This window comes from Capricornis sumatraensis, chromosome 15 (genome assembly GCF_032405125.1).
Source record: "Capricornis sumatraensis isolate serow.1 chromosome 15, serow.2, whole genome shotgun sequence".
Classification (NCBI taxonomy): Eukaryota; Metazoa; Chordata; class Mammalia; order Artiodactyla; family Bovidae; genus Capricornis; species Capricornis sumatraensis.
In genome coordinates, this window is record NC_091083.1 from 62,404,258 (window position 1) to 62,476,052 (window position 71,795).

At 48.3% G+C, this 71,795-nt stretch overlaps 1 protein-coding gene across 1 annotated transcript; it reads right to left on the reverse strand.

Moving 5' to 3' along the window:
- Positions 1 to 48,257: 48,257 nt before the first annotated feature.
- Positions 48,258 to 56,347, reverse strand: TFAP2C (transcription factor AP-2 gamma). Its single transcript, XM_068987581.1, has 7 exons — positions 56,300 to 56,347; positions 54,155 to 54,640; positions 53,957 to 54,008; positions 52,567 to 52,783; positions 51,836 to 51,954; positions 49,622 to 49,766; positions 48,258 to 48,543 (listed from the first exon to the last, which is right to left on the reverse strand). The coding sequence occupies exons 1-7, from the start codon at positions 56,345 to 56,347 to the stop codon at positions 48,258 to 48,260; spliced, it is 1,353 nt and encodes a 450-aa protein (XP_068843682.1).
- Positions 56,348 to 71,795: the final 15,448 nt, after the last annotated feature.

Consider the following 71,795-nt stretch of genomic DNA (forward strand, 5'->3'; position numbering starts at 1 on the left):
GGGCTTAGTTGCTCCATGGCACCGAGGGATTTTAGATCCCCTAATTAAAAGAGGCTTCCTCCTTGGAAGGAAAGTTATGACCAACCTAGATAGTATATTCAAAAGCAGAGACATTACTTTGCCGACTAAGGTCCATCTAGTCAAGGCTATGGTTTTTCCTGTGGTCATGTATGGATGTGAGAGTTGGACTGTGAAGAAGGCTGAGCGCCAAAGAATTGATGCTTTTGAACTGTGGTGTTGGAGAAGACTCTTGAGAGTCCCTTGGACTGCAAGGAGATCTAACCAGTCCATTCTGAAGGAGATCAACCCTGGGATTTCTTTGGAAGGAATGATGCTAAAGCTGAAACTCCAGTACTTTGGCCGCCTCATGCGAAGAGTTGACTCATTGGAAAAGACTCTGATGCTGGCAGGGATTGGGGGCAGGAGGAGAAGGGGACGACAGAGGATGAGATGGCTGGATGGCATCACGGACTCGATGGACGTGAGTCTGAGTGAACTCCGGGAGATGGTGATGAACAGGGAGGCCTGGCTTGCTGCAATTCATGGGGTCACAAAGAGTCGGACACGACTGAGTGACTGAACTGAACTGAACTGAACCAGGTATTGAACCCTCATCCCCTGCATTGCAAGGTGGATTCTTAACCACTGGACTACCCAGGGAAGTCCCTTTTAACATATATTTTGACTTGTAGATACAAGCATACTTTAGGGAAGGAGTTACTTACATCATTTTCAAGGTGAGAAGTCAAGTGAAATGGAAAATGTGGTATTAAATGCCACCACCAACACTACCATAACAACTATAAATAGGTGTGCACATGTGTGTGTGTGCTTATACATATCATAATCTCTCTCTCTCTTTTTTTTTTTTTTTTTTTTTGCCACCCAATAGAGCATGAGGAACTTCCCTGACCAGGGATTGAACCTGTGCCCCCTGCATTGGCAGCACAGAGTCTTAAACCACTGGACCATGAGGGAAGTCTGATGGCACTCTTACAAAGAAACATACACTTATTTCTAAAATTTCCAACCTGTTCTCTATAGCCAGTTTGAGGCCAGGTCTATAGGTTATCACCCAACCTCTAAGAGATGGCCCCATTTCAGTCTAACTCTGAGAACAAACAAAGAAACAACCCAAAGTCTTTCTCAAGGTCCCAGCAAGGTGAGGGGGATTCAGAATTCTCCAAGTGTTTCTGGGGAGCTGGCAAGGCCCTCTGATGAGACTCTTTGTTTTGCAAGAGATTTCCATGAGACTGTGTCCTTCTGTGAATAAGAATTTAGGCGTGACAATCCTGACACTGGTAAAGAAACAGTTGTGAAAGGAGAGTAAGCCTCAGAACTTTTGTAGACTGCATTCAAATCTGTCTCCAATTGTTGTTGTCACTGTTTAGTTGCTCAGTCATATCTGACTCTTCTGCGACCCCATGGACTGTAGCATGCCAGGCTTCCCTGTCCTTCACCATCTCCCAGAGCTTGCTCAAACTCATGTCCATTGAGTCGGTGATGCCATCCAACCATCTTGTCCTCTGTCATCCTCTTCTCCTGCCTTCAGTCTTACCCAGCATCAGGGTCTTTTCCAGTGACTCAGCTCTTCTCATCACATGGCCAAAGTATTGGAGCTTCACCTTTAGCACCAGTCCTTCAAATGACTATTCAGTGTTGATTTCCTTTAGGATTGACTGGTTTGATCTCCTTGCAGTCCAGGGGATTCTCAAGAGTCTTCTCCAATACCACAGTCTGAAAGCATCCGTTCTTCAGTGCTCAGCCTTCTTTATGGTCCCACTCTCACATCTGTACATGACTATTGGAAAACCTGTAGTTTTGACTATGTATTGGGTAGAAAATGGGAAATAAATATCAGCAGGAAGACTTTCCCATCAGCCCATCAGACTTTTTCCCTCTCGCCCCAGCACATAGTCCATTTTTTCATCCTGTGGCACTGACTGGGGTCTGGAAGTGCCTTGTTTATTCATGTATTTAGTGCCTGTCTTTTCCCTAAGGGTGGAGATTCTCACAGAGCAGGGACCAGCATTCCAGAGCATGGAAGAGTACTGGGCACACAGTAGGTACTTAGCAACTTGGTTGAACAAATGGTTGAATGAAAGATCTGAATTTAGACCTCTGCCTTTTCCTAAATCCTAAACCAGAATGGGCTGCAGTTACAGTGGGTATCCCAGGATTTTGCAAACCAAATGCAACAGAGATGAAATTTAATCTCTTCTAGAATTTTAAAGTCCTGTCCTAGAATTTTTCTTTTTAACTAAGTGTGGGTGTTTGGGCTAAAAAAACACATGATAGAATAAGAACCTGACATCTGTTCTCAAAGGGGTTAGTTTACTCACCTCTCCTTAAAAGTTAAGTCACTAAAGTAAGAAGTCAATGGTCAGAGAGGTGCGGGGTTTTGGGGGTGGGGCAGGCAGTAGGGGAGAGTGAGAGAACAGTCAGATTGCTTCATTCATCTGCTAAGCCCAGAAGCAGGCCTTCAAGCACTCATGGTTGTCTGTCCCATGCCTTCTGGGGTGGTCTGTCCAGTAAGTGCCACCACACTGAAGTGTCCAGTAAGGACCACAAGGCTCATGGATGCCTGACACAGGATCTCTGTTTTAAGCAATGGTGGCACTGAACCGGGGCCTTGTGGGCCACCATCCCACACAAATGAAAGAAGATTAAACCCCAACAGGCAAGTAGTCACAGCTGCCTGCCTAGTTCTTGTCCAAACCCAACAACTTAAGCCCCTAGTGGAAGTGAAATTAAAAAAAAAAAAAAAAAAAAATGCAGGGCCAAATACAGGCCAAAATCTGTTCCAACAACCACCAGGCTTTTACATTTAAAAATTAAAAAACAAACAAATAAACCACTTGACATCACTCAGCTCCCGAATTAAAGTGGTTGTGCGGATGAAATGATGAAATGAGATGAAATAGGGAAAATGCAACACCTAGCACAGAAACGCTGCTTCTAATAATGGACTGCTTACTGACACCCTTTGCTCATGCCCGGTAACCCACCTCATCCCTTTACTTTCGAAGGAGGCACTGCCGGAAGGAACGTTAGTGGATGAAGAGTGATGGTCGATGACCAGCAAGCACGGCATTCCTCTGGGTGGGCTGGGAGCCGCCTTCAAGGCTGCAATAAGGGGCAGACCCTTGCGCCCGCTCATGCCCAGCAGCCCTCCGCAGCCCACACTGCTTCTTTTGTCTCAAGCTGAGTTTCCCCCATGTCTTCCCTTCCTGCACATGGTTAGCTGTTTCGATTGTTCCCCTTGCAGGACTAGTCCAAACCACAGCGCTTGGCACCACCTTCAAACCTCCTGTTTGCCAACGTCTGTTTATCAGATCCAAGGCGTGCTCTTTGGGGCTGATCGCCTGACAGGAGCCCTGTTTTCCAGCCGCGAGGGACGTCCAAATGTTATATAAGGCTGCACAACCCCATTTACTCCTCCGGAGGGAACATGCCTCTGGAAACAGCACGGCAATTGGCAAGAGGAGGAACCCTGTGCATGCGACGACCATCATTTCTGTTGAGGCCAATCCCGGCCTTCCTCCTCCTGGGTTCCAGTCTGAGGGTCATAATGGCCCAGAGAGTTGGGGAGGGAACAGGAAGGAATCTTAAGATAAACTCTGAGTGGATCATATAGCAACCAGAGTGATCTCTTTCAGCTAAATCATGTCAGCTAAAGCCTGTCACTGGCTTTATAGCCCCGAGACTCCCAGGGTAAAACCGAATGGTCAGGGACAGCATTTTCCAGTCTCATCCCCTGCGAGTGCATCTCACTGGCCCTGTGTGGCTTCTACAGCCACATCCCCCAACATCCCTGTGCCTGGAACACGTGTCCTTCCCTTTGCATCTGGTAAAAGCTTCCCCGTGCTTTGGAGTTCCACTCCACGGAGCTGACGAGGTCAAAGCCTCCTGTGAAAGGAGCTGGGACACCTCTCACCTCCCCTTCGCCACACATGTCACATCTGTGTCTGCACTTGTTCCTTAGATCATCTGATGAGTGTCTCCCCGGTTATATCCTGAACTGCCTGAGAGAAATCCAGTTTTTTGGCCTCGGTATTGAGGCTAGACCTCTGGTACAAAGGAAGCACTCGATAAAGGTTTTTGAATTGCTCTAAGAGTTTCCTGCATGTTAGAAAAGGTCCCTATGACAATCTGTCTTTGAGAATGCCAAGCAACTAGCTAGGCCAATAATGCCAAGCCTTGCCGGTTGCAGTCCATGGGGCTGCAAAAAGTCAGACATGACTTATCAACTGAACAACAACAGCAAAGCAAAGGTATCCTTTTCCTTCTAGGCTGAGTCCCCGTAGCTTCCCCGTCACTCTTGGGCTTCCCTTTAAAGCAGTCATCACTAGTACTGGTTTTACCGTCTGTCTTCCTTTCCTGCGTGTCATGCGGGCAGACAGTGGGCTTCTAGAAGAAGACTTTGAGGCAAGGATTTGAATACGAAGGATTTGACAGGGAGGTGAGTCCACAGGACACCTGGTGGGGGGGGTGGGGGGATGGGAAGTGAGAGAAGCAGCGCAGAAAGTGTCACCAGCTGCCACTCGAGTATCTGAGCGACCGGAGCTCAGTGCTGCTGTGGGGCTTGGAGGTCATCCCACCGGAAGGGACTCGCACCGCCTGGTGGGTTACTGCTAAGTCACTTCAGTCGTGTCCGACTCTGTGCGACCCCATGGACGGCAGCCCACCAGGCTACCTCGTCCCTGGGGTTCTCCAGGCAAGAACACTGGAGTGGGTTGCCATTTCCTTCTCCAATGCATCAAAGTGAAAAGTGAAAGTGAAGTCGCTCAGTCATGTCTGACCCTCAGCGACCCCATGGACTGCAGCCCACCAGGCTCCTCTGTCCATGGGATTTTCCAGGCAAGAGTACTGGAGTAGGGTGCCATTGTCTTCTCCACGGTGGGTCACTGGCTGAGGACAACTCCCAGGGGCAGCCGCTCCCATCACTCCTGCCAGCCCCAGGAATGGCAAAGCTCATACAGTTTGCACAGGAAGCCTTAGGGCAGAGGAATGCTGCTGCAGTGGCTGGTGTTCACAGACATGAGGAAGGCGACAGCAGGGCACCCCCACAGACTTCATTGCCAAGTCAGGAAGGGGCAGGGCCCTCACCCACTGCTGACGGTCACCTTCTCACTGGACTGTTCCTGGGACATCCCTTGGTCCCCATCCCAAATTTCCCAAGAGCAACCCACCTTCCTGACTTGGAGCAGTGGGAGCTGACAGGGTGCTTTTATCCCTGGACCACGTTGTGCCTCTGGCCAGCCAGGAGATGAAGGTCAGAGGGTCCCTACCTGCGCGGTTGTGTGCTAATGGCTCCATCAAACACCGTCTGGTGATAACATGGCTCTGTTTTCCCATGTTCTTTCTAAAAACCTAATGGCCCTGATAACACCATTTATGGAAATACTAGCAGATTTAGCTGATGTAAACTAAATGGTAGAGAAAAGGGAACCCTCGTACACTGTTGTTAGGAATGTAAATTGGTGCAGCCACTATGGAGAACAGTATGAAGGGTCCTTAAAAAACTAAAAATAGAACTATGGTATGATCCTGCAATTCCACTCCTGGCGTATATCTGGAAAAAATGAAAACTCTAGTTCGAAAAGATGTATGCACCCCAGTGTTCATAGCAGCACTATTTACAACAGCCAAGACATGGAAGCAACCTAAATGTTCATCAATAGATGAACAGATAAAATAAGACATTATATATATAAATATATATAATGGAATATTACTCAGCCATTAAAGAGAATTAAATAATGCCATTTGGGGCAACATGGATGGACCTAGAGACTATTAAAGGAAGCAAAGTAAGTCAGACAAAGACAAATATGATATCACATACATGTGGAATCTTTAAAAAAAATGATACAAAAAATTGATACAATGATTCTGTTTTATTTATGAAACAGAAACAGATTCACAGACACAAAAAAACAAACTTATGGGTACCAAAGGGGGGGAATAGAGGGATAAATTAGGAATTTGGGATTAACATATACACACTATCGTATGTAAAATAGATAAACAACAAAATCCTACTATATAGCCCAGAGAAATATGGTCAATATCTTGTAATAATCTGTAACAGAAAAGAATATGAAAAAGAATAACTGAATTACTTTGCTGTACACTAGAAACATTATAAATCAGCTATACTTCAATTTTTTAAAAGTTAAAAATAAAATAAACTGAGTGGTAGAACCATGACGGATTTCTCTGTTTTCAGATACCTCATCTGATCTCCCCACTTTTTCTGTAATGAACATCATCAGTAAGTGAAGGAGAGGTTAAGCGGATGGTTTTGGCCAATGCTTGCAATAAATGCACACATCGAGATTGTTCTTTGGTGGGTGACTCCAGGTCTAGCCCCTTTAGGCCACTCAACCACACCCAGAGAAGGTAAAAACTCTGTCTTGTTGGAAAACACCAGAACTCACCTCCAAGCCCACACTAGGACAATCTGTGCACTGAGCAGCATCGAACTGTCTCATCCTGTCTTCAGACGTGACCCAGGTTCCCATGTGTCCATCCAAAGGTGGGATTCTCTCTCCCAACTGCCCTCTCTCTCTTTCTGCTCCTCAGTTTATAATACAAATTCAGAGTCATTCATCAGCTCAGTGGACCTATGCCATGTATCAAGAGCTAAGCACATACCAAACCTGAATTAAAACAAGAACAGTACAGGAAGCCCAAAAACCCCTCACAGAAGTAGCACTATCCATCCTGGTGAAGGTGACTTCATTCATTCATTCATTTCACAAATAGGAACTGAACATTAACTCCAAGCCAGACACTGTGGGACCCGGTGCTGGATAGGCATGGTTCCTGCCCTCACTCAGCCACAAAGCAACATGGGACAGAAATTACAAACACGGGATCTTGGTCCTAAGTTCAAATGCCAGACCCCTCCTTTTGCTAACTGTGTGTCTTTGGGCACCTTTACCTAAACTCTCTGCACCTGAATTTCCTGTACTATAAGCAGGAGATCATGACAGTCCCTACCTCATAAGGTGTTGTGACACTTGAATGAATAAATACATGTAAAGCAACACAAGGAAGCAGCCAGTAACCGTTAGCTTGATCATTTCAAGCAAGTGGAGAAGACAGATATTAACAAGCAAATACATGATTCCAAATGGCCATAATCACATGGCAGGAAAGAAATCTCTACCATTTAGTACAATGCTTAACTGATTTGCGATCTCTGCTCTTTCTTTACTGTGTTAGAAAACTCCAACCTTCCCCCATCCCTACCACCACCCCCACCCCTGCCCCTGTCTCCTGCCCCACAGCCCTGCCTGGAAGGGCAAACGTTTGCACTTACCTGGAGCAGCACGTACCCATCAGGTGCATCCTCTCTCCAGCATCCTAGAAAGAGAAGCCAGGTTCAGTTGTGAATGACATGGGCTTTGTCTTGTGGACCTTCGTGGTCTGTGGCAAAAGAAAAGAGGAAACAGTGGTGATTGTGGAGGGATTGGAGAGGGCTCAGAGGAGTCCCAGGTGCAAGCAAGGCAGGCAGTGGATGGACCAGGGTTCCGACCTTGCTCTGCATGCTTACCTGTTGACTTTCCATCTGACCCACTCGATGAGGGAGCTGGGTGCTTTGCCTCTTGTTCACAGCTCTCTCCACAGCACCCAGAATCGTGATGGAAGTTCAGCGCAAAGGAGCTGAGAAAAGAATGACACAGTGAGTGAATGAAGGGGATGCCCATGCCCAGTCCAAAGGGGCACTTTGCAAGGTGGAAGAAAGGAGCTCCCAAACTTGGACTTGGAGGCAGGTTGAACCCCCATCCTGGGCCAGCTAGCACTGTCCCAAGACAATACTGACCTGATCCTTCCCCCAGGCGAGACTATTTCTCAGTCCTACCAAGGCCCTATCACACTCGAGGACTGGCTTGTCTTATTTCCAGAAGCTTCTTCTCTCCCCACCCAACCCCCCTCCATGGCCCAGCAGCCTCTTTAGCACCTTTCTGAGTTTCGAACATCTGTGCATCTGATCACAGGCAGCACCGGCGCTGACAAGCTCCTGCCGCTTGATGAAATCACACCCCACCCAGAAGTGAGAATGGGCTCGGGCCGGGGCCAGCAAGGTAGGGCTGCTCGTATGGCTTGGGGGAAAACCACTGCAGGCAGAAGCCCCTCCCTGAGAAAGGGCTTCTTGCGGGGGTCTGCGGTTGGTATGTGGGGAAGGCAGGACTCCTCCGTGCTTTCACTTCTCCCCCACCTCTCCATTTCTGTCAGCCCTGTTCCTCTCTGCTGAACCCACGGACCCAGGAGAGCTGATGCTTTGCATTTGGGTGTGACAACTAGCTATTGAAAGCCTTTGTGCTACTTGCCAACCAATGGTCCTGGAAGTACCCAGCTCACAGACATGGCCCTTTGGCCCAAGCAGTGGGTTTGTTGTTGTTAATGATGATATTGTAAATTTGTCGACAACAATTTTTAAAATTACTTATTTATTTAAAGCAATTATCCTTCAATTAAAAATTTAAAAAGAAGAAAAGAGACTCCAGCTTCCACTGCAGGGGACACAGATTCCATCTCTAGTTGGTGAACTAAGATTTCACATGCCCAAGTGGTTCAAGGGGGACGAGGGATGTGGGGATGTAGGGACCCAAAGAGTCTCCCATGTTAGTGGGAGGGGTGAAAAAAAGGACATAGCTTCTACTGGCCAATTAGGCGAGGTGTTTTTTAAAACATGTGTGACTCAGCAAGTCCAACGTGGGGCATCTGTCTTCAGAAACAAATCTTTATATAAGCAAATGCTTGGCTTCAAGGATATTTGTCACAGCCTAACTCAAAATAACTTCTAAGTGGACAAACTAAGTAGTAGGAGGGGTTAGTTAAATACATTACAATCTGTTCATCTAATTGAATGCAGTCCTCCCTTTGTGGGATGCAGAATTAAATGGGGAATTCTCAAGGGCATTCTGCTGAGTGAAAAAAAAAAGTCTCCAAAGGTTATATACTGTGTAATTTCATTTGTATAACATTCTTGAAATGATAAAATTATAGAAATGGAGAACACAGTATCAGCTGCCAGGAGTGGGATGAGCTGTGGCTGTAAAAGGTGGGTACGAAGGGTCTTGAGTGGCACTTTTTATGGACTATGTGTCTATGACCACCCCACCCTCTAAATTCATGTTGAAATCCTCACCCCCAATGAGGCAGCATTGGAGGGGGTGGAGGCATGGGGAGGTGCTTATATCATGCAGGTGAAGCCCTCAAGAATGGGATAGGAGGCCAGAGAGCACCCTGCCCCCTCCGCTTTGTCAGGACACAGCCATGTGGAGAGCGGGCAGCAGGATGCCTCCATCGGAAGGGTCCATGAGGGTGAGTACAGATGCTAATCAATCTCACAACAGTGAACTCTTAGGTGGAGCTTGCTCAGTTGTTTCAGTCATGTCTGACTCTTTGTGACTCCGTGGACTGTAGCCCACTAGGCTCCTCTGTCCATGGGATTCTCCAGGCAAGAATACTGGAGTGGGTTGCCATTTTCCTACTCCGCTTAGGTGGAGAGGCCTGCTCTATGATCTGTATTTTCCAAATTTTCTCCCAGTGAATATGTGCTGGGTTAATATAAAGAGAAATACATTTCTCGGAGACAGGAAGAAACTTACAGATCTGGTGAACAGAGAAAGCACTACTTTGCTCAGACTCAAAACTCTCACCCCAGGACTTGCCCGGTGGTCCAGTGGCTAAGAATTCACGTTCCCAGTGCAGGAGGCCTGGATTAGATGGGTCAGGGATTCCAGACTGCAACTAAGAGTTCACATGCTGCAACTAAAAATCCCAAGTGCTGCAATTAAGATCAGGTGCAGCCACATAAATAAATGATGATAGTAATAATAATAAAACCCCTCACCCATCCCCAGGACAAATGGTCCACTTACTGCCCCTGTCTACACCCTACTCTCCTCATGGTTCAGGTCACATATTGCCTTCTCCAGGAAACCCCGGGGCTGACCCCAGAGGACCTCCGGAAGCCGGCATGCCCTTCCCCATGAGGAATTCCTCAAGGGTGGGGCTGATCTTTTTGCTCTTGGTCTCCCTATTGACCCAGTACCAGTCCCCTCTCGTGGGTCTATAAACTATCATGGAAGGACTCACGGCTGAAGAAGGAGGCAGACCCCTGATTCCATCCCCACCAGATGTGAAACTGTGATGCTCTGAGCCTCAGCTTCTTCACCTGTAACACTGGACAGCTAGGAATTTGATAAAGATGACATGATCTCTTACATAAGGATCATTTTACAAAGGAATTGCTGTGAAGTCTGGAAACCAGGTATGTCAAGTTGCCCAGCACAGCAGCTTGTTTAATAACTGCTTGTTTATATTAATAATCAAGAATGACTAAAAAACAGCAAACTGTGGGTGTGGCTCAGGTAGGCACTCCATCCAAAGATCCCCAAAGCTCAGCTGGTCAGAGGGCTGAGTGTTGTGGCCAAGGTCACCTAAGAGTCCAGGAGCCTCAGAACTAAAGCAGCAGCAGTGATGACAAAGAGAAGGATGGGGAGGAGGGGAAGGGAGGAGGAAGAGAGAGGGAGGAGAAATGGGAGAAGGGGGAGAAGAGAGGAATGTTCATGGGGGAAGGGGAAGAAGGGGAAGAACAAGGGCTAAAGGGGAAGGGGGAGGAGAGAGAAACATGTTCCTCTTGTTAAATTCCCTAGTCGACCTCCTGGCCCCACATGGCTGCTCCAATTCTCCTGCCATCACATCCAACTCCCAGCCAGCAAGCATGAAGAAAGAGAAGGGGATTATATACTTCCCACTGGCTGGAGCCAAGACACACGATCTCCTCAAGCTTCAGGGCATCTAGTGACCTTGTGGCCCCTAAAGTTGGAGTTGTTGTTTAGTCACTAGGTCGTGTCCAACTCTGCGACCCCATGGACTGTCCATGGGATTACCCAGGCAAGAATACTGGAGTGGGTTGCCACTTCCTTCTCCAGGGGATCTTCCCAACCCAGGGATCAAACCCATGTCTCCTACACTGGCAAGCAGATTCTTTACCACTGAGCCACCAGGGAAGCCTAAAGAAACAAGGTTCTTTTCTTAAAAGCAGAGTTTCTGCTATTTACACATGAGGAAACAGAAACACAGAGAGAAAAGTAAATCGCCATGCAGACTCTAAGTGGAGTTTATAGCAGGCAGGATAAAGCTACTCTCTGCCACCCAACCAAAAATCTCTGGTCCTAATCCGTGGACGTAGTAAAGGAAAAGTGAAGTGAAAATCACTCAGTCATGTCCTACTCTTTGCGACCCCATGGACTATACAGTCCATGGAATTCTCCAGGCCAGAATACTGGAGTGGGTAGCCTTTCCCTTCTCCAGGGGAACTTCCCAACCCAGGGATCAAAAGAGTGATTGAATTAGGGACCTTGAGACGGGGAGAGTGTCCTGGATTATGTGACGGGCTCTAAACGCAATCACAGGTACCCCTACAAGAGGGAAGCAGAGGGATACCTGAAGATGTTGTCCCTGAAGACTGGAGTGATGGGGTCACAAACCAAGGATCACCAGCAACCACCAGGGGGATCACCAGCAGCCACCAGGGTGATCACCAGGACAAGGCCAGAAGTATTCTCCCCTTAAGAGGGAGCATGGCCTCCGCCTGCACCTTGATTTCAGCCCTGAGGCACTGACTTCAGACATCTGGCCTCCAGACTGTGAGAGGAGAGGTTTTTGGTATTGGTGTTTTGGGGCGGAGGGAGTTATTTTGCTTGGAAGGAAAGCCATGACAATCCTAGACAGCATATTAAAAAGCAAAGACATCACTTTGCTGACAATGGTCCATCTAGTCAAAGCTATGGTTTTTCCAGTAGTCATGCACAGATGTGAGAGTTGGACCATAAAGAAGTCTGAGCACCGAAGAATTGATGCTTTTGAGCTGTGGTACTGGAGAAGACTCGAGAGTCCTTTGGACCTCAAGGAGATCAAACCAGTCAGTCCTAACAGAAATCAACCCTGAATATTCATTGGAAGGGCTGATCCTGAAGCTCCAATACTTTGGCCACCTGATGTGAAGAGCCAGCTCATTAGAAAAGACCCTGATGCTGGGAAAGACTGAGGACAGGAGAAGCGGACGACAGAGGATGAGATGGTTGGATGGCATCACCAACTCAGTGGACATGAGTTTGAGCAAGCTCTGAGAGACAGTGAAGGACAGGGAAGCCTGGCATGCTGCAGTCCATGGGGTCACAAAAACTCAGACATGACTTAGCTACTGAACAACAACAAAGCAATAGTAATATTTAGTTTATTTATTTATTTGGCTGCACTGGGTCTCAGTTGTGGTATACAGGATCTTTAGTTGCAGCATGCTAACTCTTAGTTACATCATGTGGGACCTAGTTTCCTAACCAGGGATTGAACCTGGGTCCCCTGTATTGGGAGCATGGAGTCTTAGCCAATGGACCACCAGGAGAGTCCCTACATTTCTGTAGTTTTTAAGTCACTAAGTTTATGTTAGTTTGTAACTAACCCAGCCACAAGGAACTAACCCAGACTCTAAGCAAACCCAGGCTGCCTGACTCCAGTGAGCATGTTCTTTACCTCTGTGACACCAGAAGTCCACAGAAGGAAGAAAGGTAGGGACCTGTCCCAGCACTTTGAGTCAGAGATCCGGACTCTGAGCACCTGCCCCTGCCCACTGTGTCAGGCCATGTCCCTCAGACCCCGGGGGACAGAGAAGGCAAGCTTGTCACCTGGCACTGGGCAGTCCCAGCCCCAAGGCCACAGGATGCTACATTCCATCGCGTTGTCAGCAATTTCCTCAGTCTAGGGGCTGGAGTGAGCAAGGAGAAGAGACCTAATTTAGGATGAGCTCACTGGGAGGGTTATTTATTCTATCGCTGGGCCATCAGCATTTCCGTATGGAGCCCACGCACTGAGCCAGGAGGTGGTGAGTTGTCCCCAGAGAACTCCTGCAGCTTGTGTGCAAAGCTCCTGGGGTGGAAACAAGCCCAAGCCACCTTTTCTTTCTTTTAATTTTTTTTTCCTTTTCTTCCTTCTGCAAGTCTATTTCATATCCTACTCTAAGCCTCACCAAGTTGGGTTCACTGACAATGGAGTGGACCAGTCACCTGGAAACCCAGGGCACATTCGTACAATCTCCCTTTCAATCTGCCCACACCTGGTCCATCACCAAGTCCTGTTGATTCTGCTTCCAAAGCATCTCTGGACTCCATCCATCGTCACCATTAACTTCCTGGTCCAGATTCCCTCGGCCTCTCTCCTGCCCGCCATGCTAGCAACTTTCAACCCATTCTACGTGCTGCTGGAGTCCTTTGTGCCAAGTGAGAATCATATCAGACCACCACTATGAACTGAAGTCTCCCCACAAACTCATGTCCACCTAAAACCTCACATGGGACCTTATAGGAAATATGCTCTCTGCAGGTGTAATTAGTTAAGAGGAGATCATACTGGATTACGGTGGACCCTAAGACCAATGACCAGTGCACACACAGAGACACACACACAAAAGAGGGCTGCACAAACACAAGCAGAGGTTGGGGTGACACAGCCGCAAACAAGGAAAACCAAGAACTGACAGAGCCAGGAAGGACCCCTCCCCAGAGTCACTGGAGGGAACTTACACCTTAAGTTCAGACTTCTAACTTTCTGAATTCCAACAGAGTACATTTCTCTCATTTCAGCCACACTTTTTGTTTGGTTGGTTGGCTTTGTTTTTTAATTGCAGCAGCCCCAGGAAACTCACACCGCCTGTCTCTCCCACTCCGTGCTTACTTCACTCCCATCAAGGGCATCCCAGGCTCTCAGGATAGTGATGAAGCTCATTTCCTCAGCTTCCTCATCGCCCTCCCTGTCTGTCTCGCTGCTCCGGCCTTCTGCTTTTTGTCCCTTGGTTTCTCCATGTTCTTTTCTCCACAGTCTTGTCACTTGCTCCTCCCTCCACCTAGAACTCTCCACTGAAAGTGGTCTGGTGGCCTGGAGAGGGGTGGGCCTGAGAACCAGTTCCTGAGGCCTCAGTTCCCTGCAGTTCCCAGAGGGACACATCCAGCCAGAGTGAGGGTGAAGCCTGGAAGAGAACTTGGCTGCCATCAAGCACTGACTTTTGTAGAACCTTATGTGGGTTTTCAGTTTCTGAGTATCCAGCCCAGCGCCCTTCACTCCAAAAGGTGTACCTGCTACACTGGCCATATATGGATGTTTCTCTTTAAGAGTATGTGTGTTTCAGCTCCAGATTCTGAACATGACCTGTTGGGTGTCTTCCATCTGGCACCTCAACAACCAAATTCTGTGACTTCCAGGTCGTCCTGCATCTACTTGCTCTGTGTTCTCCTGTGAAAGGCCCTTTGTTGCTCTCAGGAAATGTCCCAATAACAAAGGACAGTTAATTTCACTCCTCTCTCTGGGCTGGACTTGGGCCAGAAGGGAAGGGAGGCGAAGGGCCATCAGGTTAAGGGTCAACACTCCCGCTAGAATATAAGCTCAGTGAGGGCGCAGGGCCCAGCCCACCCTCTGCCACCTCAGAGCAGCACAGGGTGTTGAACATCTCTTGTTGCACACCCAGCGTCTGCCCAACTCTCTTTTTGTTCCTGGGTTCCCTTGATTGACTTTGTTCCTTAATTTCTCTAGCTCAGCCCCTGGGGAACATATAAGAGCCCAAACCAATCAGATCATCCCATTTCACAGGTTCAAGGAGAAGCACGTGACCCTATCAGAGCCAGTGACTCACATAGACACAGTCACCGAGGCTTCTGGGAAACTCCTTGTTCCCCTCGCTGTGGAATCAGGAAGCTCATGTTGCCCTGGAGCTGTTGGCAACTGTCTTATTAGAATGGAATGAGGGACCAAAGAAAGAGAGGGAAAACTCAGCCCTTTTCCTATTCCTAGAGCCCCAGATCCAGCTTTCCCTTAGAGCCAGATTTGATTCACCTCCTAGATTACTAAAGTTACATAAACTATTTTCTCCCTTAAATTAGTTTGCATTGCATTTTGGGGACATATATAATGAGAACTGGACCATAAAGAAGGCTGAGTGCCAAAGAATTGATGCTTTCAAACTGTGGTGCTGGAGAAGATTCCTGAGAATCTCTTGCACTATAAGGAGATCAAACCAGTCAATCCTAAAGGAAATCAACCCTGAATATCGTTGGAAGGACTGATGTTGAAGCTAAAGCTCTAATATTTTGGCCACCTAATGCAAAGAGCTGAAGAGCAGACTCAATGGAAAAGACCCTGATGCTGGGGAAGATTGACGGCAGGAGGAGAAGGGGGCAACAGAGGATGAGATGGTTGGATGGCATCACTGACTCAATGGACATGAGTTTGAGCAAACTCCAGGAGATAGTGAAGGACAGGGAAGCCTGGTGTGCTGCAGTCCATCGGGTCACAAGGAGTCGGACACTTGGCCACATATTCATATAAATGAATGAATGAGAAACTAACCTTCAGTGAAAGCCGCTGGATATTGTCACCCACCCCTCAGGTCTCATCTTATAGCAATTTAGCAGTTTTCACAAATAAAGACAATTTCCTCCCTCGGGGTTCTCAGGGCACCATGAAGGTTTTTCTTTTTTTTCATTCTATTGCCAAGGTTGAAATTATTACAGTTGCATTTAGAGGAAGGACCAACACTGTTCTGGGCCTGTCTTGCAGGTGAAGGAATTGAAGTTTAGAGAAATTAATAACCTGCCCAGGATCACACAGTTTGTGAATGGAAGAGCCTAAATCCCAAATCGCAGACTTTTTATTTTTCCAATTGATAGACAAGTACTTCTGTGGTGACTTTTTTTTTTTTTTTTGCTGCAGCACACAGCAGGTGGGATCTTAGTTCCCTGACCAGGGATCCAACCAGTGCCCCCTTGCACTGGAAATCTTAACCACTGGACCACCAGGGAAGTCCCCAGTGGTGATGTCCTGATGGAGGATCAGGCCAGGGTCCTCATATAAGCCAAAGTCACCCAGAGAGACTTCCTTTGATGGTGGAAATACTCTAAGTCTGCACATGAGGTTCTCAAGCACTTGCTACATGGCTCATGTGACTGAGGATCTCAACATTTTAAATTATATCTTGATTCATTTACATTTAGAGTTACATTACCACACCTGTGCATGTGAGCATGCTCAGTCACCTGGGTCATGTCCAACTCTTTGTGACCCTATGGACTGCAGCCTGCCAGGCTTCTCTGTCCATGGGATTCTCTAGGCAAGAATACTGGAGTGGGTTGCCATGCCCTCCTCTACTCATGTCTCCTGCATTGCTGGAGGCTTCTCTACCCACTGAGCCACTTGGGAACCCCACACACGGCTAGTGGCTATCAAATCAGACACTATTTTAGAAGAAACTGTTAATCTGATTTAGCTTGAGATTTGCACAGGGAGAAGGGAAAGCTTATTGTCTTAAAAAGGAGGGACCCTGTCCCAGCCTCTCATCAGACTAGTCACAGTGAATGGATGGCCCAGGGGGCAAGCACCCATCCAGTGAGGCCCATCTCTCAAGTCTCCTCCTAGGGCCTCACCCCATTCCTGGCTGAGGCCATACTCTGTCCTGCCTTGCCCAGACTGGGCCCTCTGTCTAGAAGATCCTCTGTCCTCTCTTTGCTGAACTGTTGATCTGGCTACCTCTTGCTCCTCCTCAATGTCTCAGCTGATATATTATTCCCACCAGGGAACTGTCCTTGACCCCTACCTGTGTTCTTGACATAGCACACCACCCTTTCCTTTGTAACCCTTAGCACAGTCTAAATGTGTGTGAACGGTTTGCACAGTAATCATCTCCTCTGTTTCCCTGGAGGGCAAGCAGCCTGTCTAGCTTATCCATTCTGTATCTTTAGCAACCATCTCAGAGCTTGGGGCATAGGAGATGCTCAGGTAGTATTTGTCTTATGAATGAATCAGTCAGTCAAGCTAGAGACTGAAAATGCCAAACCTTAAATTCTCTATTGCTCCCCTTGGATCTAGAACATGAGTGGGCAAAGTTTTTCTTTGAAGGACCAGGTAGTAAAAATGATAGGCTTTGTGGACCATACAATCTCTGTTGCCCCTATTCTACCTGCCATTGTAGGCAAAAGCAGCCATAAACACTATGTAAATGAATGGGCATTGCTATTCCAATAAAACTTTATAAAAACAAGCAGTGGGCCACATTTGACCCCCAGGTGGTAGTCTGCCGACCTGTGTCCTGGGCTTAAATGGGGAACATCATGTGAGAAGCAGTGAGAGGGGGCAAAGTGGAGACTTAGAGGCTCAAGTGCCCAGACGGAAGATGGCCAAGCATGTTTGCCAGCGCTCTGCCCCTCCACTGATGGAGCAAAAGGAAACTCCTCCAATGGGACTCTTGGGCAAGACCTTGGGGATGCTTCCCAACACTGAGGAAGGGAGTAGATGAGCCCAGGTCCCCTGGTTTGAGGCTCTGGCCAGGGCACAGAACCAACTCCCAGAGCCAGAGAATTCGTGCCTAACAATGGAGCCCATTGATGGAGAACAAGGGTGGTGTTCAAAGCTGGTGCGTTGCTTGTCACAGTTCGCCAAGGGGATGTGGTAAGCTCCACATCCTGATGTTGCTGAAAATCTGGCACAAGGAGGGGCCTTCCTGTCCTCAGGAGAGCCCCCCAGCCCTACTTCGGGGTCGGGGATCCCCATTCAGAAGTGCATTCAACTCTGTTCTGGCTGATGGGGTCAAGAGCTGGGCTGCTCCAACTCTAAGACATGCCAGCGATTCCTCTAGCCACCAGGTTGGGTGGAGGCCGGGGCAGGGGGGTGCGGTGCTTTCCATCTGCCCCAGCCTCCCTCCCAGGGACACGGCTACCCAAGTGAGAGATGCAGGCTTTTTTTGCCCAACTGCTTCCTTGGATCGGTGTGCTTTGCAGCTGTTTGTTTAAACGTCCTGCTTGTTGTTGGGAAAGGGACTTTCTTGGTCATGAAGGAAGCCCTTTGTTTCACAGGTATTTCTAAGAGTCACTTCCACTGTGTCCCTGAAGCATCTGCCCTGCGGGAGGCCTTAGGAGGGGAAGCAGGACAGCATCCCAGGGTTTGGCACAGGGTCCTCTGCCCACCCTGTCCTTGCCCACTGGGATCACAGAGGTACACGAAGGGTGCCAGCTCCAAGGCAAGGGACTCCCCCAAAATGGCCAGAGTTGGGTGGGGGGAGGGCAGGTATGCATTCCACAGACCAGTGCACGGGCCACAGGGCTTTCTGGCAGACCCTGCTCTGTCAGAAACTCGGCTCCACCTTGTTGAAATATAGGCAAATGTCTGAACCTCCAAGAGCTTCATCATCCCATGTCAACTTCTCCCCTCATAATGCTGGTGAAGCTTCAGGGAAAACGTATGCGGGGTGCCTGGCATGTGGAGAGCTGTCCACTAAAGGGGGTCAATTCCTTTTCTAAGGGTCTTCTACCCTTCAGTCTTTGCTTCTCTTGGTGAGCCAGCTTTATCCTCTCAGAGCGGCTATTCTCTGGAATTAGAACTGCGTTCAGCATCACAATCATCTGACCCCATGAGCAGAAATTAGAGGAATCTCAGGAAAGGACTCTGATTGGCTTTCCCTGTGCCACGGGCCTGTACCAACCTCCCTGGTGCTCAGTCTCCTGACCACAAGCAGGCTCCAGGAGAGAACCCTACCCTATCAGAACCACGTAGATCAGTTTCCCCAAAGGACAGCATGGCATGGAAAGATAGAGAAGTGAGTTCACTGTACACTTTTGTGGGGCAGGATAGCTCTAAAGAGCCAACACAGCTTGGCAGAGATTGTACTCCAAAATGGACAGGAGATAGATCTTCTGATCCCTGAATAAGGAGGGACTTGAGCCATCCTGGCGATGTGAATTTAGAATTGGCTAACGCCCCTACTAGTCCTTGTTATGCCACATTGATGCTGCTTATGATTGCTCCATGTATTATCAATTGTCTAACCTGTTTCGTCTCTGACCAGGTCAACAAGCTACAACATTCAGTGCCAGTTCAACAAAGATATAAAACTACAGCCGACCACGGAAAATATCACTCACCCTTAGATGGACACCGCTATAAAGACTCTGAGGCTTGAGACTAGCAAGAGGGGGAGGCCCAATACCCCTTGCCATCCCAGTGCAACAGGAAGTAGCCAGAAAGATCTCGACGCCCCTATTCCCAAAGAATTGGGCCTCCCATCTCTTGAGAGGGGAATGTTGCTGCTGCTGATGCTAAGTCGCTTCAGTCGTGTCCGACTCTGTGTGACCCCATACACGGCAGCCCACCAGGCTCCCCCGTCCCTGGGATTCTCCAGGCCAAGAACACTGGAGTGGGTTGCCATTTCCTTCTCCAATGCATGAAAGTGAAAAGTGAAAGGGAAGTCGCTCAGTCGTGTCCGACTCTTTGCGACCCCATGGACCGCAGCCTACCAGGCTCCTCTGTCCATGGGATTTTCCAGGCAAAAGTACTGGAGTGGGGTGCCATCGCCTTCTCCAGAGGGGAATGTTAGGTAGTTAGAATAGGGAAAAGGAGTCCAAAATGGCGGTGGCTAAAAGACAAGGAAGAGAAAAGCCCGCAAAAATAGAACAGAGGAAGGTCTGAGGACTGGAGTGAGAACTTCAGATAGAACAGCACTTCTGACTAAGCCCAATTTGCACAGGGCAGGCCCAGGGGCAAGAAAAAAACATAAAAAGAGGAGCCAAAGGGCTCTCTCTCTCTCTCTCCCCACCCTCTGTGCTCTGGGGCACTCTTCTCTTCGCATCTTTGGATCGACGTGCTCTCGCACCTTGAAGATGGATTTTTCTGCTATCTTCTAAATAAAATAGAGCTGTAACACTGAGCTGTAACACTGATTTGTCTAAGAGCTATAACATGGTCCATTCGAGACCTGAGAGCTATAACACGGTCTGTCCAAGACCTGAGAGCTGTGACACGCTGAGGGGGCTTTAATGTCCGTCACTCCAAATCTTTGTTGTGATGAGACAGAACCGAGGAGCATACACTCGCGTGACATCTATGGTGCTGTGACTCGGATGGCACTTCATGGGAAAGAGCTGGCCAGCGCCCTGGGACTGAGACAGCCATCCTGAGAGAATGTCTGGAAAACCCCAGAGACACACAGGGGGCTCATCTGCCAGGAAGCTGCCCACGTGGGGACATCCAGGTGGAACCACACCCCAGGTAAGAAGAGGCAGGCACCGGGAGAGGTGCTGGAGCTGGACAAGAGCTTCCAAAAGCTAGGAATCTGGCCCAAGCTGGGGACTGTCACATGTGAAATATACACAGAAAAGGAAGAACACAGAAAACCACTACAGTGTGCTCTAGAACATGCCAGAATAAGACAGACTCAGGTCTCATTTCAACCTGGAGATACTGAGATGTGGGCTATGGTTAGCAGTGTGAGCCCCTCAGTTGGGGTTGCAGGAGTCAGGGTTTAAGTTCAATTCCTACCACTCATTTATTCGCCCATGCATGCATTCAGAAAGTATTAATCACCTGCTGTGTGTCCAGCACTGAGGAAGTACAGCAATGAGAGAGACAGACACAGCCCAGCCATCAAACCACTCCAGTCTGAGCAGGAAGTTGGCTGTGAAAGTTCCAGTTAACATATAATTACAAACTGAAACTGATGCTGGGGGAAAAAAAAAAAAGAAGAAGGGCAGGGATTGATTGAAATGAGAACCTTGGAAGAGCAGAGAGTTCTCTTCTGAAGGTGTGTCCTTTAATTGAGAATCACAAATGAACTGGCTGTAACCAGGTGGATGGGTGGTGAGAATATCCCAGCAGGGGCAACAGGATGTACTGTGGCTCCTCCCATCACCAAGAGGTGCAGAAACATGGTAGCTTGAAGGACTCATGCTCTGATTGGAGAAGTGAGAGGTAAAGCGGCCGTGAGATGCTTAGACGTATCACCACGCAGCAGACTCAGCCAAAAAGAAGTTCAGGGACTTCGCTGGTGGGTCTAGTGGTTAAGAATCCACCTTCTAATGCAGGGGATGCAGGTTCAACCCCTGGTTGGGACACTAAGATCCCACATGCAGTGGGGCAATGAGGCACACGCACTGTAACTAGAGAAGGCTGCATGCCACAAGGAAAGACCCCAAGTGCCACAACTAAGACTTGACGCAGCCAAATAAATAACCATTTAGAGGGAGAGAGAAGTTCAGCTGACAACAGGAGTCTCACCTCCCCCAGGTGCTCATTGCCTGACTAGGATTGCCCTGGAGCTGGAACAGCCCATGAAGAATCAGACTGCCACAGAGCTAGTTCATAACTGACTTGCTGGGCTCCTGCTGCTCTGGTCTGCTCCTCATAACTCTGAGGAGCTACCAACCCCACCCCCCATCCAAAGCAGATTTGTAGGCCTGACTCAAACCAAACCAATTATGATGCCCTTGTTGTTGCTGTTTAGTCACTAGCATGCCAGGCTTCCCTGTCCTTCACCATCGCCCAGAGTTTGCTCAAATGCATGTCCATTGAGTCGCTGATGCCATCCAACCACCTCATCCTCTGCTGCCCCCTTCTCCTTCTGCCTTCAATCTTCCCCCAGCATCAGGGTCTTTTCCAATGAGTTGGCTTGTCGCATCAGGTGGCCAAAATATTGTAGCTTTAGCTTCAGCATTGTCCTTCCAATGAATATCAGGGCTGATTTCCTTTAAGATTGACTGGTTTGATCTCCTTGCTGTCCTAGGGACTCTCAAGAGTCTTCTCCAGCACCACAGTTCAAAAGCATCAATTCTTCAGTGCTCAGCCTTCCTTATGGTTCAACTCTTTCATCCATACATGACTACTGGGAAAACCATAGCTTTGACTTATACAGACCTTTGTCAGAGAAGTAATGTCTCTGCTTTTTAATGCACTGTCTAGGTTTGTCATATATGATGTTATATATGATGCCCTATACCCTCCATTTGCCTGAGGCAAGAATGCAAATGGACCTGACAAAGCAAAGGAGAGATGCTCAGAGCAGAGTGAGAAGAGAGAAGCAGAGACAGACATAATTTGACCCCCTGGATTCAGCTGCACCTGAAGCCAGAACTATCCCCAGCTTTTTTAGGTCCTTGAGATGACACACACCGTTTTAAATATTTTCCTAAGTAAATCTGAATTTAGTTTCTGGCATTTGGAATGCAAATGTTTATCAGAATTTAGGACGCTGTAGACTGTAGAAATGTAGCACAGAATCTTACCCATTAGATCACCAGGACAGTCCCTTGCTGCCATATGAATTTGCACCAAATATAAGACAAGCATTTTCTATTTTCACAGTGTTTTAAGGTTTTGCATTTGTGGCTAACAGACTGCAGAGCTGAAATACATCAGAAGGTCATTCAACTAACATTTAGTGGACCCCCTCACATGGGCTAGGCACTATATCTGCAGACAGATAACCTTCTGAGCCTTTACCCAGAATCTGAATTGCAGAAGGATGAGTAACCTCGCCAAGGTCATACAGCTCTAAGAAGCAGGCTTAGTTTCCAAACCAAGGTTTAGCACCATCCTCTGTATCACTCTAGTGGTTTGCAAAATCCACTCTGTGGTGAATTTTCCACTAGTCCATAGCACAGTGAGAAAAATAAGGACAAGATGTTGACTTTCAATATGTAAAATGTATCCAACCCTGGAGATCCACTTCTACCTGCTTTCTAGTGCTCCAGTGTTCTCTTGAAGAAGAGACAATGGTAGCGGACTCAAAAATGCTTTTTCGGACTTCCCTACTGGCTCAGTGATAAAGAATCTGCCTGCCAATGCAGGAGACACAGGTATGCTGCCTGATCGGCAAGATCCTACATGCCATGGAGCAACTAAGCCTGTGCCAGAGCTCTAGAGCCTGGTATCCACAAATACTGAAGCCCGCGAGCCCTAGAGCCCACACTCCGAAACAAGAGAAGCCTGCAATGAGAAGCCTGCCCACTGCAACTAGAGAGTAGCCCCTACTTGCTACAGCTAGAGAAAGCCCGCACGCAGCAAAGAAGACCCAGCACAGCCAAAAATAAACAAAATGCCTTCGCACAACAAAAATAACCTTCACCTATAACCTTCACCAAAGACTGGTTAGAAAACGTTCCTGGCCTAAGAAATTCAAAAATCCAGAAGACCCAGAGCGCACGGAGCAGATGCAACATCCACGCACAAGGACACGGGTCTGCGGGGAAACCACAGGCAGCCTCTGCTCCCCATGCCTACAACCTGCAGTCCTGATGCAAGGACCAACAGGAAGCACACGTGCTCGAGACCTAGCTGATTCCTGTGTGGCTCCCATCAAAAGCAGTTTTCTCTCTGCAGGAACATCTGTCACATTCACACCGCGCCTGTCACTGAAGCGATTGCTGAATCAGTTCCTCGGGGAGTGTGAACCTGTCTCATTGGCATGCTCAGCTCTTTGGGGATGAGAGTGGTGCCTGTCCCCACTCTATCCCGGGGTTGTCCACATCTCGTACAAGGATGACACGAGATGAAATCTGTAAAGCCCCTAGCACAGTGTCTGCCAGAGAGGAGGTGCAAGGCAAATGTTGCCTTCCTTCTCTCTGAAAACTGATGCACAGGACCACATTTTAAAAACAAAACTTCTCAAGTTGTGTGGGAGTCTGTTTTAGGTCTCATCCTACAAACAATTTTTTTTTTTAAATAAAGACTTAATTAAAACCACATGAGATACCAACCCATACATACCAGAACAGCTGAAATCAAAAAGACATCTAGCACACACAAGAATGAACACTCATACCCTGCTGGTTGGAAAGTCAAATAATGTACCCACTCTGACAATCTGTCTATCCACTTAAGTAAAACATAAATCCTTAACCCAGTAATCCCACAATTCCAGGAATGAGCGTTTGTGTCCACCAACTAGTATAGACAAAAATATTTATGGCACTTTTATTCAAAATAGCCCCTAACTGGAAGCAACTCAAATGTCCATCAGTGATCTCTTCAACTAGCCATATTTATGACCCTGATTACTGTTCAAGCTAATGCATGCTGACTGTAGAGAAATGAGAGAAAACAAAGGATGAGGAGAGAAATCAGACTCAATACCACTGATCAGCCCTCAACACCATTAATTTGGGTGGATTTTGGAGTTACCTGGGACAACTCACTAAATGAAAAGCTGGGTTTGCCGGCAGCTGTTCTCTTTACAGACCAGCCCTGAGCCCAGAGGCACCCACGAATGCTGGCTTGGATGCCTCAGCCCAGCACATGGCCTTGCCCAGCCTGGCACTTGGGACAGAGTCAGAGAGACAGCCTTGCCTGCCTGACCTCACGCACATGTCCCCCACGTGAGCGGCTTCTTGGCAACCCTGCTCCTCAGCCTCACCACAGGGCCATCAGCTGGAGCAGAGCAGGGCCCACAGCAGACTCCACTCCTAGTCTCTTCCTGCTGATGTGAACATGAGTAGGTGTGAACACCGGGGAATGCGTGATGTGGGGGTGCATGTGTGCATTCACACACATCTGCTCGTGCCCATATGGGGAGTGTGTGTCCATGCAAAAGCCTGCAAAAAGAAATACATACCTGTGCATCTCCATGTCTGTGCATACCTGTGGGTGTGGGGCTGCACCCAATGCCAGACCAGGGCTCCAGCCCACCTGGGACCCTTCGCTTGCAGCCACCTGCTGCCACACCCACCCCCAGTGGAGAATGACACCTGTCTTCCCTTTTAGAGCTTCCACTTCCTCATCTCCTGGTCTCTATTCACTCCCCAACACTTCAAGGAGACTGCATGCCTGTTATTATCTCTATTTGCAAGATAAATTAAGGTCCAGGACTTCCCTGGTGCTCCAGTGGTTAAGAATCCAACTGCCAATGCAGGGGACATGGGTGCAATCCCTGGTCAGGGAAGATCCCACATGCCTCGGAGCAACTAAGCCCGTGTGCCACAACTACTGAGCCCGAATTCTAGAACCTGCACTCCGAAATAAGAGAAGCCGCCACAATGAGAAGTCCGCATGCCACAACTAGAGAAAACTCACGTACAGCACTGAAGACCCAGCGCAGTCAAAAAGTAATTAATTCATGTCCAGAGACTTTAACTGAGCAGCAGTCTGTGGTCAAACCACCAGTTAGTGGGGGGACAGACCACTGTCTCCAGGGTCTTTCCCCCAGAAAGGAAGTTCTAGGGCTCTTTCAGACAACAAAGCAACACATTCACCCATCCTTTCAACCACACAAATATCTTCCAGTGCCTCCAAGAGCCCAGGCCTGGGACCAGGTGCTGCGGATACAGGAGCGCTTTCATTCTAGCAGTTTTCAAGTAAATATACAATAATCTATCAGAGGGGCTTCCCAGGTGGCACTAGTGGTAAAGAACCCACCTGCCAATGCAAGAGACGTAAGAGACGCAGGTTAGAAAAAAAAAGAGAAACGCAGGTTTGATCCCGGGTCAGGAAGATCCCCTGGAGGAGGGCATGGCAACCCCATCCAGTATTCTTGCCTAGAAATTCCCATGGACTGAGAAGCCTGGAGGGCTACAGTCCATGGGTCGCAAAGAGTTGGACACGACTGAAGCGACTTAGCACGCGCGCACGAACACCATTTGAAGAGAGTTAGGTTCATCAAGACCTTGACTCTCCCAGAACTTCTGAACATGGGAGGAGAGAAGATGCAAAGGAGTATGAGATTTGCCTGGTTCAGCAAAGGAGAGAGGACACTGATGAGGGACACTAACCACATGTGAGCTCACGACTTCCACTCGAGAAACAGAGCCAACTGGCTCCATCCTCTGCCAGCCGAGGGGGCAGCCAGGAGCCGGGCCAGCCTCAGATGGAGCCTTCTGGACATGGCCCTGGCTCCCCAGGGGCACAGGGAGGCGGCAGCTGTCACTTGGCAGAGACCCTGGGCTGACTGCTAACCCAGGGTCGGGGTGGGGGGCCTCTTCCTCCAGCTGCCTGGGGTCAGCACAGTGGGGCCAGAGCAGACACATCCTGGGTTGTGTTTTGTTGTGTTGTGTGTTTCGAGTCGTGTCCGACTCTTTACAACCCCATGGATTGAAGCCCACCAGGCTCCTCTGTCCATGGAATTTCCCAAGCATTTCCTCCTCCAGGGTATCTTTTCAACCTAGGGATCAAACACGCATTTCCTGCATTACCAGGTGGATTCTTTAACACTGTGCCACCTGGGAAGCCTGTATCCTGAATAGGAGATATTTTTCCTCACGACAGAAGAAACTTTAGGTCAGAAATGAAGGAACAACACTCAGCATCTTAAATGCCCAGGGGGCTCTTGGTAGATAGAGGACCATATCACAGAAACCGAGGGTGGGAAGGGCAGGGGCTCCTTAAGAACTGCAAACTGGGAAGTCAGCAAGGGTCACTCGGTGCTGGGATCGGGGAGAGATGGGAGTGCAGCTCTCTTGTCTCCGCTTCTCTGAAGTTCTCTGCTCTCTCCTTACATCCTCAGAATTCCTTTTCCTCTTGGAGTTCATCACCATCTTTCATCTGGGAACTTTCTCTCTAACATCAGGTGATCTTCGATACTGATTCACATTTAAGCGTGAGATTCAAGGGGCTTTCCTGGTGGTCTGCTAGTTAAGAGTCCACCTGCCCTGGTCTGGGTGCTCTCCCTTTTTCCAGATTGCTACAATAAGCTCCTTACTGGTTTTCTTTCTCTAAGCTGGTTCTCCTACAATCCATGCAGAATTAAAACACAAATCTGACCATTTTACTTAGAACCTCTTGTTCTAACTGCTTTTAGGAAAGTGAACCAACTATGTTACTAGCCTTCTCCAATAGCATCTCTCACTGACACACGAACCCCCTCCCAGCCCTCTACCTTCAGAAGACAATTATTTATAATTCCCCCAACTTGCCACCAATGAGCCTCTGGGCCCAGAGATGAGTCATAATACATTTCCACCTCTAAAGTGAAGTCGCTCAGTCTTGTCCGACTCTTTGCGACCCCACGGACCCCATGGAGCCTATCAAGCTCCTCCATCTGTGGTATTTTCCAGGCAAGAGTGCTGGAGTGGATTGCCATTTCCTTCTCCAGGGAATCTTCCCGACCTAGAGATCGAACCCGGGTCTCCCGAATTGCAGGCAGATGCTTTACCGTCTGAGCCACCAGGGAAGCTCTAAGGGGTTTGTTAATCGGAGAGAGGTGGACAACACACTGGATTATGTTTAATTTAAAAAATTTCTAAATTATGAAAAGAAGTTAGTGAGGTAAAAAGTTTCCAACAGAGCAGAAGAGAAAGTTTTGCTGAAAAGTAAGTTTTGTTGTCTCTCCCTGGGGGCTGTTGTTACCTGGTAATGCATTCCTTCCAGAAAGTCTGTGTCCATGTGTGTGGTATGGACCCCTTGCACCCCTTATACTTTGTGCTTTACACACTCTTTTCTTTCCATAAAATTGCATCATTTTCATGGCTGCATACTATTCCATTGTGTACATGTAACATAATGTACTGAATATTTAACACTGGTGTGGTTTTATTTCCTTTGCTGGCATAAATTATGCTGTGTGTGTGTGTGTGTAGCACTAGCACACATAAGCTAGCGTTCCACCAGTTTGGTTCAGTCCCTCAGTCGTGTCCGACTCTTTGTGACTGCATAGACTGCAGCACGCCAGGCCCCCCTGTCCATCACCAGCTCCCAGAGCCTGCTCAAACTCATGTCCATCGAGTCGGTGATGCCATCCAACCATCTCATCCTCTGTCTCCCCCTTCTCCTCCTGTCTTCCATCTTCTCCCAGCATCAGGGTCTTTTCTAATGAGTCAGTTCTTCACAACAGGTGACCAAACTATTGGAGCTTCAGCTTCAACATCAGTGCTTTCAATGAATATTCAGGACTGATTTCCTTTAGGATTGACTGGTTTGATCTCCTTAACAATTCAAGGAACTCTCAAGAGTCTTCTCCAACAACACAGTTCAAAAGCATCAGTTCTTTGGCGTCCCATCCTGTGAATATTATTAATATGAAGAGAGCAGCTATACGTGACCTGCAGTGCTCTTCTCACTTGCAGGGAAACCACTTTTGGTAGGAGTTGGATGTAGTTTAAATGCTGAAAGGAAGACTGAAATGATTAAGATAATAGAAACACAAAAGATAATGTACCAAAACTACTTGGCAGAGTTCCTGGCATCCTGTAAGCATCCTAGGACTTGAAGGGGAGCTCTTTTTATTATTGCTACAGTGTTTAAATTTATTATTACTTGTTATTACATCATCTAATCATTGGATCCTCCCCTGCAGCTCCACTTCTAGTTTCTTTTTATTTTTTAATATTTATCCTTATTTATTTATTTACTTAGCTGTGCCAGTCTTAGTTGTAGCATGCAGGATCTTCAGTTGCAGCATGCAGGATCTAGTTTCCCAATGAGGGATCAAACCCAGGCCCCCTGCACTGTGAATGCAGTCTTACCCACTGGACCAGCAGGGATCCCTCACTTCCAGTTTCCAAAGGAAAATCTCCAGCAGATTCCTCCCCGGCTGCACAGAACACTTTCCTGCACTTTCCTGTTCTGCACAGAACACTCCCAACAGCCCTAATACAGCTTCCGTAAGAAAAAGTTCTTGGAGAATTCCTCCTTCCAAAGGGCCCAGCATAGGTTTGAGACCAAAGAGCACAGGTTTTAGGTCGATCCCGAAAGGCTAGGCACCCAGCTCTGCCTCCCATTGGCCTTGTGAGCCTGGAGACAGGTTGCCATGCTCTGGGCCTATTTCCATCACTTCTGGCGCATCTGCAGGGTAATTAGGAAGGGCTCCTTCAAGCAACACAAGGCAGCCCATGCATGCACTTCAAGCTAAGGGCTACTCCTCTCCGCGGCTCATTCATTGACAGTGAACTTCGGGTGTCTGTCCTGGGCCAGACCTTGGCCCCAGACGTCAGTAATTGGCATGAGTAGCTGCACAGGATGAAGATGAGGGTAAAGACGCGGTTTCCCACTGATTCCGCAGAGGGAGCAGCCCCAGGGGGAACCAGCAAAGCCCAGTAACAAGTCCCAGGAAATAGAATCAGAATCTGATAATAAAATAAAGTCTAACTTTTTTGTTTCTTTCTGCTGTCAGTGGCCCACCGGGTGCCATACTCAGAGGCTTTGCATCCGGCCTTTGGACCAGAGTTCCTTGCAGGATACAGCTGTGCCTGCGCTGACCACGCAGCTCTGCGGGAGGTGTGCACAGACGCGCTCACGGACACTCAATTCAGGATGGAGGCGGGCCGTGTGAAGAGACCCCGCCCTCTCCCCTCCCAGCTGTCAAAATGGTGAAGTAGCCCCGCCCATAGACTATCCAGGAGAGCTCGCGCTCGAGACCACGAGTTCAAGACCCTCCATTCCTTGATTGAATAAAGTGTTCCTTTAGGGCTTCCCCGGTGGTTCAGACAGTAAAGAATCCGCCTGCGAGAGACCCAGGTTCCATCCTTGGACCAGGAAGATTGCCTGGAGAAGGAAATGGCAACCCATTCCAGTATTCTTGCCTGGAGTATCCCATGGACAGAAGAGCTTGGTGAACTACAGTCCATGAGGTGACAAAGAGTCAGACACGGCTGAGTGACCAACACTGACACTTCTGAATTGAACACGATCTCATTCTATTAGCTTCAACAACAGAGGACAGGAGGACCCTCCTTGGGGCCTGACTCAAAAGGGTCCGTGACATGATGGGCGAGGTTAACTTTGGTCACTTGGTCAAGGTGGTATTGACCAGGCATCTCCACTGTCAAGGTATGTTCGCTCGCCTTTTGAGAAGGTACTTGGAGGCAGCATAACTGCTATCCTGTTATTCCTACAACTCTGACACCCTATCAGTTTCCTGGGGCTGCCCAGGAAATTAACATAATGTGGGCAGCTTAACATGACATTCATTTCCAAGACCAGAAGTCTGAGATCAAGGTGTCGGCAGGGCTGCACTCCCTCTGATGGGTCTAGAGGAGGGACCCTCCTTGCTGCCTCCAGCTTCTGGTGGATCCAGGTGCTCTTGGCTTGCAGCTACCTCACCCAGTCACAGGACCTCCGCCTCTTCATGAGTCTGTCTTCTCTTCTGTCCCTTACAAAGGACACTTGTTATTGGATTTAGGACCCATCTGGTTATCCCGCATGAGCTCATCTTGAGATCGCTAACTTAATAACATCTGCAAAGACTTTTTCCAAATAAGGTCACAATCACAAACAACAGGTTATTAGGACATGGACATTTCTTTTGGTGGGAGGGTTGCCTTTCAACTCACCCACCACCACCCCTAGCCCCATCCTTGTTCATGGAACCACCGAAGGGCCTCCTCTCTGGTCTCCCAACCCCTTCTTATCCCTCCTCTGCCTAAGAGTAGTGATCTGGAAACATAACCCTCCAGAAGCTTCCCATTGCTCTCAGAATTAACTCTAATCCTGTACTTTGGGCTGCAAGGGGCTGCCTGATGAAGCCCTGCCCATTATCCAACCTAGTCCCTACCACTGGCACCCCAGCTAGAATAGATGTTCCAGGTGGGCAGGGATCTTTGACTATCTGCTCTCTGTTGTTCTTGTTGTTTAGTCACTAAGTCGTGTCTGACTCTTGGCAGCCCCATGAACTGCAGCACACCAGCCTTCCCTGTCCTTCACTACCTCCCAAAGTTTGCTCAAACTCATGTCTGTTGAGTTGTTGATGTTCTCTGTTGACCTCCCCATTATTTAGAAGAACATCTGGTGTGTAAATGGCAGGGAATGAGTATGTGCTGAATGGATCCATGAGGGAAACAAATTCCTACTGCCAGACATGGTGAAAGGTAGATGCATGGCCTTCATTACTCCATTACTCCTCAAAGTCATCCTCTCACTTGAGGCTCACTATTACTTTTATCCCCTATGAGAAGATAGAGGCACAGCGGGGTTAAACAACTTTCCCAGGAGCACACAGCTGGTAAGTGGAGAAGCTGAAGCTCAGACCCAGGCAGTCTGACCCCAGCATTGCTATCCAATCACTCTGCCTGTTGGACACCAGACTGAACTGAAGGGGGACAAAGATAGATAAAAATGTGACCTCTGACCCCTTGTCATCACTGTCGCACCACCGAGATGAGCGTGCAACCTGTTCTGTTATGAAGTGTGTTGCATGCGTCTCCATTCAGCCAGTGCCAAGGCATAACTGGCCAGCTGCACTTGGAAGGGTCCAAGAAGGCTTCTCCAAGGAGGAGGGCAGAGCAGACACCACTCCCCCACCTCCCATGAAGCTGCACTTTCCCCACCAGCCTCCAGCCTTAGGTCTGGACCTCTCCAAGTGTGAGCATCTCTGCTGACAGCGAGGTGTATACACAGGAACCGCCATCCACAGCCGCACCATGGGTCCCCTGAGGGGCTGCCTCAGATAAAACCCAGGAGGACTGCCCTGGTGGTCCAGTGGGTAAGAATCCCCTTTCCAATGCAAGGGACATGGGTTTGATCCCCGCTTGGGGAACTAGGATGCCACATGCTGCGAAGCAACCAAATCTGTGTGCCATTACTAGAGAGAAACCCACACACTGCAATGAAAGAGCCCGCATGCTGCAACTAAGACCTGATACTGTCAAAAATAAATAAATAATACATCAATATTTTAAAATAAACAAAACCCACAGACAGAACCCCTTTGGGGGCAGGCACCACACACAGCACTGTCCTTCCATTGTCATGGGAATCTTCGACAAGTTTCCATGGGACCAACAAGGAAATTGAGGTTGGCAGTGTAATGCTTACCAAAGTGACACAGCTATGATGTGGCAGAAGTAGGTACTGAGTCCAAGCTGATCTTGGCACCAGATCCCTGCTCTTAACAGCTCTGCTGTTTTTAGTCAATTTCTAATTATTTTGGACTTCCCTGGTGGCTCAGATATGCAGATGACACCACCCTATGGCAGAAAGTGAAGAGGAACTAAAAAACCTCTTGATGAAAGTGAAAGAGGAGAGTGAAAAAGTTGGCTTAAAGCTCAACATTCAGAAAACGAAGATCATGGCATCTGGTCCCATCACTTCATGGGAAATAGATGGGGAAACAGTGGAAACAGTGTCAGACTTTATTTTTTTGGGCTCCAAAATCACTGCAGATGGTGAGTGCAGCCATGAAATTAAAAGATGCTTACTCCTTGGAAGGAAAGTTATGACCAACCTAAATAGCATATTCAAAAGCAGAAACATTACTTTGCCAACAAAGGTCCATCTAGTCAAGGCTATGGTTTTTCCAATGGTCATGTATGGATGTGACAGTTGGACTATAAAGAAAGCTGAGCGCTGAAGGACTGATGCTTTTGAACTGTGGTGTTGGAGAAGATTCTTGAGAGTCCCTTGGACTGCAAGGAGATCCAACCAGTCCATTCTAAAGGAGACCAGTCCTGGGTGTTCATTGGAAGGACTGATGCTGAGACTGAAACTCCAATACTTTGGCTATCTCATGCGACGAGTTGACTCATTGGAAAAGACCCTGATGCTGGGAGGGATTGGGGGCAGGAGGAGAAGGGGATGACAGAGGATGAGATGGCTGGATGGCATCACTGACTCGATGCACATGAGTTTGGGTGAATTCTGGGAGATGGTGATGGACAGGGAGGCCTGGCATGCTGCAATTCATGAGGTCGCAAAGAGTCAGACATGACTGAGTGACTGAACTGAACTGAACTGAATTATTTGGGGGGATTGGTGACTCAGACAGTAAAGTATCTGCCTGCAATGTGGGAAACTCAGGTTTGATTCCTGGGTCAGGAAGATCGCCTTGAGAAGGGAATAACAACCCACTTACTTCCCTGGTGGCTCAGAGAGTAAAGCGTCTGTCTACAATGCGGGAGACCCGGGTTCGATCCCTGGGTTGGGAAAATCCCCTGGAGAAGGAAATGGCAATCCACTCCAGGACTATTGCCTGGAAAATCCCATGGACAGAGTCTGGTAGGCTACAGTCCACAGGGTCACAAAGAGTCGGACATGACTGAGCAACTTCACTAGTATTCTTGCCTAGAAAATCCCATGGACAGAGGAGCCTGCCAGGCTACAGTCCGTGGGGTCACAAAGAGCATGACTGAACAACTAACACTTTCACTTCTTTCAATTATTTTCTGAATGATACAAATACCTTACATTGTATTTGTTCGTCTAAAAAAAAGTATTTCTTCAATGTACACTTTAAGACATTATCATAATTTTCCTTAACTTTTTAAAAGAATTTTTAAATTTTATTATTTTTTATTAAAAAAATAAAAATTCCTCTGTTTTGTGAGGATGGAAAGTCCGTAGAAATAAATAGGGACTGAGGTGGGGCCGGTGTTGGGGTAGAGGGCTGAGAGGGTCAGGATTTAGGATGCCAAGATTAGGTGGAACCGCCCTGTTTGGGGAATTGTAAATCACTAGGCAGGGCCAGTTGAGAAGAGATTTTCATTTCTTATGGAAATGATCTTGAAAGGCAAGAGGATTCTTCAGCTTTTCTGAGTGTGGGGGTTGAAGGGTGGAGTCCACATAGCTCATCCTCCGCCTCAGCTGTGGAGGTTCAGGGTCTTATAAGTAGGTCATCATCCAGATGGAAGGGACAGGAGGCTAGATCCCAGCTCCCACCCGCCATTCGATGATCACATCTGGAAAGTGGGCACAGATGGTGCTCATCTCTGAGAGGGGCCACTGGGAGGGTCCCACGGGGGCAAAGGGCACAGGTGAAGATCATCATCTCCGTGGCAGAGACCAGGTCTATTTGATTCATCACCATATACCATAAATGAATTGGCACATAGTAGGTGCTCAGTAAATACCTTATAAGTGAAGAAATGATAAAGCAGGGTCCATAGAGACTTACCAAAAAGTGATTTCAAAACTTCAGGATCAGGAAAACAGTCTGTGAGCACTTTGTCACAAGTGGGGCAGGGGTCACCCCTTGTCACAGGTCACACGGCAAAGGACAGTGGGAGGGCAGAGGCTGGGATGGACTACACACTCTCGCTGGGCTAGACACTCCACAGAGATGAGAAAGAGCCTACCTGGCTCCCAGGGTGCATCCCTTTGCCCACATTGGGGCTGGCACATAGTAGGTACTCTAGAAACTTAAGAGCGTCCATGAGAGAAAAAGAGAGGAATTTGAGTCCCTTCGAGATTATAAACTGGAGGCTTTCCTGGCCATCCAGTGGTGAAAACTCTGAGCTTCCAATGCAGAGGATATGGATTTGGTCAGGGAATTAGGATCCTGCATGCTGTGTGGCCAAAAGAAAAGAGAGAGATCATAAACTGGAAACTCTTTCCTACATTATAGTCAGAAAACCTTTACGGAAAAGCAGTGGAAAGTGAAAGTGTTGGTTGCTCAGTCGTGTCCAACTCTTTTTGACCCCCACAGACTATAGCCCACCAGGCTCCTCCTGTCCATGGGATTCTCCAGGCAAGAATACTGGAGTGGGTTGCCATTCCCTTCTCCAGGGGAATCTTTCCAACCCAGGGATGGGACCCTTGTCTCCTGGATTGCAGGCAGACCGTCTGAGCCACCAGGGAAGCCCCTGGAAAAGCAGCTAAATGATTTCAGAAGAAACTGTAGACTCAGTAGGGAGCCTCTACCATAAGTTCCAGAATCCACCTTCCCATGTGAGTATTCTGGGGCTAAAAGCCACAGAGCAGCAGAAGTCTGGTGAGACATTCTTGGATTCATAAACTCTGGATCTCACTCTAATTGGCAGCCAGGGCCATAATTAAGGTCTTCTTACCTCTCTTCAGGGACCATTTCCTGAAAGCCTCAATCAATGTAATTGTGCTTCCTCAGAAACCACCACCCAGCAAAGTCAACCACAAATCACAAAGCAAGCAGTTGGCCCAAGTGCTTCTGGCTGCATGGTGATGATCCCCTTGGGGTTGGACATTTGATCTGGTCAGCTCTACGTGGGCAGAGGCTCCCACCACCTAAACTGTGAATTCATGCGTTTATAGGAGAGAATCCAGATAGACCCCTCCAGCCCACCTACAGCGGGGCGCACACTCAGTCCTGCGGAAACCCGTGTCATTTGCAGAGGAAACAAGACTCCTTCTGCAGACTCGGGAGTCGAGACTGTGGGGTCTTTCTCTTTTGCCTTCTTTTTAAAAAGCAACTTTATAAATGTTGTAAGTTACATACCACAGAAGTCACCCACTGTGTGTACACAGTACTATGACTTTCATAAGCTTTTGGAGTTTGCATCTTCATTGCCTCTATCCAGTTTTAAAATATCTCTATCATCTAAGAAGTTTCTACTTGCTTTGAGATTTTTACGTGAAAATGTTAGTCACTCAGTCATGTCCAACTCTTTGCAGCCCCATGGACTGTAGCCCTCCAGGCTCCACTGCTCGTGGGATTCTCCAGGCAAGAATACTGGAGTGGATTGCCATGCCCCTTCTCTAGGGGAATCTTGGGCTTCCCAGGTGGCTCAGATGGTAAAGAGGTTTTTAAAGTCACTCACTTTTATACTATGAACTTCCCAGATGGCTCAGACAGTAAAGAATCTTTCTGCAATGCAGGAGATCCAGGTTCAATCCCTGGGTCAGCAAGATCCCCTGAAGGAGAGCAAGGCAACCCACCATAGTATTCTTGCTTAGAGAATTCCATGGACAGAGGAGACTGGCGGGCTACAGTTCATGGGGTCACAAAAAGTTAGAAACTGAGCAAATAACACACTGTAACTCCAGAAAGTTAAACCTTGGGAGCCCCAGGGTAAAATGTTCTCATGAAAGACCCAGGTTAGGCCCCATTTTTCATGGGAGGGAGCTCTTTGGGTAGGGTGCTACTTAAGTTGCATACTGGGTGCTATTTAATTTCCATACTGTACCCTGGTGCCTCACAGGATGGAAAAAAGGCATGAAAGTGGGCGGTTGGGAGCTTCCCCAGAGATCATGTGTGGGAAAGAATAAGACAAGAGAGACATCACTCACTGAAAAGTTGACACAAATCTTTTATAATCTTTTTTTCTGATCACTGATAAGTCAATCATAGCCAGCATTTCTCAGGTTGTCAGGCTCTGGGCCCCTGAGATGTTGACAGCAGTTGAGGGATGGAGAAGGGATTAAATGATGTCCTCAAGTTCAGGTAACAATGGGTTAAACAAGTTTCTTCACTGCAGGATTTACCAGAGCCTTCAGTTCCTTAAAGAGGACAGTTAATCTCCAAAAGGGAGATTTGGACCACAGAAACGATTTTTCAAGGAAGATGGTACTGGTGTTTATGAAGTACCCGATACAGCTCAGGCTTCTGCATGGTAGTTGGCAATATTTAAGGAAAGATAGCAGGTCACATTACATGTTGGGTGCCTGCTTCAAAATACTGTTTTGGGGCCTTTGTGTCAATTTTCTCTTTAAATAACACAAAAACCCATTTCACTGAAGGTGGGCCTGAAACTGCAGCCCCTCCTCTGATGTCTCAAATCGCCTCCCTGATGAAGTTACTCCTCTCAGATTACTCACAAACACACAGTAAATGCTAAAAACAATAATGTCATGGAAGAACAAACTGTAATGTGTAGTTTCGTTCACCTAATCATTTGAAAAGATGCCTAGCTCTGGTCTATTCATACAATGGAATAAATGGTTCATCCATGCAATGGAATCCTATACATCTACATAAAAGAGTGAGGTGCTTCTGTATGTATCAACTGGTAAAGATCTTCAAGAAATATCCTTAAGCAAAAAAAAAAAAAAATTGGAAAATTGAAATGAAATAGTGAATGTAAAACATTTGGCCTAGATCCCAGTGCAAATACATGATAAACAAACAATACCTGTTATTATCATGATAAACGAACAATACCTGACTTAATTACCTGTAGTTCTTTTAAATAACCACTTGAAGGGCATAAGGAATTTACCATTTAAACAAGTTTTGTTTTTCCAAATCAATGGCTTAGCCAGGGACCTCTAGGTTTCCTTCCACTGTTGACAGTAAATAAAGTTCTGATGAGCCCCACCCATAGGTTCAACCCCACCCTCACCTCCCGGACAGACACTGTAAGCTTGAGAAATTTTTAATTCTGAGTTAGACAAGACAGAGAAGGCAATGGCAACCCACTCCAGTACTCTTGCCTGGAAAATCCCATGGATGGAGGAGCCTGGTGGGCAGCAGTCCATGGGGTCGCTAAGAGTTAGACACGACTGAGCAACTTCACTTTCACTTTTCACTTTCATGCATTGGAGAAGGAAATGGCAACCCACTCCAGTGTCCTTGGCCTGGAGAATCCCAGGGACAGGGAGTCTGATGGGCTGCCATCTATGGGGTTGCACAGAGTTGGACACGACTGAAGCGACTTAGCAGCAGCAGCAGCAGCAGACAAGGCCAGCACCACACAGCATGCTCATTTCTCTGCTTCCTGGTCCTGGTGGGTCAGAGCATCTGGAGCTATCAGTCTTCAGAGCTAGTTTGGAACTCATCTTGAGCCCCAAGACCAGACACCTCAGGGCCCTGTCTTCTTCTTTTTTTTTTTTTTTGGCTGCAGCCTGGGGGACCTTTCCTGACTAGGGATCAAATCCAAGTCCTTGTCCTGGGAGTCTTAACCACTGGATTGCCAGGGAAGTCCCAGGGCCCCGCTTTAGTGTCTAGTTGTTGTTGGTGTTCAGTTGCTAAGTCATGTCTGACTCTTTGCAACCCCATGGTCTTCAGCACACCAGGCTCCCCTGTCCTCCACTATCTCCCAGAGTTTGCTCAAATTCATGCCCATTGAGTCAGTGATGCTATCTAACCATCTCATCATCTGTCGCCCCCTTGTCCTTTTGAATTCAATCTGTCCCAGCATCAGGGTCTTTTCCAACAAGTCAGCTTTTCACATCAGGTGGCCAAACTACTGGAGCTTCAGCTTCAACATCAGTCTTTCCAATGAATATTCAAGGTTGATTTCCTTTAGGATTTAGTGTATAGAGTTCCAGCCAAAAAAAAAAAAGCCAGTGGCGACTTCCATGGGTTTTTATTCCCTGTGATTGACTGTCTGGGTTTTGCACAAAGCCAATATATTGAATCTTCCGCCATCTCAGTAAATTTTCCTGAGGCCCAATCCTGGGAGTTTTACACAATCCCTCCCGATCTTTCAGCCCAAATATCACCTCCTTGGTGAGAGTCCCTGAATGCTCCACATGAAGCAGCCCCTGGCTCCACTTCATTACCCCCATCAGGCCGGTTCATGTAGACTCTACCCTGCAGACTGCAGGGATGAAACTCTGTATCCAAGAACCTACCAATAAAGACCCCTGTGAAATGGCTGGCGAACAGGTACGCTCCCCGCCACCTTGTTTATAACCACAGAAGACTGGAAACTTTCTAAACCCCATCAGAACAGGATGAATTATCTGTGCATCACACACAAAACGACATCCTGCAAAACAAGGCAGCTCTATATGAGCCAGTGACGAGCCACCAAAGTGATAAACCAAGTGAGAAGAGTGAGGTGCCAGACTGTGTGTACAAAATGCCACCATTTGGGTTAAAAAAGAAATACATGTCATTGTGTGTATGTGCCTAAAATAGCTCCTTATACACACCTAATTGGTAATGAGATTGGTCTCCAGCTGGGGAGATGGGGATGGGAGGGAAACACCCTCATCTCTGTGTACCATTGCATTTCCTCCTGGGGACCCCACTTTATACTAATATAAAAAGCTACCCATTGCCCTGATGTAATCTTGCCAGGAATTTCTATCTTCTATGTCTGGCCCCTTCCTTAAAGGCTCAGAATCCAAAGCATAGAGAGTCCCTCCCAGGAAACTTGACCAGCAAACCTGAAGGACAGGCTGCGGCTTCCCAAGATAGATGCTGGAGTTGGAGCTGCACATCCATCGAGGAAGGGACCTTACCCAGGCAACTCACCAATTGGAGCCTCAGTTTCTCCATCTGTAAAATGGGGCTGTAATGCCTACATCCTATGGTTGTTGGGAAGAGTAAACTAGTTTAATATGAAAAAGGTCTAAAACAGCGGTTGGCACATACTACATGCTGGATAAGGTAGTATCTTACCATGTGGGGACAGGACAGCACTGGGTCAGAAGCAGCACCTCTGGAGGCAGCTGGGCCTGCTCTGGAAGCTATGAGAGCTTCAGCATCTCGCTCACTTTTTTCTGAGCCTCTGGTGCCTCATCTGCAAGATGGGCTAAAATAGGATTATTAGGTGGGTTTCCCAGGTGGTGCTAGGGGTACAGAACCTGCCTGCCAATGCAGGAGACATTAAAGAGTTCAATCACTGGGTTGGGAAGATCCCCTGGAGGAGGAAATGGCAGCCTACTCCAGTATTCTTGCCTGGAGAATCCCATGGACAGAGCCTGGTGGGTTACAGTCCATAGGGTCGCAAAGATCTGGATATGACTGAGCAACTTAGCCGGAGAAGGCAATGGCGACCCACTCCAGTACTCTTGCCTGGAAAATCCCATGGACAGAGGAGCCTGGTAGGCTGCAGTCCATGGGGTCGCTAAGAGTTGGACACGACTGAGCGACTTCACTTCCACTCTTCACTTTCATGCATTGGAGAAGGACATGGCAACCCACTCCAGTGTTCTTGCCTGGAGAATCCCAGGGACGGAGGAGCCTGGTGAGCTGCCGTCTATGAGGTTGCACAGAGTCGGACACGACTGAAGCGACTTAGCAGCAGCAGCAGCAGAGCAACTTAGCATGCATGTATGCAGGGTTATTAGGGGATTAAATAACATGGTGCATATGTGTTTTCTGTAGCTTGTGTTACAGTAAGCATCACATTTTTTTAAATTGGTTTTTCTGCATTTTCTTTCTTTCTTTTTCTTTCTTTTTCCTTCTGACCACGCTACACAGCTTTCAGGATCTTAGTTTCCTGACCAGGGATTGAACCCGCACCTTAGCAGTGAAAGTGTAGAGTCATAACCACTCAGCCGCCAGGGATTTCCCTCAGTTCAGTTCAGTCACTCAATCATGTCCGACTCTTTGTGACCCCATGAATCACAGCACGCCAGGCCTCCCTGTCCATCACCAACTCCCGGAGTTCACTCAGACTCACGTCCATCCAGTCCGTGATGCCATCCAGCATCTCATCCTCTGTCGTCCCCTTCTCCTCCTGCCCCCAATCCCTCCCAGCATCAGAGTCTTTTCCAATGAGTCAGCTCTTTGCATGAGGTGGCCAAAGTACTGGAGTTTCAGCTTTAGCGTCAGTCCTTCCAGAGAAATCCCAGGGCTGATCTCCTTTAGAATGGACTGGTTGGATCTCCTTGCAGTCCAAGGGACTCTCAAGAGTCTTCCCCAGATTTTATTATTCTGTCTGTGTGTTTTACTAAACCTAAAGTTTTTATTTTCTTTGTTAGATTTGATACCAGGTTTTGCTGGTTTTGACCACATTCAAAATGTGGTTTTGCTGGGTCCACCGAGATGTATGGTGGTCGTGTCCTACTCTTGCGTCCCCATGGACTGTGCCTGCCAGGCTCCTCTGTCCATGGGATTCTCCAGGCAAGAATACTGGAGTGGGTTGCCATTTCCTTCTCCAAGGGATCTCCCCAACTCAGGAATCAGATCTGGCTCTCTTGCATTGCAGGCAGATTCATCACCCACTGAGCTATAAGGGAAGCCCTGTTTTGACCACATTCAAGTGGATATTTAAAACTGGACAACGTGATGGAGAGCGGAAGATCGTCTACCAGCCACCCTCGACCCCCAACCCTGGTGTCAGCCTCCCAGATCCCTGCACAGGACAACCACTTCCTGGGTGCTCATCTGTACTCCCAAAGATATTCTAAGTGTGTACAAGAGTGTGACGTGTATTATTTTTGTCAACAATAAAAAGGAAATTGTTTATGACACTTTAATGCATTCTGTCATCAGCTAAAAGTAGTTAGCAACAATGGATAGAGAAAACAACAATTAAAAGGGAACAGTTGAGAAAATTCTGTCTTTCTAAAGATCTTCTTAAACAGTTGGTGCCTGCCACCACTGAATTCTTCCTGTCTTGTGGTTAAACGAATATGCATGGATATTAGCAATGCATCAAAATCTCTGCTCGAAGAAAATCAGAATTCCTGGCCAAAGAGAAAAAGAAACAGAGGGAATGCAGAGGGTGGGGGAGGGGCGGCGGGGAGTGTGGGCAACTTCCTACCCTTCCTAGCCTGTTCTCCAGGAAATTGCTTACAGTGAGAAACTGCACTGATTCTAAAGTTAGGAAACAGGTAAAAACCCTTTTTAAAAAAATTTTTTTCAACAACAATAAACAAAGTTAAGAAATAGTTGCACAGGGGTGCAGGTCTCTCTTGAGATCTTAGCACAGGCTTTCTTTACTTACCCATTTAAGTATTTATTTTCCACATAATATTTATTTATGTAAACATTATGAAAGTAAAGCCTATTTGTTTTTTTCTTTTTCAGTATGGTTTATTACAGGATATATAGTTCCCTGTGATATACAGAAGTAGCTTGTTATTTATCCATCCTATATATAATAGTTTACATCTGCTAATTCCAAACTCCCAGTCCTTCCCCCTCCCTCCTCCTTCCCCCTTGGCAGTCACAAGTCTGTTCTTTATGTTTGTGAGTCTGTTTTGTAGATAATTTCACTTGTGCCATATTTTAGGTTCCACATGTAAGTGTTATTATGTGATATTTGTCTCTTTTTGACTTCACTTAATATGATAATCTTGAGTTATATCCATGTTGCTGCAAGTGGCTTATTTCATTCTTTTTTTATGGTTGAGTAGTATTCCATTGTGTGTATCTCTATGTATACAGAGGCACACACACATTTTCTTCATCCACTCAACTCCTGATGGACATTTAGGTTGTTTCTGTGTTTTGCTATTGTGAACAGTGCTGCTATGAACAGAAGGGTACACGTGTCCTTTTGAATTATAGTTTTGTCTGGGTATACGCCCAGGATGGGATTGCTCAATCTTATGCTAATTCTATATTTAGTTTTCTGAGGGATCTCCACAGTTTTCCATAGTGGCTGCATCAACTTACATTCCTACTAACAGTGCAGGAGGGTTGCCTTTTCTCCACACCCTCTGCAGCATTTGTTATCTGTAGACTTTTTAAAGATGGCCGTCCTGATGATGTGAGGTGGTATCTTATTGTAGCTTTGACTTGCATTTCTGTAATTAGTGATGTTGAGCATCTTTTAACTTGCCTATTTCCCATCTGTATGTCTTCTTTGGAGATGTGTTTATTAAGGTATTTGTTTTTTACAAATTTTAGACTCACATCAGGTAGAAAATGAGACGGTAATCCACCTTGAGGAAGCAAATTCTGTGATCACCTTGAGTAATACATCCAGGTTTCATTTACAGCAGCATTTCTACCTCTGGATGGCTGACACTCTGGGGGATTCTTTGTGGGGGGAGCTGTCCTGCGTGCTGTAGGGTGTTTAGCATCGACCCACTATGATGCCAACAGCAATTTTCCCTCCCCCTCCTCATGACAACCAAAAATGTCTCCAGACATCGTCAAATCTGGGGAAAAAAATCACACCCCCACTTCAAATCCTCAGGCCCAAACATGATTCCCTCCTCGTTCCTCAAAAAGGAACTGCTGGGGCAAGTGAAACGGACCCCCCACTCTGGGCCTTTCACCACTCCCACCTCCAAGGGGAGATGGAGGAGAGGTGGGGGAGGGGAACAGCAGGCCTGGGACGAAGATGACACAGTGACCGGCTCTGCTCTCATCAGAGGCTAAACATCCAAAATCAAGGTGTTCACAGGACCATGCTCTCTCTGAAATCCGTGGAGGAGCCTTTCCACCTCTTCCAGCTTCAGGAGGTGGCCAGCCACCCTCCACCTCTGCCTCCGACTTCATGTGGCCATCTCTGCTAGTGTGTCTGTGCCTCTCCTCTCTTTGTAAGGACACAAGTCATGACGATTAAGGCCCACTGGACTCCAGCACGACCTCATCTTATTTACTCACAACACGCCTATTTCCAAATAAGGTTGAAACCAAGGTACAGGGGTTATGGCTTGGACATACCCCACTTCTACGGAGTACAATTCAACTCCTAACATCTGTGAAGTCCCAAAGGCCTTCTAATCTCAGCAAGGGCCAGATGCCAAGACACCCTTTTCAACCCACCACCTCTCAGACTTTTTTGGGACCATTCCTTAAGACCAAGATCTTCCCTTGGAAAATGTTGGGAAGCCACAAAGAACACTCAGAAGAGAACAAGGGAATCCCCTCACGGTCCAGAGGTTGGGACTCTGCGTTCTCACTGCCAAGGGCTCTGAAAGCCCAGGTTCAATCCTGAGACTTGACCTTGTAAACATTCTTACCAAAGCTCTTCCTTGAACACGTTCCTGGAACTAGGCCTCTCAACTCTTCTCAGTTTTCACGCTTTTTTCTCATCCATCTCCCACATCAAGATGTTATCCAAAAGAGGCAAGAAAACTAGTGTTTATGATGGTACCAAAAGTAATTGAGCATTCCATGAAACTATGGACTCCAGTGTAGTTTTTAAAAGTCATGATATCAGGTTTGTTTCTGCAGATTACGTTCCATGTTACTAGAAGACAGAGGTTTGATACGCCTTGCATCCATGACCTTGAACATAATGCCAGCCTGGGGTGAAAAGCCAGGAAGGGGTCAGGTTTTGGTGACTCCAAGTGTCACCAAGCCTCCCAGCCTGGTGGCCTATTGATTTCAGCGAAGTACATGAAAACTGTCAACTGGAAGAGAAATCTGATGTATCTGAGATCAGAGAAAGTAAATCAACAATTATCAGATCATCAGGGAGCAACAGCCACCCTGAGAATAGCGCATGGGTGTACTACGGCATCGAAATTTTGAAAGCAAACCTTTCTTATCTCCAATTAAGGAGACAAGCCTCCCCACTCACTCAGCACAGGCAACTAAGAGGCACTGGCTGAGGGTCACAGACACCCGGGGATCAGAGAAAGCTCCCTCACCTGGAAACCATGCTTAAATGTACCTCAGACTGTTCTTTCTTCCCTTTGTAGCCCAAGACAGCTGTTTCCTGGGTTCTCCTGGGTTATTCAATGGCTAAGTCGTGTCTGACTGTTTATGACCCCATGGACTGCAGCACACCAGGCTTCCCTATCTTTTACCATCTCCCACAGTTTGCTCAAACTCATGTTCATTGAGTCGGTGATGCCATCCAACCATCTCATCCTGTCACCCCCTTCTCCTCTTGCCCTCAATCTTTCCCAGCATCAGGGTCTTTTCCACATGCGGTAAAGGAAGGCAAATTAAATTGCCACTTCACCACCCCAACACACCCCTGGGAAAAGGAAAAGACTAGAGAAATACAGATGCTCCCTGACTTACAAGGATTTAACTTATAATTCTTCAATTTAAGGTTGGAACAAAAGTGACTGGCATTCAGTAGAAACCATACTTCAAAATTAGAATGTTGCCCTTTTCCTGGGCTAGTGAGATCCTCTCGTGAGGCTGGGCAGCAGCAAGAGTCAGTGACCGATACACTCACAACCACTCTAGTTTCCACCTTCAGTAGTCAACAAATTACATGAGGACTTCCCCTGCAGTCCAGTTAAGACTCCACTTTCCAATGTAAGGAGTGGTGGTTCAATCCCAGGCTGGGGATTTAAGATCCCACATGCTGGACTTCCCTGGTGGTCCAGTGGTTAAGAATCTGCCTGCCAACTCAGGGGACATAGGTTCAGTCTCTGGTCCAGGAAGATCCCACACGCCACAAGGCAACTAAGCCTGTGCGCCACAACCACTGACGCCCAGGCACCTGGAGCTGCAACAGGAGAGGCCGCCACAATAAGCCCAAGCACTTAGTGCAGGGAGTAGCCCCCAGTCACTGCAACTAGAGAAAGCCCGTACACAGCAACGAAGCCTTAGCACAGCCAAAAATAAAGAATTCAGCAAATAAAAAAAAGATCCCACACACCAAGGGGTGTGGCCAAAATTTTTAAAAAAAAAAACAATTATGATATATTCAACCCCTTACTATAAAACAGGCTTTGTGTTAGATGATTTTGCCCAACTGTAGGCTAATAAAAGTGTTCTGAGGAGGTTTAGGGTAAGTGAGGCTAAGTGAAGACAATTGATAAAAAGCTGATGTACAATAATACACTTTGGACTTGAAGCAATTTTAACTTTTGATGAGTTTATTGAGATGTAGGCTCATCCTCCTTCAAGGAGGATCAACCCTGAAGTCCTCAGGCATCACAGCAACCCATACAGGAATTCCTAACAGCTGGTAACCAACACTTACCCCAGGAAAAAGGCAGTGGGTTCCCCATCAGCATTCCCACCACTGCTGAGCCTTAGGAGTTTCTGCCTCACCCATCCATGACCTTATCTTGTTTTGTTTTTTAATATCCAAATACAGGATCTCAGATCTCACCCTGACACGAGACCCCCAAAACGGAAAGGATGGTTGTTATGAAATCATTTCAAATGAGAAACAGTCCCTTTCCTAAGTCACAACTTAAATCGTATGCACACGGAGAAAAGACAGCCATGAAGGGCTATTGACAACACCCCATCTGACCTTCCAGAGAACCTCTAAGTGTCTGTGTGACAGACAGGCATCTATCTCCAAGGTGCCCGGATGGACAGATATCCCGTCTGTAGATGCAGAGACCTGCTGAGTCTCTCTCCTAAGTGAACTCTGGATTGTGCGTGTCTTCGGACAGTGATGGGTTTTCTTTCAGTGCAACCATGAGGAAAAAAAGGAGCATCTTTTTTCTTCTCCTGGAGTGCCAAAGACTTCAGCAGTATCATGTGTCTTCATAAAAAGCAAATCAACCTGTCAAGGAGCCAGGAAGGCAACACAGCACGGGTGAAGGGAAAAGGGAGAATGAAATGTAATTCTTACCAACACAGGGCTTAAAAGCAAGAGTCCGTATGTCTGATGGCCTGAGGTTAGGCCATGGGAGTCGAACATGCTCAGAGGGCAGGAGAGAAATCAAGGCAGCCAAGGTTTTGGTAGGGACCTTGTAAGGGTGCTCAGTTGCTCCCCATGGCATCAGCTCAGAGTGTTAGGAAGTAAAACCTGTTACCACACACTAGACCCAGGAAGCCAGTAGCTGTCCTGCTAGCGTTTGGTGGGAGAAGGAAAAGGAGAACTGAGCCCTGAGCCAGGCATAAGCCCTGCTTTATGACTCATTCAATCCCGGGTTGACTTTGGGGTGATTCCAGAACATTGTCTGCACTGCAATTCAGCACAGCTTCTCAAAGCCAGAGTCTAGTCCAAAAGCAAGCAGAGATGCTGATAAGCAAATAGCCCTTTTTCCTTCAATCCTTTGCTCCCTTCATCTCCTCTTAACACCCAAGGTCTCACATCTCGATTGAGAAATAACTGCCAATGTGAGACCTCTTTTCACTGCTCTAAAGCAAAGCAATTGTAATCCTGAGATAGCAACCAGATAAATCCAACTTAATGGGAATGTTCAATGGCCAGGGACAAGCTGCCAAGAGCGAAGTATTAGGCTGGCAGAGTTTAAGTTACTTAATAACATCCAATGCCAATATTAAATCAGGAATTGCTAAGCATTTGGTACAGAGTTATGAATCAAGGATTGTGAGTCTGGAGTTGAAGCAACAGCCTTAGACATGGAAAACCCTTTTGCTCCCACACTCCCTTTGAAGCCCAGCCACTCAGGCCAAACTATAAACATATCATTTCCTGGAGGATGTGCCAGGCCACTTCAACTTGAAACCTAAGGACTGTCGGTGAACATCCAAGATCCTAGCAAACATCCCACAAGCACACAAGCCCGGCCAGTCTCTTCTTCTCCCCAAGGACAGAAACCCAACCTCTGATCTGCCCATTAGACAAAATGATTAGAATGTCCATGTGCATGATCATGTTTCCAAAGATGGAGAAATTCCATGGAGAAAACACTCAGGTCACCTACCACACACCTCCACTGCCTGCATCTGCCTGAAGGCCTAGTCCTCCCAAGGAGGATCTGCCCAGTCTTTACCCACAATCATCTCATGTCCACTCTCAAAATTTTGATGCAACTTAACCATATGAACTGTGTTTCTCAATAAGTGGTCTTACACAAGATAGGATTCCCAAACTGCAGATTCCTCTTATTTGTCAATCAACCATCCCTCACACATCTCCCAGCAGCCGTTATGTCAGGGGAGATGGTACCCTACGAAGCTGAGAGCTGCTGAGTGCATGGCATGGGGTGATGAAGCAATCTTACGAGGGATTCCCCTGGCACACAGCTTTACTGCTCGGCTACAGTCAAACCAGAAATCATCTCTGCCACTCCTCTTAGAGATGAAAAAATACATCAGGTTCCAACCAGACTTTCACAGCTTCTATCGAGAATACTTTTTATTATACAGGTTTCATATACACAACCATTATTTAGGGAACATTTACAGGCAAGGAGTTTAATTCCAAAACTCCATTTTCACCCACACGCACTGTACCTCGCACTGTACCTCTTCGGGGGGTCAGCCCAACAGGAACAAGACAGTTATTGCTTTGTGGACAGACAGCTTCAATTAAATAAGAGTCTTCCAGAGTCAAGAACAGAGCTGAAGATCCTCTTAACTCTTAATACCCTGTGCACATACGAATAAAACCTAAAGATACGTCTTAGATTACCCCGTCACCTTTAAAAGTTAATATTAAAATCGAATCCCGTTTCTCAAAAAGTCATAAGAAGTGCACCCGTATTTACAGACCCCATTAAATTATGCATAAATAAAATCTGTACACTCAACTCAGTTTCTCAAAATACAGAGCCTCCTCTGGGACTGGGGGATGACAGACAGCAAAAAAAAAAAAAAAAAAAGCTCCATGCCTACCCTTTTCAAGTTTCACTAAGACGTGAAATAAATATGCAAAATAAAGCTTCCATACCTTAAAAGGAATATGTCATTTCAAAGAGTCTCCTCCTTGAAGAGTTAACTTTCAAAGTTTTTTTTTTTAAAGAAAAAACATAAAGTCATCAGCAGGCTTTGTTTCTACAAGTTTCGTAAACCCGAAGGGCCCCTTTGAACAAGGGGTTTTAAAGTGTTACAAATGCCACCTATTAACCAGTTGCTAGGTGGACAGAATCCTTGCCTCCTATTTATCGGAATGCAGGACGAGGCTGAAGAAACTTAAATACTTTCACCTCAACACTAAAAGCTATTGTTGATCTGAATCCCATCAATTTGACCTTTCAACAGCTGAGTGAATGTGAGTTTTTGTTAGCCCGGGGATTTATTCAAAACGTTCGAAAACTTGTAGCACCACTTCCAGAGTAAGGAAGAATGGGGTTCCAAAAAAATAAAACATAAGCTTAATGAGTAAAGAACCAGCACTTCCAACATCTTGTCCAGAGTTAAGGAGACGCTTCAGCACTCCCTAAATACTAGGAAATCCAGGAGGGCACGTGAAGAGCTGGAAATCAACGGAGGCCTTTTTTCATGGGAAGGTGGGTAACAACCCTGCCCCCCAGGTAAGCGGGGTGCCCAGTCTGTCCTGGTCGAGATGATCTGGGAGTCCTTTTCCTTCCGAACTCTTCGGCCCTTGGTTCCCCACCCCCTCGTTTTACTTCCTGTGCTTCTCCAATTTCTCCAGGGTTTTGCTAGAATCGGCTGGACTCTGGTCTCCGGGATTCATGTAGGATTTGTCTATGACTATCAGGGCCTCTTTTATGTAGTTCTGCACAGCAGACACTGCGGCACAGATGGCCTGGCTGCCAAACCCGTGGGTAATCAGGCTGAAATGAGACAAGCAGTTCTGAATGTTGGTCTCCAGGACCGGGGTGGGCCGGTTGTTCCCGTTGGGAGTTCGATCTTGATTGAGGAGATCTGTGAATTCTTTACACACTTGCCTGTGAAGACAGTCAACGCACACCGTTGAGCTTGAGCTCAGCCTTGGCCCGAAACAGATAAAGAGCACCAAGACTAAACTACCGTGGGGGGGACACCTGGAGGCAAAGAGAATCTGGGGCTGACCAGCCCAATAGGCTTTTAATTAACACCAATAGCCTAAGCTGCTGCACTCCGCACCTATTCCGTTCAAAGCCATGAACTAAACTCCTTTAGCACTATCTTATTTAATCTTCCCAGCAATTAAGGTCACCAGGACTAGTAAAGAGGCGGAGTCAGAATTCCAGCCCAGGAAGAGTTGAGTTTTTTTCTCTGATGTAGTCTGGTTCCTACAAAACAATTCTGTCAAGAACTGGGAATTTATTTCCCCGAAATTCACTCTGTGATACAGGCTGGTTCATCGGCTCTTTTCTGCCCTATTTCCTACTTGACTGGTTCTGCTTCATTTACCATGATTCTAAAATCAATTTACTGTTGGTTTCGATGAGAAACCCCTCAGCTGCATTAAGTTGTTTTTGAGACATTTAATTTGCCTATGACTCCTATACATTCAACTGGGTCATTACATTCAACTGGGTCGTTTTAAAACACAAAAGAGACTTCCCGGGTGGTCCAGTGGTTAAGACTCCCACTGCAAGGGACACGGGGTTCCATCCCTGGTTGGGGAAGTAAAATCCCGCATGCCACGTGGTATAGCCAAAATAATTAAAATTGAAAAACATCTTGTTATCAGGAAGCAGAAGGCACATCAATGCTGCTGGATGTGACAAAATAGTTTCTAACACATTTTTGTAAGACATGCAAGTAAGATAAATGAGTAAGCTTAACTATTTTGAGCTAAATAACTTAAGCAGCTCAGAAACATTCATTGTGAGCCATACTCTCACTGTTCTTAGTCTTCTAAATCCTACCCAAAAGTTACCCTATTTGACTGTACCTTTACACTCCTTGACATTCCTTTTGCTCAACGCCCTAACTTATTTAAGGAGCATTTCTTTCTTGAGCACCAGGGGCTGTGCTGACCTCTGGGCCTCAAGGTCAGAGCATCAGGGCATCAAATTCTCAAGTTTGGATACTTACTGTGCAGCCAGCAGCATGTTCTTCCTAGTTGCTATCTCATTCCGCCCTCCAAGATGAGGTCTGGTTAAATACTCAGCCACAGATTTACTAGGAAATTCTGCTTCACAGACATAGGCAAAGTCCCGAGCCAAATGAACTGCCTCACCTAGAATAATAGGCAATAGTAACAGACTTTAGGATGGCTATGGTCACCACGGCAAACTAGCCCTTCTCCCCTTTCCCAGCACTATCAGTCTGTTCAACCCTGAATATTCATCGGAACAACTGATGCTGAAGCGCCAATACCTTGGCCACCTGATGCAAAGAGCCAACTTACTGGAAAAGACCCTGATGCCGGGAAAGATTGAGGGCATGAGAAGGGGGCAACAGAGGATGAGATGGTTGAATGGTGTTTGAGCAAACTCCAGGAGATAGTGTGAAGGACAGGGAAGCCTGGTGTGCTGTAGCCCATGGGGTCGCCAAGGAGTTGGATACAACTTAGAGACTGAACAACAATCAGTCTAGCGGTCATTCTGTATTCTAAAATGAAATCATACACGGGGGCAACAATCCAGCTGGTAAGGAGAACTTCCTGGGTGCTTTCAGTGGGTACTCTTCCCTAGGAATAGAGGGTGAAATCATATAACGTCAGGAGGGAAAAACTGAAATTTTTAACTGTTCTTGACCAGTGTAACCCAGTCCTCTGCCCAACCTGAGCATCTCACGGAGACACTCTGTCTCCATGTTTTCTCTGTGTCGTCGTGCCGAAGTCAGAAAATTTAAGGGAGGTGAGCATGTTTGTCAAAGAAGCAAACTGGGACAAAATCTTTGTTTTTAAATGAGGGCGCCCCACTGCTGGTTGAGCTAAGTCTCTAGACTGTTTCTTTTAAAAGGGGGACTTCATTGGCAGTCCAGTGGTCAAGCCTCCACGCTTCCAACGCAATGGGGGCACAAGTTTGATCACTGGTCAGGGAACTAAGACATGCCTCACGATGTGAACAACAAAAAAAAAAGGCGGGGGGAGGAGTGTATCCTACTAGAAACGTCAGGAGCTCTACCTGCCAACCTGGCTTTGGGGGCGGACAGTGAGAAAACCAAGCGGTATGGTAAGGTGGTGGTGGTGATCTCCCACCCGAGGAACCCACTGAAGTGTCTGATTCCAAGATGTGGGGCTGTCAGGGCTTTACAAAATCCCAGATGGTGGCACCCCCACTATCTCCACTTCCCTCAGAATCTGAGATCCATTGTTCACTTTCTCATTCAAGCACCCCTGCCTGGCTGGTAAGGAAACCTTGGGGAGCCACATTTATGTTTCACACACGCAGAGCCCACCATTCTCCATGCAGGACAGCTGGTCCCCAAGAGCATCTAACAGGCAGCTCCTTTCTCCTGGCCCTGACCTCCAAAGACAACTCATAAAAAGGTAGACCCAGGCCCTGCCAAGTCTCTTTTAGCACCGCGGTGGCACCATGTAAACCAGGGAAAGAAAATGTTCAAAAGATTGCCTGGCTGCCAGGAGACCACCCCTCACTGGCTCCCCGGGCCCCCAGCGCCCCGCTGATTGGACGAGGTGCTGGCGATAAGCCTCTCCGTGCTCCTCTGCGCGCAGTAACAACCAGCTTGTTTTGTTTTTTAAAATAATTATTTCACTTTTCCCTCTCCCCCTTTGTAAAGGCCGTATTGCATTCTTGGCTACTTTCCAGGTTAGTGGGTGTAAGCCCATTCAAGAAACTGAAATATCACATCCTAACTATCTTAGCATTGGAGAGGGGGACCCATCTGTGGGCCCCATCAGGTTTTTTCCCCCCTATTACTTTTTTTGATGGGGAAATTAACAAAGGAGTTGTGAATTGGACCAGTTTCACTGTATACAAGGGCTTTTCTCTTCATTTACCATAATCCCAATAGCCCACAGCTACAAAAACTAGAAACGGTATTTTTACCCAAAGGAACCAGCTTTAAAACAAGAAAATAAAACAACGAAAAAACATGTACCAAATCATTTCATCCTTCAGAAACTGGTTCATCTGATAGGAAATTTAACAGTGATTTTCTGGGGTTAACATTTGATTAAATGACTGTGAGTCACTGTATGAACACATGGCAAATCACTTCTTGCATCCCTCTCTCTACTTGTGACTAAGAGTTGTTTTTAAGCTTTTCTTTCGAGAAATATTAAAAGACACAACAGCACCAACTACAAATACCACAAAACAAAAAAAAACCTCCACTGACCTTCCACGAGAGACGTCAGCAGGGTGACGTGAGCCGCTTTCCGTCTCCCAGCTGGAAGATTCAACCCAATCTTGTCCAACTTCTCCCGCAAGGACCGGCCACCATTTTTAGACTTGGCTCTAAGCAAAAAAAAAAAAAAAACTTCTCTCAAGAAACCACTTTAAAATGCTGAAATGCCTAACCTGCTGCCATCAAAACAGAAATCTGTCAAAGACCTTCAACATTATACGGTTCCTAATCAAGTGATGCAGGGAGTCCTTATCTCCCTAAAATTAAAAATCTTTCTGAGCATCACCAGCATTTTTGTTCTTTAATCACAGAACACTGCAAGTTGTACTGGAGCAGATAAATTTTCACTTGTAGAAACTGCAGCGGCACCCCCCCCACCACACACACACACACACAAACAAAAACTACTCCCCTGGGGAGAATCAGACCCATGAAGCTCCTCTACCCTAAATACAGATGCTACCACTTCATACATGGAATCAAATTCCAACCAAATGAGAATTTATTAGCATTATTTTAGCACTTTTTTCTACACTTGGCACTTTCGGCACTTTCTAAAAGAGATGAAATGTACTAAGCCGTCCCCCTCCCCCCAGCCGATTAGAATTCAGTGTTAGGTATAAAAGTTACATAAACGTTAAAAATACCTCCCTGGTGCTTTTTTATTTTTCATCCCCCACCACCTATCCAATGACCATGCCACACAACGTGTCCCCATGTACCTTCTGAGAACACCTCCCAGTAATGAGGCATTTAAGCACTCAGGCGGGGACAGCCGCCTCTGGACTTCAGCAACTGTCACTTTGTATTTAGATGTAGAGCTGAGGAGGGACAGTCTTCCAGGGACTGAGCAGAAGACCTCGCTGGGATTCATCACAGCCCCCACCAACTCCTTCTGACAAGGGAGACTCAGGGGGTTCTTGGTCATGGAAATAGGACCTGTGAATGAAGATCAGAAGTGGCAGTCCCAAGCAAGAGACCTTTTCAAATCACTCACCAAAAGTGAAGGAGCCCTTCAACAGTAACATTGTGTGTTGGGCTATAAACTGCAAACAGATTTTTATTTTTTTTGAGCCGTATTCCTTAAGATAATCAAATCTGAAATTCACAAGTTAACACCTTGGGAAATTAATTAGTCAAAATCTGGGTTTGCATTTTCTAGCCACTATTATAATCTGATTAATTAGAACATTTGTTTTCAAAAGACTGCTTCTTAACTAAATGATGATTTTCCCCCTATCATTCAAGGAATATCCAAAATTGCAGGACATATTCCAATCGTTTCCTAAAATCTTTCAATGCAACTGATCACAGCAAAGTTTTAAATACAAATAAATCTGTTCTAAGTTTACTGGGAAATTCAGTTTATTTTATAAGGGTTTTTGTTTTTTTAATTTTTCCCAGTTGATTTCAAACAGTTTAACCTCAAGTTACAGGTCATAACTACCCTTGATTTAGGATGACTGTCTTTCCCAGCAAAACCAAACTGGTAATCTTGGCTAGATGTAACTTAATGTTATGAGCCACTCACTCACCAAATAATCCCATTTTCCAAAAACCCCCTCCCACCTCATGCCAGCCTAAAACCAACAGATCACCCAGCCCCATGCATTTTAAAGCTGTAAGTTTTGTAGGCCAAACTGCTTCCCACCATCTTCTTACAGATCAGAATGAAGGCCCTTTACCTTGTATTTAAACACAGGAATAAAATCACAGCAACCCATTCAACTACTAAAATTGTCACAGGACCAAACACTCCGCTAATTTTCCAAATTAAATCACAGGCTTAACTCACTCTGGAGTTCTTTCTGGAGCATTGTACAAACACTCTCAAATCCAAGAAGTGACACTTCCCAAGGGAAAAAAATTATCAAGCGACAAAACCAGAGATTGAGAGGCAGTATCTGAGAGCATCTTTTCCCATTTAGATCTTCAATGCCCTCTCTCTCCTCACTCCTAAAACCGGTCACTCCCTCCACCACGAATGTCCCAAGTCATATCTCAAAGGCTCCACCTTGCCAACAAATCAATAACTTCACAGCGCCCTTAAGAACCAGAACAGGGTAGGGTGTGTGGGCCAGAGGAAGACAAGGACTGTGGCTCATTGCGTACCTTTGCGAATAACTGTCTGATCATGCAGAAGTAGGTGCTGGTCGTCCACATTCTGAGGGAGAAATGACAAAGTTTCCTTTAAGTTCGGGGAGAGCCTGGCCGGGGGACCGGGGGGCCGGGGCCGGGGTGGAGGGTAAGAGGAGACAGGCAGTGGGACGCACAGGTCCGGGCCGGAGCCGGCAGAGCCGAGGCGCTCACCTGCACCTCCTCCATCTGGTGTGCCATGTCGTGGAGCCCCAGGTTCTCGGCCAGGCCCGCGGCGTCCAGGGCGTGAGAGTGGGGCAGTAGCAGGTCCGAGCGTCGGTAGGCCTCCCTGCGTGCGCTCACGGCGCCGCCGTCCAGTCCAGAGAGATGGGGCAACAGGCCGGCCGGGCGCCCGTGGTGCGAGGGCAGGCCGGCCCCCTCCTGGTTCTGGCGCCCGGGCCAGGCCTGCTGCTGGCTGCCGGTGGGAGCGGGCTGGTGCAAGGGATTGATGGCAGCGGCGTACGCCTCTCCAAGGTGCGAGTAGGGGTCGGCCGACTGAGAGTAAGCCAGCTGCTGGTAGGGAGGCGGAAAGTAGGGGGGCGGCTGGTATTCGGCGACTCCCGTATGGGAGAGGGGCGGCGCGGGGCTGTAGAGATGCTGCCCGGCGGAGGAGAGGTGAGGCAGGCGCGGGTTCCCATTGCTGCTCGCGTCGTGGCGATCCTGGGGCAGAGAAACCGAGACCCGGTTAGGACGAAACCCCGCTCCTGCGAGCTGAGTGCGGCCGCCGCTCCGGGCCTCTTGCGCCCGGGGACCCACTGCTCCCGCCCAGCCCGACCCCGCGGGGCCCAGCCCGACCCCGCGGGGCCCTGCCCGACCCCGCGGGGCCCTGCCCTCGAGCCAAAAGGCCTCTGGGGAAGCAACGTGCCCCGGGGGAGCTTCGTTGTCAACCGCGAGTCTGCAAAAGGAAAACTGGAGAAAAGACCTGGGGGAAGGTGCCTCCGGGGCCCGGCGGCGAAGGTCTGGGCGCTCTGTCGCCCGAGGCAATCGGGGGCTCCCAGTCCGCATCCCAGGTCTTGGGGCGGGAGAAGCTGACGCAAGAATCCTGGGAGAAGGTCTGCACGCTGCGCAGAGCGCGATCGCCCACAAGTCCGCACATGCCAGAGTTGTCCGCAAAAGTGGGGAAGAGGCGCGCGCGGATAATGCGCGCCGCGCAGGAAATGCGCTTTTTCCCCGCCCCAGGGACCCTCCCTTCCACGCCCTCAGGACAAAGACCTCCGGGCGAGAGACCCTCCCTAGCCGGGCCGGCCGCCCAGCGCCGCCCCAGGGATTCAGGATGGAACCCGCTGGAGCCAGGCGTGCGCTCCCGGGCTACCGATATGAGACCACGGCGAAGTGAGACCGTCCTGCCCGACCATCGTCAGTCTCCCCATCAATCGGGCACACAGGGAGGAGGAAGGACCCCGAAAATTGGGCAGCCTTGCCTGTACATGTTCCCTGGCCCCAGGGCTGTCCGACTTAATTCTGAAAGGACGTGTCGCCATGTGTCCCCGGGTCACAGGGGTAGCGGGAGCGGGGGCTGGGGGACCCGGAGAGACAGGATGCCGTCGCCCCCTAGCGGAAGTGTCCGGGCCTGCAAACTGGAGCGGCCCCTCGAGGCGCCCCGGGCGCACGGCTCTCGCGCGTCCCCGCAGCCACCGTTCGCCTTTCTCCCGGGGCCCAGGCGCACGCCTCGCGCCGCCTGCGTCTTCTTCCTCTTCCCGCTCGCCGCCTCCCTCCCTCCCACTCTCCGAAACTCTAGCTCAACCTGTCCGACAGGATGGAGCACTCCCGAGCGCTTACGGCCCCATCTGGCCTCAGCGCGGCCCCCCTCCCCAGCCCCCACTTCTCTCGAAAGCCAAACTTCTGCTGTTTTCTTGTCTCCCCGAGCGGGTAGCGGAGCAGGTGACAAGCCCGCCTCGGAGGAGACTCCGCAAAGGTGTCGCCGGCAGGCCGCCTCTTCTAACGCCTTTGGACGGAGGTTTCGTGCGTAAAAGACACCTCTAAAGAGTTGTAGACCCGGCGCTCTTCCGAGAAAACGGGAAGAAGGGCTGTTTTGCTTCGCATGAAACCGGCCGGTAAGCTTTGTGGGTAGGATCTGCCACTCTCTTTCCAGGCCCCGTTCCCGAGGCTGGATATTTAGGGAAAGGCCCGATTCGGGAAGGGGACCCCGGAGAAACGCACGATAGGGGGTGTCCGGAGAAGCGGACTCTGTCCCGTCGAAGGGCGAGCGGTGGGTGCCTGCTTGCTGCTCCTGCGCCCTCGCCCCCGACCTCGGTCCAGTGGCCCCCGCCTCCCGGACTGTCCTTGTGGGGCCGGGCTGCGCCCCTGTGCCCAGCTCACCTCGCAGTCCTCTTCATACTTAACGTTATCGGTTATTTTCCACAACATGGCGTCCGGCGTCCCCCAAAACAATCGCCAGTTAAATCCAGGCTCCCCCCACCCCCCGAGCGGTAAATCCAAAATTGGGGTCACGGTGGCCAGGCGTCTGCCGCCGCCCCCGCCGCGCGGGCCTAGCTGTCCGGGTCACTGGGCGCGCATCGGCGGCTCCGCAATTGTAGATGCTGCCGCCACGGGTGTGAAGACCGCTGCAGGGGACCCGGGAAGCCGCGCCCGCACTGTGTGTCCCGACGATAGCCGGGGGATCGGGGAGCCTTAATGAGAAAGAAATTATCATAACTCCTCCCCGGGGGCCGGCGCGAAGGCCCGGCGCCGGGCGGGGCGGCCCCCAGCCAGTCCCAGCCTAGCTCCGCCCCGCACCCTGGCCGGGCGCCGCGCGGAGACCCACGCTGCGTGGGGCTAGGAGCAGAGTCTAGTGGAAGGTACCTCGCTGACGGCCGCAAGCCTGAGGCCAGGGTCCCCCATCACGCCTGCCATCAGTCACCCTCAGCACGCACACACCTGAAACGGGCAGAGCTGGGAACAGAGATCCAAATCCAAGAACCCCCCACCAACACCCCCTTTCACCTAGGCCGCCGTTCCCCATCCTCCGAAAGACGCCGTCATGGGGAGTTAGAGACCCCGATTTAGGGGACGTCTCAAGACTTGAGCTCCCCTCATCTCCTAAAACGTCCTGACCACCCACTCCAGGGAGACAAGGTTTACAGTGGGGTCATGCTGCGGGAGACCCAACCCCTCCGCGAGAAGACCCCTCCCCCGCACGACGTGGGCACAGTGCTCTTGGGTTTCTCCGAGGGGACGGGGTGGGAAGGCCTTCTGGGGAGTCCGCCCCAAGCGCCGCCGAGCGGGCGGGCCTCTCCACCGGCCCCGAAGTGTAGGACAACTTCTTCGTGCCGCCATCGCCCGAAGCTCCGTCTCCACGGCTGGGTTGCGGACGGGAGGGAGGTGGGGGCACCCGCGGGCCCTCGCCCAGCCTTGCCCTGCCCTGCCCTGCTCAGCGCCAGCTCGGCAGTTTCCTCCGACGGGCCAGGCACTCGGAAGCCTCAGCTTAACAGAGAAACGAGGTGCGGGGCTGAATACAACCCTAGTGTCACAGGTAGAGAAGAGGCAAGAGGTGGGGGCAGAAGGAGGGGCCGTAGAGGGACCCCCGCTTGAGAGGTGAGTTCCCTTCCGTTTCGCAGATGCAGGCAGAAAACGAAACTTCCTTCCGCATAAACGCTGCCTCTCACCCCATTATGTATTTTCCACCCAGACTTGAAGGCAGAAAGCACTATTAAAGTTTTTTTTAAAGAAACGGAATCCATTGGCCCAATAATTGTAACTGACCTTTTTTTTTTTTTTTTGCTACAAAGATAAAATCTCTAATTCTTGAGGGGGAATTTTGTTGGGACATCCTGACTGAATTTGGGAGCTGAATTTAAACATTCACAGGGAATCAGAGAAGGGGGCTCTTTCCATCTGATTCTGAATCCAATACTGCAGTTATCAATACCTATTAGTTCAGGGCCCCACTGGGCCTGGAGTTGACGCTGCTCCCAGTCCACGGAATGAATGCACCCACCTCTTCCCTACTGCTGCTTGGGTTTGTTTGTGGTTTAACATTTCTAAAATCCAAATGGGCCTAAAGTAACCAAAATAAAAATAGGCGTCTTCCAAGTGAAGCGTTCTCCCTGGCCTGAGTAGGCAGACTCAAGGTGATTTGCCGACCAGGTGGGAGAACAAAACCTCGAGGTAAAACCACTGGGGGGTTTTCAGGTTTGTCTCCGGGCTTTGCACTAGGAAGTACAGACAGACAGTGCACACAACGACCCCAGACAGCTCGCTTTCAAGTACTGGGGCCTGGGGGCTAAAGGGAAAAAAAAAAAACCTCAGAAGCAGCGCTCCTGGGATTCGAGAATGGGGGCGGAATCGGACCAGGCGCAACAGGCATGCTGGCGCCCTGGGCGTGGAAGATTGGGGTCCCAGGCACTTTCGAGGGAGGCTGCGGCGCCTCCGGGCGCCCCAGATTCCCAGACCAGTGACGCACCTGGTCTCCTTCACTCTGGGCCTTCCATCCCTGGCTTTGACTCCAAGACCCGGCCTGGGTTGCAGCTTGAACAACTTGTCTCATCCACGCCGGCAACTGTGCCGCCGAGCAGGTTGGGGGCCAGGACCAGGCCACCAAGGTGCCAACCCCGACCCCAAGACCTGACACCCTTTCCGCGGCAGCGCTCGCCAAAGGCAGCCGGAGGGACGGAAATTCCTCGCAGCCCTGGGGAGTCTTCGGCGGAGGCAAAAGGAGCCAATGGGCCCTGAAGGGAGCCTCGGAGGCAGTGAGGTTTCCGAACGGCAAAGTCCATTCATTCATTCCCAAGCCAGCGCCCTGGGCCTGGACGCTGCCCCTCCCCAAGGGACACGCGCTCATGACAGAGAGCGACTTCCGCGCCCGGGACAGGGAAGGCGACTCAAACGAACCGCAGTCTTCCCCGCCAGGCGGACCCTGCCCAATCACGCACAACCTTCGGCTTCAGGGACGGAGTCCAGGAAAGCGTGCGCCCTGGTCGGGATGTAGGAAACCCCAGCCCTCCCTGGAACTCAACTTTTCTGCTCTGAGCCGAGACAAGTGAGCTGATGGCTCCTGCACTCAAGACCGGCCTCCCCGCAAGGCACTCAAGACAGGCCTCCCCGCAAGGAGCCCCCGCCCGTCGCCGCGTGAAGACGCGTGACTGCGTGGCCGCGCCCCTGGGCAGCCACCGCCAGAGAATGATGCCCCCACCAGATCCTCCGCGATTTCGCAGCCGCCTAACTCTCAACAAAACCTGGGGATCGTGGGACCCGCACGCCTTATACCATAAGGATTTGGGGCTGAAGGGTGGTCAGCGGCTTCCCTCTGTCGCCACCTAGGGAGCCTGCACTCAACATACCCGCTTGAAGCCTGGACCCCAGCCCCCAATCCGCTCGGATGGCGCTGGAGACCGGAGGCGAAGAGGCGTATGCGAGGACCGTAGCGCTACTACAGTGCGCCACCTCCCAAGATGCGTCTGGAAACAAGGCTTCCAGCCCCAGGCGGCGGGCGTCCGCCGCTCCCACCCCCACCCCCAGCGCAAGCCCGGGAAGGCGGCCGGGCGGGTCGAGCGGGATTGGAGCAGGCCCACGACTCCTCTTTCCGCCTCAGGGAAGGGGCGCCCGAGCCGCAGGTGGAGGCCCGAAGCGCGATTGCGGGCGCCGCGCATCCAACAAGGTGCGTGTCCTGCCCCGCGGAACAGCGTGTGCTCCGGCTGGGACCCCAGTGAATGGCAGGACCCGGTGAAGCAGAGTCGAAAAGCCCGGGCCTACAGCCACCCAGGAGGGCCCCCATTCACGCCCCATCCCACACTCTCCCTTCGCGGCAATGGCACCCATCCGAGGGACTCTTGCCGTCCAAGAGCATCCGAATTGTCCAAGCCCACTCAGGCGCACGCTGGGGGCGCCACATGCATCAATTCACCGTCACTTCAAAATAGCAATCAAATAAAAATAGCAATTGTTTTAGTGATATTCAAAGTGGCGGCTACACACAAACAGATGCTTCTCGTCTTAGCCCAGGGTCCAACCCAACACTTTTCTGTTTCATGCCAGGCAGGTCCTCGAAGGAGTTTCGCAGCCCTTAGTTTTTCCTCGCAAACACTCTCTCAAATCAACAAAAGCGTAGCATCGAGCAGAGAGGGCTCGGAGGACCCCAGCTTCAGAGAGGCTCTCGAGCGCAGAGGTCTCGGGGAGAGTTCCTAACTTGACAACCATCGCCCCGTTTCTCAGAACTACCTCAAAACCACAAATTTGCCTGCTGTTCAAAGTCACTTATCCTAGCGGCTCTCGGGCACCTATCAGACACAAGCTGGCTCTCACCTCCCCTGCCCTGGGGGACCCCCGCCCTCAAAGGTGCCTGTTACCTCTCCACCCACTAACGTCCCCGGGCCCATCCGGGTGCAGCCTAACCGCTCGGGGGCGCAGGCAGGAGGGCTGAGGCGCGAACCCGGTGTCCCCGGAGGCTTTCTCGGCTCGGCGTCCTGAACACCAGGCACCTCCAGGCCAGCTAAGCCCGGCGGCCCTGGCCTATTTATCAGGTCGCCGCCAGGCGAGGAGGAGACCCACTGTGTCCAGGTGCCCGGCGGCGCGGATTCGGCTTCCCGAGCCTAGAGTACGCAGAGCCCAGGGGCCACGATGCACCCTCCACCGGCGCCCATCCCACCCAGGGAACACCCCACCACCCCCTACCCCGCCCCTGGCAGCCTGCCCGCCCGCCCGCACCTTTCTCCCTGTCGACCCCTGGATCTGCCCTCCACCCAGCACGTCTCTTTTCACCTTTAGGTACTGGAGATTCATGTTGCCAGCTCTTCGACCCTCTGCGAGCTGAGGTTTTTTAAGAATAGGAGCTACGGCGGCAACAGGTCCCCAAGGGCCGCGTCGTGTGCCGTAAAATGCTCGGAGCGTTTATTTAATTAACAGAAGGGGGATGGGGGCACAATTCACAGCCAGAACGGGCTATCGCGATTGGAAGACACACCTGAAGGCCCTGGTTACTCCTCCCCCGCCCTCCTCCCCTTGGAAACTGTAAAATCGCCTATTGAAAAGGGTCTTCCCGGCGTTTTGAATGATTTTTTACTTGTTTCTAACAAGCGGTACCTAGGACTTCCTCCATCACAAAATCATTTTACTGTGTACTCTACGCCTTACAGGCAAGGGACATTTTAAGTGTATTATGTCCCCAAAGCCAGATCTATTAACATTTCCGTGAATTCTCCGGGGTTCAGTTCTGGCATTGGCAAGAGGCGCCTCGCAGGTTTCCAGTCCAGGTAAAATTGAATCGGGGGCAGAGAGTTCCCTGGAGGAGAATGAGGTGGGTGGGTTTGGGGTTCTTTAGCGCTATGGAGATTTGTTGACACCTTGGTTTTCACATGCTATTTGCCTTAAGGTAAGAGGCACAGTACCTAGGTTACTTCAAAAAAGAGAAAACACAAACACACCTGATAGCCCAATAACATGCAGTCTTCTTAAGGAAGATTATAAACATAAAAATAAATGTCATTTGTTGACTGCACCATCAGTTTAAACATCAGGGGACCCACTGTGACAACCCGGGTCAGCAGAAGGAGAAACTAGCTTAGCACAGCAGTTGCCTTTCAGCATCTGAGTCCTTGATGGTTTTCACAGAAATCTTCCCAGGCAACCAAACAGCTTCTTCTCCAGAGAGGTGAGTTTGAAAACTTACTCCAAATTCGTCTACATGTGCTTTCGTAGTGAGAGGAAAAAAGTGACAGGAAAACTTCAGATTTCAACCTACTGGCACTCTCTCCCAGACATTCTCTGTCTTCAACAATCTTCAGAGGCACTGTTGTTAAAAGACACCAAGAAATTTTTATAATAGAATCATCCATGTAAAGAAATGCACATTTTTGCATTTCCCCAAACAAAAAGTCATGGGAGCACAGCCACAACTTGGTGTCAATGGGTTTAAACATTCACTCAGCCACCAATTTGGGCAAAAAATAGGCATAATGTAAGACTACAGGGAAAATAGCTTAGGTGAAGGTGCAAGTAGGGTTTTGATCATCAGTACTGTTCTATTCTAAAATCAACACATGCTGTGCTTTTTGGTCACTTTTTGATCCCACCTGAATAGTGAAAAGGTCATAGGCCACATTTTGGGGTATAGTTACACCCAGGAAATAGGATGGGACTTGTTGGGGGAAGGTTATGGAGAGAGAGCTGACCTTTTTTTACTTCATTCTGCTTGGGGTTTTGTTCCCACCTGTGGGTAGGGGTGCAATTAATGTGTCTGGTATTAATTATTTTTTATTTTATTTATTTATTTTTGCCTGCACCACACAACTTGTGGGGTCTTAGTTCCCCAACCAGGTATTGAACCTGGGCCCTCAGCAGTGACAATGCCAACTCCTGACCGCTGGCCCACTGGGGAATTCCTGCCTTAATATTTTTTAAAAATGAACACACTAATCACTGTTAACATCCTGGTTTTGTTTCAAAATTTAAACCAGAAAGGAAGATTGTTGTTGTGTCTCTGGTTTTCTTTTGTTATTACTGCTATGATTACATAACTTTTATAAGTTTTTTAAAAAATGCAACAACCACTGTGAATGCCCGAATGTATTTATTTGACCTCAGGAGCTGAAGCATCTTGTACTGTCACAAAACATAATTATGAAATATTGGCGCCTGGAGAGGGTGTCAACCACCCCAGGGTCTCTTTAGACAGCTCCTACTAGTGGGGTCTTCAAGGAAGCTGGAGCGAGACCCCATTCAGCAGGAGCACTCAGCAAACAGGCAGCCACCTTTGTCCTTTCTCCTCTGCCCTCTCATTTAAATCCTACAAATCAGGCTGCAGTATCTCCAGTTTAACCCTGGCATCTCCCTCACGTGGCACACAAACGTTGGCTTTCCTGAACCTGGTGCCAAGCACTTGAGTTCTACATGTAAGAACTCATTTCAGTGGGGCTGTCGGCCCGAAAACAACAACATTAAAAAAGCCAAAATGGCACCATGGCAACCCAAGGATCTGAAGGGGAACCTCGCCAGAAAAAAATCCATGGCAGATTAAAAGCAGAACCTAAAAGGAAGAAAAGATACTACTCTTTAGATCCACTCTATAATATAAAATAAATATCAGTTTTGAAGTCCTCTTTAATACCAGGAATGCCAACAAAAAATCTTAAAGAGATATATATATATATATATATATATTTTTTTTTTTTTTTTTTTTTTTTTTCCCTCACCTAACGAAATCTGTAGCCTCCAAAACTAAGAGAACTGGAGGGACTTCCCTGGTGGTCCAATGGCTAAGACTCCATGCTTCCAATGCAGGGGACCTGGGTTCCATCCCTGATCAGGAAACTAGATCCCCCATGCTGCAACTAAGACCCAGCACAGCCAAATAAATAAATAAATATTAAAAAACTAAGAACTGAAAATATTGTGTACCATATCTTGACAATATATTGTCAAGAAAATGACAATATATTGTCTAGAATATATATTTGCTATTTTCTTTTCATGAGAAGCTTTGATATGCTCAAAGAAGATTCAGAGCACTACCCTGCCCTAGTTTATCCAATTTGACAATAATGAGTTTTCATTTTGCTGAAAAATGTTCCACGGCTGCATAAGCAGACCTGTAATAATGAAGTTCATTTTCATTTATTTGTCCATTGAAAAGCTATTTTTTATTAGGATCTCAAAGTGAAGTCGCTCAGTCTTATCTGACTCTTTGCGACCCCATGGACCCCATGGAGTCTATCAGGCTCCTCCATCCATGGGATTTTTCAGGCAAGAGTGCTGGAGTGGGTTGCCATTTCCTACTCTAGGGAATCTTCCTGACCCAGGGATTGAACCCGGGTCTCCTGCATTGCAGGCAGACGCTTTACCGTCTGAGCCACCAGGGAAGCTATTAGGATCTCAGACATAGCATAAAACAGTGATTCCCAAAGTGAAGTCCAGGATCAGGAAGGTGAGTATCACCTGGGAACTCGAAGTCTGGGGGTCCCACCTAAGACCCACTGAATCTGGAGTTCAGTGGGCAGAGCCAGCAACCTCTGCCTGGACCCAGCCTTCAGTTGATTCTCTAGCTCCTTGAGACCCACCGGCTTAAATGATTCATAGGAAAACAAGTGTGAAATTATTTCTTCCCCATTCATATGTGAGACCCAGAAACTGTATATAATGAATCAACTGCACATGTTCCAAAACCATAACTGCATCGTTTAGGGGATCCTCCATCCGTCTTTGTGGTGCATGGTCACCTAAACTCTTTCTGTGTTGAAAGGATGTGCTTTAATCTTATCACACATACTGACCTTTTAAACAAGCAATTTACCCTGCTCAAAACCACTCATGTAGGCTCTTTGTTTTAAAGAAACAGTTTTTCATTCATGCATACAAAGTTATAAAAATTCTATCAGTTATATGTATTTGGGACTTAGGGGAAGAAGAGGCAAAGAAGTTTAAGTTGAACATGATTTTTTCAAAAAAGAATTTTATTATTTCTTCCTGTTATGTCCCCTCCCTCACCTAAAGGATTAGATTATAAATATTATATTCAGGAAAATGCTGAGGCCCGTAAGACGTGATTACCTGAAACCAAGACTTCCCCAGCCCCATACCATCCAAACAAGCAAATCACCCCTTTCTCCTAGGGGCGGTTCATGTCTCACCATACCGAACATGAGAAAACAAGATGTCCAAACGCCTTTCATTTCCTATCGCATTTAGGGCAGGTGGAAGTCTGGAATGTACCACACCCTGACCTCCAGTAAGAGGGGAAGACCTGGTGGAGACCACAGGCTTTGGTGCTGCTGTGTCTGCTCCAAGTCCTGACTCTGCCTCAACTCTGAGTGCCTCAGTGTTTCCACCTGCACAATGGAAATAATAGTGCCTACCTCCTAGGGGTGAGGATGTAATGAGATAGCGTGTATGAAGAGGGTTTAAAATAATGCCTAGGAAATTCCCTGGAGGTCCAGTGGTTAGAACTCTGAGTTCTCACCGCCCAGGGCCAGGGCTCAATACCTGGTGAGGGAACTAAGATCCCTAAGCCTGGCCAATGTTAGCGTTGTACAATATTGGTTACTAAAATCACGGCTGCATTCTCTTTATCCTCAGAGCACAGGCCGCTCTGTCCACAGCCAAACCTGCTCCTCAGAGGACCACTGGCTGACCCACAACCCCCTCACCCCTCCCACTCTCAGCCACCTCCCTGTACCCCTTATTCACTCAAGTTCACCTCCTAGGTGCACCTGCCAAGTTGTAGCCCTCTTTTTAATCGGCAAGTGAGAGGCTCTTGGAGACATTCATTCCTCCAACAGACAGGCGTAGTTACGAGCATCTCTGCCTTGCTGTTGGCAGGTAAGGAACCCACTCTTCTGTGACCTCTAGTCTAGTGGGAGCTACACATCTATCCAACAATGTTTTGAGGCCCTCCTATGTGCCAAGTTCTACTGCAGTTCAGCAGATAACGTTCACAGAACTGACAAAATCCCCAAACATACAAAGTGTATGCTGGCAGGGCCTATAGCTTTAAATGAACGATTACAGAGGAAAGGGAGGGAGAAAAGGAAGGAGGGAATTAAAGAGGGAAGGGAGGCAGGGAGGGATTGCTAAGAGGAGAAATGCTAGAACAGAAGCCAGGGTTCCATACAGGCTGGGAGGGAACTGACTAACCTGTGGGTCAGACAGATGGTGCTGAAGAGATTTTGGTCCAGAGGAGAATGGAAGGAGGCCCTCTGGACTCTGCTCCTATTGGCTTCAGGGTATTCAGCCCAGAGTAGATGTTTAGAGAAGAAATGCTGTTCCCCTCTTGGAGAAGGTCACCAGGTGACCACTTTCTTCATTGACTAGGCAGGTAGCTTGCCAGGGCCTCTCCCATATCAGGGAACAGTGGTGATGAGGCCAAGTCCCTGCCCTCGAGAAGCTCAGGGTCTCTACGACAGACAGGACCTATAGCATCAGATGGCACTGGAGGAAAAGCAGGGGCCAGAACAGTGAGGAGACTGGGTGCTTCAAGGATGTAGTCACGTGAAGGAAGGGATCTCTGAGCAGGCACTCCAGTGATGGGTTTGTTTCCAATGCAGCACTAGAGGAAACAAAGAAAGTCCCCAAATTGTCTCATTCCCAGAGATAAACATCATTAAAGCACAGAAGTATAATTCTACACATTCTATCCATAATCTCTATTACACATGACATAGAAGATATCACAAATGTTACATTATATTTTAAACAAACTTTAAATAACAATAGCAGTACTTTATCTTCTGCAGTTTGCTTTTTTGCACTTAGCTGTAGAATGGGGACTTCTTTGCATGCTAATATATGTAGATTTGGGACTTCCCTGGTGGCTAAAATGGTAAAGAATCTGCCTGCAATACAGGAGCCCTGGGTTCATCCCTGGGTCCCAAAGATCCCCTGAAGATGGAAATGGCAACCCACTGCAGTATTCCTGCCTGGAGAATTCCATGGACAGAGGAGCCTGATGGGCTACAGTCCATGGGGTCGAAAAGAAGTGGACACTGAGCGACTTTCATATATAGATTCAGTTCTTCCCTTTTTGCTTTCCTCCTCATTTTTCTTCTGTCTTCCTTCCATTTTTTTTTTCTCTTTTGCTGGTTTGAAGTTTAATTAGTGTTTATGAACGCTGCCACATTAGAATTGTTTACCGCTTCTTGCTTTTGCCCGTTGCATCCCAGCTGACCTGCACCGACACTTACCACGTGTGCCTCAGTGTTCCAGGTCCTTTGCATGTAGTACCCCATTTAATCCTGCAGGAGCCCCGTGAGGTGAGAACTATTACAATTTCCATTTTGCCTGTGTAGAAACCCAGAAACACAGCACTTTAGTAACTTGCCCTTCAAAACCAGGGAGGAGACAGAAATGGGTAAATAAGACCCTAGGTGCTAAGGTGTCTGCTGAAGACTAAACTCATAGCCTAACAAGTTGAGTCAAGCTGTCTTTTAAAATAGCCTGTGGGACAAACAAAATACGGCCACAGGCTCTTTAAGGCCTGAGGGCTGCCAGGGCAAAGCTGCTGGAACAGAAAGCCTGCAGACAGGCAAATGTGATGCCTAGATTCCAGGGGTGATGCCTAGAAGTGGGGTTTGGGCACCAGAGCATAGGGGAGCAGCAGCATCTAGTCTTTACATCCCCGCCAGTGGTGAAGAAAATGTGTCTACCTCCTCCCACTTACAAAGTGGAAAGACATTATTCTACTGATTCTTAATTTTTTCCAGAGCTTCCCTGGTGACTCAGTGTCAAAGAATCTGCCTGCCAGTACAGGAGACTGGGGTTCAATCCCTGGGTTGGAAAGATCCCCTGAAAAAGGAAATGGTAACCCACTCCAGAATTCTTGCCTGGAAAATTCCCATGGGCAGAGGAGCCTGGCGGGCTGTAGTCCATGCCGTCACCAAAAAGTCAGACATGACTTAGCTACTAAACAACAATGACAATTTTTGCTAAATGGCTGGCTCAACAGAAAATGGTACATTTGATTTTCATCTTTTCTATAATTTGCTGGTCACATGTGTGATTTCTTCCACAGACTATTTGTGAACTTGCCCTTTTTTCTATCGAGGCGTCTTTTCTTCAGTATGTTTTCAGCCCTCGCTTCAGGGAGCACATATACTAAAAGCAGAATGATTTTTTTTTTCAATGATTTTCATACATCCTTGTTCATCTTTATTGCAGCTGGTGTGGGGGCAGGGAGAGGAGTGGGAAGGGAGATGTACTCATGGTCTAAGGTAGACAGACCTAATTTTTTAAATCAATTAATTAATTTTTGTGTCTGGCTGCGCTGAGTCTTCGTTGCTGGGCGAGGGCCTTCCCTAGCTGCAGCGAGTGGGGGCTACTCGCTAGCTTCAATGCTCGGGCTTCTCACTGTGGTGGCTTCTCTTGCTGTGGAGCACAGGCTCTAGCGCTGGCAGGCTTCCGTGGTTGTGGTGCACAGGCTAAGCCGCTCCACGGCATATGGCATCATCCCAGACCAGGGCTCGAACCCCTGTCCCCTGAACTGGCAGGTGGCTTCTTGACCACTGGAGCACCAAATAAGTCCCAGACCTCATTTTTATTTTTCCCAAGGGGAGAGATGCTAGCCAATGGCCCTCACAGTAAGAATGGGCAGAAAGAAACGCCCCTATTCATCATGTATGTTGATCTCTGTCTACATGTATTTTTCTGCCCTCCCATCTGTCTAAAGTGCCGGTGCCAAGCTATGTTTTGATGATTGTAGCTTTTGCCCTGTTTCTATAACTGCCTCATCTCTCTGATTTAAATCTTCCAGAAAAATTTTGGAATCAATGTGTCAGGCTCTTCCCCACCCCCGACGCACACACCCACATCCTCCTCCCCCCGCACATACATCTTACTTCCATCTTGAGTGGAATTACTCAGAATGATATAGCTAGAAAAATCTGGTATCTTTGTACTAACAAGGCTGAGATTAGATGTCTTTTGGGTCTTGGAAGAGACAGGAAGAAGCTAGGCCTGGGGCCGAGCTCTGGATGCAAACTAAGATCCTCAGCTGGGTGATCTCCTCCCACCCCGAGGGGACATTTGGGAAAGTCTGGAGATTCTTCTGCTTGTCACAGCTCCTGGGGTCGGCCCTCCTGACATCTCCCAGGTGGACCCACAGTGCCCAGAATGCCCCCATGATAGAGAGTTATCTGGTCCATAGTGTCCACAGCATCGAGGTTAAGAAACCCTGCATTATTTTGCTTTGTTCATCCCAATCCAGTCGGGGCCTGGAAGAATGGCACCAAGGCACCTTGTGTGACTCCCGGTGGCACTGGCCTGGGGCTGCTCACTGCAGCAGGGAGCCACTGATGGGGCGGGTGGCGGGCGGTGTGGGGGGGAGAGCCCGGGGGGGGGGGGCGGGGGGGGCGTTGGTTGCAGGGTGAGGAGGTTAAGCTGAAGCAGAACATGGGGTGGTGCAAAGTGTCTGCACCATTCCCACCCCTTAGGTGCACTCCTAATGGTGAAATCACTTCTCAATTGGCCAGGCCCCGGTGCAAAATTATAATTTTGCCAGACCCTTGTTCAAAAGTGAGGAATTCCAGGAGCATCACAGCAGAGCATTAACCGAAGCACAAGGCCCTTCAAGCTCAGCAACCTTGTAAATGCACAGACCACACATCCAGGAAGCTGGGCTGGCTCCCTCCGCAGCTCAGCAAAGCCACTCTGCCCTCATGCACCCTCCCTCTGCTGCTGCAACTTGCATTTTCTACTGAAGGATACATCCTCAAGCTCTAACCATATTCTAAGTCCTCATTTTAAAAACCACTGCACAGAATTTCATAATCTGAACTTTGGTGCTTTGCACATGTTAGCCAGTATCAGGCCTATAGGAGGTTGATGCTGAGTCACTAAATCGTGTCCAACTCTCTGTGTCCTATGGGCTGTAACCCACCAGGCTCCTCTGTCAGTGGGATTTCCCAGGCAGAAATACTGGATTGGGTTGCCATTTCCTTCTCTAAGGGGTCTTCCTGACTGAGGAGTTAAACCCAAGTCCCTGCTTGGCAGGCAGATTCTTTACCATTGAGCCACCTGGGAAGCCCTCAAAACATTTGTTTTATGAATGAAAATGCACCTTTCCTCTAAAGTGTAGAATCCTTGAAGGCCAAAGAATCTGTCCCATTCCCTGCATCTACAACTCGCTAGCAGAGAGTAGGCACGTCATTAATATTGGTTAACCATAAAATCTCTTTGACTCTACAAAGAGTTAGGTCTTAGTTTCCTCACCTTGAAGAGGGGGTGGATGAGGGACAGAAAAGCTACATAACTTGCCCCAGGCCACACACCAAATAAAAACCAGGGCTACAGGCTTCAGAGTCTGAAAAGCCTGAGCTGAGCAGAGACACTTAGCTTTCAGAGAGTTATCTAGCCAGGTAGAGGAACAGGAAGGGGAACTCTGGAGAGGAGGATGGGGAGGGATGAAAGGAGACAAGGAGAGGAGGTCAAGGGAGACAGAGCCAGGGGCAGCCGTGGCTTCAGGGGCGCTGCAGGCCGCTTGGGGTTCCCCAGACACGTCTGGTCCAACTGCCCTTGGTGGGTGTGTCCTGTGGCCGTGGTGTCCATAAGACCGTTTCAGAGGTTCATGCGAGCACGGCTGTTTCATAACAGTGTACAATGTTATTTGCTTCACTCGGTCAGCATGCTGGAATTTTCCAGAGGCTATGTGATGGCCTATCACAGCAGATAGGAGAACCCGGTTGCCTTCTATTACGCCAGGCATTAAAGAGAGCTGCAAAACAGATAAACAAGCTGACCAACGAACAAATCCCAACCACCGTTCTCACGATGTTTCGTCTTTAGTTTTCGAAAATATGGTTACCTTTTTCATAAAATATGCTTTTAGGTTGATATGTAGTGGGTGTATTATTGTTACTTTCAAATACATGTTTTAAATGACTCAGTAATTTCTGATACAGTAATTATTGATAACCCACATAATCAATTTCAGGTTTTTTTCAATGTGAAGAGGTCCTTAGATGGAAACTTTGAGAATCTCTACCCTCTGGTGACCTTGGTTGGTCACCACCAAGCAAGTGCTCATTTACTGCATGATTAAATAGATATGTGGAAGGATAAATAAGTTGATAAGTACATGAGTGAAGAATTGTGTTTTTGAGATATCTGTACCCCTACGTTCACTGCAGCATTACTTACAATCGCCAAGATATGGAAACAGCCGGAATGTCCATCAACAGATGAATGGATGCATACATATATATATATCTCCACACGCGTGTCAGTTCAGTTCAGTTCAGTTCAGTCGCTCAGTCGTGTCCGACTCTTCGCGACCCCATGAATCACAGCACGCCAGGCCTCCCTGTCCATCACCAACTCCCGGAGTTCACTCAGACTCACGTCCATCGAGTCAGTGATGCCATCCAGCCATCTCATCCTCTGTCGTCCCCTTCTTCTCCTGCCCTCAATCCCTCCCAGCATCAGAGTCTTTTCCAGTGAGTCAACTCTTCACACAAGGTGGCCAAAGTACTGGAGTTTCAGCTTTAGCATCATTCCTTCCAAAGAAACCCCAGGACTGATCTCCTTTAGAATGGACTGGTTGGATCTCCTTGCAGTCCAAGGGACTCTCAAGAGTCTTCTCCAACACTACAGTTCAAAAGCATCAATTGTTTGGTGCTCAGCTTTCTTCACAGTCCAACTCTCACATCCATACATGACTACTGGAAAAACCATAGCTTTGACTAGACGGACCTTTGTTGGCAAAGTAATGTCTCTGCTTTTGAATATGCTATGTAGGTTGGTCATAACTTTCCTTCCAAGGAGTAAGCGCCTTTTAATTTCATGGCTACAATCACCATCTGCAGTGATTTTGGAGCCCCCAAAATAAAGTCTGACACTGTTTCCACTGTTTCCCCATCTATTTCCCATGAAGTGATGGGGCCGGATGCCATGATCTCAGTTTTCTGAATGTTGAGCTTTAAGCCAACTTTTTCACTCTCCTCTTTCCCTTTCATCAAGAGGTTTTTTAGTTCCTCTTCACTTTCTGCCATAAGGGTGGTGTCATCTGCATATCTGAGGTTATTGATATTTCTCCCAGCAATCTTGATTCCACCTTGTGTTTCTTCCAGCCCAGCGTTTCTCATGATGTACTCTACATATAAGTTAAATAAGCAGGGTGACAATATACAGCCTTGACATACTCCTTTTCCCATTTGGAACCAGTCTGTTGTTCCATGTCCAGTTCTAACTGTTGCTTCCTGACCTGCATGCAGGTCTACTCTCTTAGCAACTTTCAAATATGCAGTGCAGTCTTATTAATTACAGTTGTCATGCAGTATATTGCATCCCCATGAATTATTTATTTTATAACTGGATATTTTGACTTTCCTTACCCATTTTGCTTGCCCCACACCGCTGTCAACCATCAATCTGTTTTTGTATGTTTGAGCTTGGGGTT

What these genes read in the sequence shown, in the direction of transcription:
- TFAP2C (XM_068987581.1), bottom strand. Translation starts at nt 56,347, where the DNA reads ATGTTGTGGAAAATAACCGATAACGTTAAGTATGAAGAGGACTGCGAG. An exon ending in GCTGACGTCTCTCGTGGAAG is followed by an intron (nt 49,767 to 51,835) that starts GTCAGTGGAGGT and finishes CTATTATTCTAG; the next exon opens with GTGAGGCAGTTCATTTGGCT. An exon ending in AACATGCTGCTGGCTGCACA is followed by an intron (nt 48,544 to 49,621) that starts GTAAGTATCCAA and finishes CTGTCTTCACAG; the next exon opens with GCAAGTGTGTAAAGAATTCA.